The 72,089-nt window shown below is 37.1% G+C and overlaps 5 protein-coding genes across 6 annotated transcripts; 1 reads left to right on the forward strand and 4 right to left on the reverse strand.

Annotated features, from left to right (window-relative positions):
* Window positions 1–11,981: 11,981 nt before the first annotated feature.
* On the reverse strand, window positions 11,982–13,459 carry LOC111893223 (uncharacterized). Its single transcript, XM_023889290.2, has 2 exons — window positions 12,592–13,459; window positions 11,982–12,482 (listed from the first exon to the last, which is right to left on the reverse strand). The coding sequence occupies exons 1-2, from the start codon at window positions 13,276–13,278 to the stop codon at window positions 12,375–12,377; spliced, it is 795 nt and encodes a 264-aa protein (XP_023745058.1). The 5' UTR covers window positions 13,279–13,459; the 3' UTR covers window positions 11,982–12,374.
* Window positions 13,460–34,886: 21,427 nt separating this feature from the next.
* On the reverse strand, window positions 34,887–36,700 carry LOC111893211 (superoxide dismutase [Cu-Zn] 2). 2 transcript variants are annotated; one of them, XM_023889280.2, is made up of 7 exons: window positions 36,538–36,700; window positions 36,216–36,317; window positions 35,910–36,005; window positions 35,684–35,715; window positions 35,468–35,543; window positions 35,298–35,351; window positions 34,887–35,028 (listed from the first exon to the last, which is right to left on the reverse strand). In XM_023889280.2, the coding sequence occupies exons 1-7, from the start codon at window positions 36,692–36,694 to the stop codon at window positions 35,000–35,002; spliced, it is 546 nt and encodes a 181-aa protein (XP_023745048.1). In that variant the 5' UTR covers window positions 36,695–36,700; the 3' UTR covers window positions 34,887–34,999. The 2 variants fall into 2 exon arrangements, with proteins under 2 accessions (XP_023745048.1, XP_023745051.1); XM_023889283.2 differs by lacking the exon at window positions 35,910–36,005.
* A 422-nt stretch (window positions 36,701–37,122) lies between these two features.
* On the forward strand, window positions 37,123–41,256 carry LOC111893191 (tubulin alpha-5 chain). The gene is made up of 6 exons (XM_023889263.3): window positions 37,123–37,442; window positions 38,091–38,308; window positions 38,400–38,599; window positions 38,667–39,175; window positions 39,251–39,569; window positions 41,061–41,256. The coding sequence occupies exons 1-5, from the start codon at window positions 37,330–37,332 to the stop codon at window positions 39,564–39,566; spliced, it is 1,356 nt and encodes a 451-aa protein (XP_023745031.1). The 5' UTR covers window positions 37,123–37,329; the 3' UTR covers window positions 39,567–39,569; window positions 41,061–41,256.
* Window positions 39,591–40,590, reverse strand: LOC111893201 (ethylene-responsive transcription factor ERN1). Its single transcript, XM_023889272.3, has one exon. It carries the CDS (start codon window positions 40,516–40,518, stop codon window positions 39,781–39,783), a length of 738 nt encoding a protein of 245 aa, XP_023745040.1. The 5' UTR covers window positions 40,519–40,590; the 3' UTR covers window positions 39,591–39,780.
* Window positions 41,257–43,729: 2,473 nt separating the features above from the next.
* On the reverse strand, window positions 43,730–49,022 carry LOC111893183 (uncharacterized). Its single transcript, XM_023889254.3, has 18 exons — window positions 47,601–49,022; window positions 47,278–47,481; window positions 47,077–47,181; window positions 46,942–47,007; window positions 46,690–46,854; window positions 46,529–46,603; window positions 46,286–46,443; window positions 46,081–46,216; window positions 45,929–45,998; window positions 45,720–45,847; window positions 45,387–45,629; window positions 45,194–45,286; window positions 44,995–45,080; window positions 44,849–44,915; window positions 44,687–44,753; window positions 44,460–44,596; window positions 44,214–44,372; window positions 43,730–44,139 (listed from the first exon to the last, which is right to left on the reverse strand). Exons 1-18 carry the CDS (start codon window positions 48,852–48,854, stop codon window positions 43,987–43,989), a joined length of 3,366 nt encoding a protein of 1,121 aa, XP_023745022.1. The 5' UTR covers window positions 48,855–49,022; the 3' UTR covers window positions 43,730–43,986.
* Window positions 49,023–72,089: the final 23,067 nt, after the last annotated feature.

Here is a 72,089-nt window from a genome sequence, read left to right on the forward strand (position 1 = left end):
ATATCTTTAAACTTGAGACGGGGGGAGAGTTATTGGAGGAGGAGGCACTACAAAAAATACCCTTTAATGACGCACGAACAATGACACTCGCTGATTTACGATACACATTTTTGTGTGCCCTTAAAAATAATGTCAGCCTTCCAAAATGTGAAGGATAGTGGACACGCATTTTTGCGTGCCTTCAAATTAATGTCAAACAAAAAAATACAAACATGGAGGGCACTTGTTTTAAATGTGTATCCTCTAGAAATGTCGCTTTATATTTTTTTATCAAACGCGTGTTTTTAAAGGGCAAAAATTTTGAAGTGCCTGCTTCTTCAATCTCTCCTCTGTATCTCCCTTCGTTCACACCTAGGGCTTTTTCAATAAAATTCAAAATGCTCACCAATTCTCGATCGGTTCTCCCAGCCCTCTACAACAATCGAAACTAGTTTGATTTCTACCCTAAAACCTGGTACGACTTCTCCTAAGCCTTTCTCCCAGGCCTCTTCGTAAATGTCTGTAATTTTCTTTGAATTATTGACGTTATTGGTTTTTGTGTAATCTGAATGCCAATCAGAAGGAGAAGTTTGAGGCCAACTTGAAGAAAGAGATTAATAAACTTCAGAGGTACAAAAAAATGCTTTCTCTCTCTACCCTTTCTCTCTCTCTCTCTACAATTCTCTCTGATCGGCGTTGCGTTTTTTGCTTGATTTGTCATTGTTTCTTCTCCGGTGAAATTTTTCGTCTCATTGTTGAAGTATCTTCTCATCATTTCCGTTGTTGCGACGGGAGCTTCTTCTAAGCAGGATCGATTGAAGGATGTAAAGGTTAAGCCTCCTGATAAAGGAGCGGTGGATCGATTGGTGCGAACTGAGGTCGATTTAAGTGATGTTATTCCTCCTAGGGTTGTCGATCAGTCTTCATCGACTATCTACCATGTCCGACAAAAGCCAAGTGCTACTGGAGTTGTTGTGTCGGGAATCAGGAAAGCGAAGTGGAAATTGGAGGGTTTGCATAAAGCTAGGAAACCTAATCGGGTCGATTCTCTTCTCAGAATTCCTATGGATGCTAAGGATTACTATGTGGATGATGTTATAGAAGAAGAGATGGAGGATGTATCAGAATTTGATGGTATGTGGGAATCCGATTCCAGTGCATCTAGGGTTGCTTGTCAAGCTTCGATCAAGGGTTCTAGTTCCGATGTTATGGATGAAGTGACCAAGGATTTGAGTCCGATCATTCATGAGGATTCTATTCCTTCAAGTAACACTGCAAACTTATCTAAGAATTGGGAAATTCCTAAGGATGCAGTTGTGATTTCTAGCCTTAATTCTGATTTGAATCAAGTGAAGAGTCATATGAATAATGTTAGTTTATGGGCATGATGATTCTATATGTTTGGCTGTTATAAATGGGAAAAATGTTGCTGTCAAGAGTGATATTCAGGATGTGATTGATAAAGATGGTGAGGGGTTCACTATGGTCACGAAAAAAGCTGGAAATGCAAGGACTGCTACTGTGAAGGGGTATGGTACAGGTGATATTCATCCCAATGTTTCTAGAAGCAAAGGTAGTAATTGGAATGGAGGGAATAACAAAAGAGGAAGCTATAATAGTGTTAATAAGGGTAATAAAGGTTGGAATAATAGAAGTCATAGTGGGAATTGGAATAGGGGGAGTGTTAGCCATTGGAATCATCAAAAGAACCAGGAGTTTGTTGCTGCAAATAATAAATCTTTCATTGTAGATAAGCAGGGGCATAATGGGAAAGAAAGTGTGGATTCTAGGAAAAAAAAGGAAAAAGTGGAGAAGGGAAAGGGTTTGAAGGGTAGCCAAATAATAAATCTTTCATTGTAGATAAGCAGTGGCAGTCTTCTCCTGATTCTATGGAAAAGATTGTCATATAATCAACTTTGTGATTGTATATTGATGATTATAGAATATTGGTGGCTTTGAGAATCTAACAATAACTTTAACTTTTTTCTTGCAGATATCAGTAGAATCCTGTCCTGCTTCTTATCTGTTGGTCAATAATTCTGATAGTGGTCAAACTGAGGCTACAGAATCTAAGTGTAATACCAGGGTGAATTCCAATCTTGGGAACCATGATTGTTTAAATCCTATGAATGACATCCCAGATACCATGTAAGTTTGAAAATTTAATCATTGCAACTTACTAAGTATCAAAATAAGAAGGTTGGATGTTTTACTTTGTGATGTTTTTTTATTTATTGTGTAGATGATTTGATTTCAAAGGTGATCAAGGTTCTTCCAGAAGAGATTGAGACACTAAGAAAATGAAAATGGGATGTTGTGTTAGTGATCCAATATCTTTCTGAGCTTAGAGAAGTCAAGAAACAGGGGAGAAAAGAGAGAAGGCACAAGGAAGCCTAGGTTGTGTTTGCAGTTGTAACTGCTGCTATTGCAGCTTCTTCCAGGCTTTCATCTTTCAGGAAAGATACACTTGAAGAATTTGCTCACCATGAGGTAGTTGACTCTCATTTTGTTAGATAGTAGTTTTCAAGACTTGGAGCATCCAAAAGGCATGGCAATGTCTAACAAAAAACAAGACAATATTCATACAATTAGGTATTATTTTCAATATTCATACAGTTAGTTATGGATGGATGTTCCACGTGGGGGCAGATGTGACTGCGCAAAGATTTAAGATGTCTCCCCATTGATCGTATCTTTGTGAGGATGGGTGCAAAAGACCATATTATTGCAGGCCATGTGACTGCTGCAAAGAGAGAGCTTCTGTGAATAGGTGGGGGCAGATACTACTTCATAAATTATTGTTTTTTCTATATATATATATATATATATATATATATATATATATATATATTTTATAATATTAATTAACAAGTTTGACTTTTCAACATGTGTAGAATGCAAATGATCCCACAAATACATTGTAGGTGAGGGTATAAAATGTTTAATTACCTTTTTACCCTTGAGGCTCAGGTTTAAATATTTACACAATGTTTTTACAGCTGTGAGAGGGTATGGTTTATCCTACCCGTCATCTTCAGCGGTCCGCATCCGGTTTTTACTGAATACACCTGGCATGGTGGCTCTTGACCTGGACACCACTCTAAAAGGGCTTTTCCAAAAAATTGTTGACCATCTTGAAAATATTCCAAAACCACAGGGTGAAAATATCTCTGCAATTACATGTGATTTATCAGTAAGTATAATCTTTAATTTTAATCCATTCAAATATGTGACATGGTTTTGTTTTATTTATTTATATTTATACTCATGTTTATAATGTATAAAAAAATTAAATAAACAGGAATTATGTAAAGACTGGTTATCAATTTTAATGATTGTTACTTCTGCACGATCTTCAATTAACATAAGACATTTGGAGAAAGCAACAGTGTCTACTGGAAAAGAAGGCTTGTTATCTGAAGGGAATGGTCTACTGGAAAAGAAGGCTTGTAACATTTTTGGTTCTTGTTCCCAACTTTACTTGGAACAGGGACCGAAAGTGTAACTTACTCTAAATTTTATATGTAAATTTTATTTTATCTTTTGAAGGGCAATTTACTGAACATTGATTGGTTGATGCAGTTAACTAGAATTGGTCGAGATGCAGTTTTATATGTTGAGTCACTCATTGAGTCAATCATGGGAGGATTGGAAGGGCTAATCAACATTCTTGATTATGAAGGAGGTTTTGGCTCTTTGGAGACACAGGTTCTTACTATTTTATCAATTTCCTTAAAAAGTTACCAAATTCATGTATTAAATTTGATAAACCTAACTTAATTGCTTTTTTTAAATCCCATCTTCTACCAGAAGTCAGCTGAAACTACAAATGGCTTTTGATGGGCAGGAAAGATATATGAAGGTATGATCTATATTGTAATTTAGATTCTATCACTTTTATTATGTAATCTCTTAAGTCTTAATACCCATTATTCCTTATGCATGTAGAGATCTTGGGAGCCAAGTGATAAAGTTGATCTTCACTTTGTCTACAAGGATGTTGAAGGAGCATCAACTCAATGGGATGATATTCAAAGAAAACTCGGGAACTTACCTCCCAAACCCTCTGCCTTCAAACCTGATCCCTTCACTCTTGCAGAAGACGAAGATTCCAAACCTAAAACCAAATCTCGGATCGATAACAAGACAGAAGAACTCATAGATTTAGAAGATGATCTTGATGATAGTTGTTTCCTCGAAGAATACAAGTACCTTCAACTCCCTCAATCCTAATCTCATTTTATGAGGGTATTAAACTTCATGTGATATTTTCATGGTTTCATTTTCTTTTGTGTTCTTGAAGCAGAAAGAGGTTAGCAGAGATGAAGCAAACAGTGGAAGTTTGAGCTCAGTAAGTTCGGGCAGCATCTATGGTGGCCCGGGCAGCATCTATTTCAATTTTGATTTTGTGAAAGTCATCTACTAAAGCAAGGTTGGTGTAAGAGTTGATGATGAGAACATTGTTCCAAGACCTTCAGTGAGTTATGATGATGTCCCTTAATAGCAATGTAATATTAGGTTATATAGTTAGCGATGATTATTTGTATTTGACATTTTAGTGCAATGAATTATCTTTCTTATTTATTGTATTTTATTTTGTATTTTGTATGACATTAATTTTTGTGCAATAGATTGTATTTTTTGTATATGGTATTTTATTTTCTATTATGAGACATGAAATGCAAATTTAATTTGAAAAATAGTAAATCTATAAATAATTTTCTTTAAAAAAAATAAAAATTACGATACGCAAAAATGTGTGTCATCTTCATTTATGACATGGCATTTCTTGACAGTGGTTTTAATGATACGCATTGCGTGTCATAAATGTGCGTCGTCTATAGACGACGCGCAAAAGCATGTCGTCTCTCGTTATGACAGGGCCTTCCTTGACGCGCATTTGGGCGTCGTCTGAGCGTTTTACGACTCACAATGAGCTTCGTAAAAGGCCTTTTTCTTGTAGTGAGGCTGAAGATTTATATAAGCATGATGTCCATTTCCATCATTACTCGAAGAAGGGAACATACTTTCACCTTGATCATAATGTGAAAGATTATCTTCAGATGGTAGAGGAAAACCATTTCCAAAAGAATTAAGAAGACCATTGTCGTCTTGACTTGACATCTATAATAGGAGAAAAGAAAATTCAAGTTAGTTGATTTTAATCCTTAATTATTAACCCATAAACTTAAATTAAGACTAGGATCCATATTTTTAATTCGAACTTTGAAGAGGGATGACGTAATCAAATTTGAATCTATTTTAGGAAGGTAAGGCTTTTACCAATTTCAATCTTATGAAACTCCTAAATCTTTTGAGATTCATTGATCTAATCAATTACATGTTTAATCTCATATTATGCTCTCACTTTTGTGACTGGGATGTCGAGGATCACAAACGAGATGTGAATAACCATGCAAATTAGTTTCGTACTCTCGATGTCATTTATCATCTTGTTTTAATGTGTGAGTTAGTCACATGTGCTCCATTAATCAACGATAATTTTCAAGATAACAACTACCACCCTTTATTAGTCCCCCATTAGTGTGTCGGCTAACCACATATGCTCCACTAACGACTTATAAAGTGTAATGTGCAATTTCATGGATAAGCATACAAATTCACATTTTTCTAAAGTAACTAAGAGTGGGATTTTTTTTAAAAAGTTTAGTTACTTTTTAATCGCATTATACTTATTAATGAGAATTAATTTGTCATATCAAACCCGTTCGGCTAATGACCCTCCACTAATCAAGGAAGCGTTGGGTAAGAGTGGACACCTATAAATGGATACCAAAACCATATTATTTGTCTCATGTGCTAGAATAAGTTTTTGAGTACGTCTCTTTATGTGGGAAACAATAATACTTTTATTAAGACCACTTAAGAAGAACTTACACTTTGAGAGACTACTATATTTTTCTTACTTTAACTGTTTCTTGGATTCTTGTATTGTAACACTCGGTTTCGGATTTGCTTCTTTGTCTAGGGATGCGGCCCAACCATCAGTCATCATGAGGCTTAGGTCCTTGGAAAAGAAGGAATTTGGCTCTTTTCGGATATGGGTATTATGGTTTAAGTGATCCGAGTGCTCGATGGTGTCTTTAGAGGCCCAGGGTATAATCGTAATTTGATAATTCGATCTTTTATGGATTTTGGGTTTGTTTTGGAAGTTTTAAGGCTTGGGTATGTTTTTAGAAGTGTAGGGCTTCTCACCACCTTTCTTTGGATATAAGGTTCGTTTGAAACGGACCTAAGATGAGGAAGTTATGGCAGTTTGAAGATTTTGGCAGAAATAGCCCTTAATGGAAAATGCTTGTCTATCAGTCCCATACGTGCATGGCTTAAGGCACGTGCATGGGTAAGTACGCCCAACGTAAGCTGGGGGTACACCCAACGTAATGGTCAGAGTGCCAAACCCTAATTGTTAGGGTTGGGTACTATTTAAACATCTTTATGAGCCTAAAGCTCTTTCATTTCTCAGCATCCATTGCCTCCATTGCCTTCTAGCCTCATTTCATAAACCTTAATCTCATTTTGAGTGATTGAGAGATCTAAGTGTGCATTTTGGTGTGTTCTTGCTCATTTTCAAGAAAAGGGTGCTTGGTGTTAGCTTGTGGTTCAAAGGAAGACTCTTAGATCCAGACTTTTGGCTTCATTTCCAATTCATTCAAGGTGTAAAGTTTGCATCTTGACTTCTCCTTATGCTAGTTTGAGTTTGGGGAAAGATTAAGGGTTTGTATGGTATGTTAAGTTCTCCTTGTGAGTTTGAGTCACTCCAGGAGCTTGGAGTGTTAGATCTTGCCTCTTCTGATGTTTTTAGTTCATAAAATTTTTTGCTTGATGTTTAAGAATGGCCCATGCATGTTCTAGTTGGATTATGTTGAGTCTTAATGGATTAAGTTGGTTGTTGGGTCTCATTGATTCATGTAAATGCATAAAGGTGCCGACTTTATGCATTAAGAGATTAGTTTGAAGGTCTTATGAGGTTTTGATGTGAGAAATTAAAGGATTAAGACATGTTTTGAGTTTTGGAGAAGTTCCTGTTCTTCCCGTATAACTGATGGTACACCCAACGTACCTTCTTTTGGTCGTGATCTAGAATTTGTCGAGTACGCCTAGCATACGCCTCACATTCGTCTTTTAGATGGGTTTTGGGTTGTTACGTTTTGGGCTTTGCATCCTTGGGCCACTTTGTTGCTTTGGGCCTTTTGGGCTGACTGAGATTTATTGTTGGCTAAGGAATTATTGGGCTTTAGGATAAAAGGCCCATATGGTTTTGGGCCCAATTTGGAAAATTGGGCCATTAGTGGGCTTTTATGGATCTTGTAGTTTTGGGCCTTTTGGTTTTGGGTTTGGGCCTCAGTTTTCGTTCGTGTTGGTGCAGGGGTAAAATGGTCATTTTACCCCAAGTATGGATTATGGATCATAGTTTGGAACCCAATTGCTAATTGGGTGTTATTTTGGTATTAATTGCCCGGAGGAGTCGTCAGGGCAGCAGCTAGGGATTTCTTTCAGTGAGCTTCTACATTCGAGGTGTGTCTTATCACCATTCTATGGGTCGAAGACACCAATGTCGGCCCATTTGGTTTATGTATTGTAGGAAGACCAGGAGGCAGCTCCTGGCAAACTATATGCAAGACCAAAGTTTGAACTCTGGCAATTAATTAGTTAAGTAGTGTAGATTGTATGCTAGTTGTTTTTTTGTTGCTTGCATGGAAGACCCGGAGGTGGATCGTGGCACTTGTTTGTAATACCCATGGTTTTGGCCCCCAGCCTGGCAAGGAAGACCACGAGGTGACTCGTGGCATAATAGCAAGACTATGGTTGGCACGTAGCACTTTTATTGGTTAATTGGATATGTATGATATGTATGGCTCGTTTGATATGTTTGGTATGTTGTATTTGGGGAACTCACTAAGCTTTGTGCTTAGAGTTGTGGTTTATGGTTTCAGGTACTTCTGGTTCGAAAGGGAAGGGTCTGGCTTGATCGCAGCACATGCACCCGTGTTTTCCGCAATATGTGATTTTGGGAATGAACTTAGATAATTATTTTATTTTGAAATGCTTTTCAATGTTTGGATGAAGTTACTCTAATGTTTTGATTATAATAAAAATGACATTTTTACCCTTGATTTTTCGGATGTTACAAGGATGTTGGGATTGTTTGGATCAAATGAGCTCCACACTAATTTATAGGTGTTTCCACCTCCCTATAGGAAGTTTCCATATCTACATACATTCATGACTATTCTAGAACTATCTACCATATTCTATATCTATTACAAGTTTGTATATGTTTCTAGAATGTTCTATAATGTCCTGGATTAGTCTAGGATGTTCTTGTGTCTTCCACGGTCTTCCAGAATGTTCCATAACATTCTAGGGTCTTCCATCTCATTCTTAATATTCTTGAGTGTTCGTGTATGTTCTAGAATATTCCATAGGCTCCATGATGTTCTAGATTCTTCTAGATCATTATAGAACATTATAAGATCTTTTTAATAAAGTTATAAACTCTATTAGGCTAAGCTCCATTGGGCTAGTGATGACCTTCAACATACGTATAGCGTAAAGGAGATAGAGTTCAAGGGGGTGTGTGTGTGTGTGTGGGGGGGGGGGGGGGGGGGGGGTTCGAAAAAATTAAAATTAAAATCATTGTATTATGTTTACCTTATATTTATATTTTAATTGAGTGTTGTCTCTCTTATTAAAGTATTTTTATTATTCGTTTTATTGGTGCCGACTAATAAGTTGTGATGATCGTGTGTGGCTTGTTGCTTCAAACTTGACAAAATGAACCGATTTGGTTTGGTAACGGGCTCAAAATGAATTAACTTTTTGATGAGTCAAATGAGATGAGTTTACCCTTCTCGTCTTTTCCTAATAGTTTGGTAAATAATATTACAAGAAATATAAATAAAATCTAATTCTTTATAAATAAATTGATATGAGGTTGTTAACTATTGGTATACTGTGTCACTGTTTAACCATGTAGTATTTCAGTCTATTTCTTTTAGCTAAATTTTTTTAACCATTCGACAAAGTATCTATAAATAACTTAAAATAGCCACAATCGCCCCAAACAGTAATACATCACAAATGTTGGGCTTCGGGTTTCAGTCTTTAAGCTTCTAAAGTTGGACCTGGAAGCTAGAAATTGGAATCCGTTGGCTCGGGATTTTTAGCCTATTTTCCATGAATTGAATTCAACTCTCAAACCTTCAATTGACGTTCTATTAGGTATCTTATCCTAACACTTTGGATGCAAATAACACCATTTGGTGAAATCATGCTTTAAGAAGTGCATGACTCATGAGAGTAAAACCAAACATTTCTAGAAATTTACTGCTATAGTTATCTTTCACTCCTACAAATAGGTTGCGTAAGGTTCTTTTGTGTTTAACAACACAAATCTATGAACTATTAGCTTAAAGGCTAACATGTCAAAGTTGTCTCATGTATGTTCAAATGCTTACAAACTATTAATCATTTGTAAAAAGAAGTACATTATTATTGTAATAATTAAGGTTGTGCATCAAACCGCTACGCATAATGCGGTTTTCAACGTTCGCGATGCGGTTTGTGGTTTGTAGTTTTTGTAAACTGCATTATGTGATGTAGTTTTCAGTTTATAGTTACAAAATCATAGTTCAAACCGCACCGCACCGCATGGTTTATATATATATATATATATATATATATATATATATATATATATATATATATAACATGTCTGCCAAGGTGGTAGATGATTTAATGAGCCCGGAGCAGTCAACTTTTATTAAGGGGCTTCAAATCCTTAATAGCTTGTTGAAAGTGAATGAGGTCATTAGTTAGGTGAAGAGAAGAAAATCAAAGATGATGTTATTTAAAGTCGACTTTGAGAAGGCTTGCAATTCCTTATCACGTCATTACTTGGATTGTATATTGGGGTTTATTGGGTTCGAGTCCTTATGGAGGAAGTCGATCCATGGTTGTCTTGCTTCAGCTAGATGTTTTGTGGTGTTGAATGATATCCATACTAAGGAATTCCATGTGTAACGAGGATTGAGACATGGATACATGTTGTCTCCGCTCTTGTTTATTATTGTCATATAGGGAGTTCAATTTTTTATGGAGAATGTTGAGAAACAATCGATATTTAGAGGGATCCTAGTTGGTGAACCCCAATCGATGACGTCTAATTTTTTTATGCAAATAAGGCGATTTTTAGGGGGGGGAGAGGGAGCTTAGGGATTTTTTACATATCCCTTCTTATATTACCGGTTACGATTGTTAGGAAACCTAAATCATGTAGGTCGTGATTTTTTTAGGGTATGGAGGATCAAGATAGGAAGCTTCATCGGATTAAGTGAAACCTTTTTTCTTAACAAAAATGAGTATGGAGGTCTCTTGGTAGGAAGACTTAGTGCTTTAAATCAGGATTTTCTCTATAAGTAGAGATGGAGGTTTCTTAATCGGTCTAACCATCTATGGGTTAGACTTATTAAGATTTTTAATGGTGATGATGGTGGTTTGTGGGGTCTAGAATTCATGAGTACAAAGGTGGTGTTTGGCCTAGTATTATAAAAACGGTGTTAAATCTAAACAGTCGGGGGTTGTTGCCTTTATCATCCATTAAAAGAAAGGTGGGAGATGGCATAGACATTAGATTATGTTTAGATGTTTGGTGCAGTAATTATATGTTCGAGTCATGATTCTCGAGGCTGTTTGCATTGGCTGCTAATCAGAATTCTTTTGTTAGTTATTATTGGTCCTTGAAGGGGTGACACATAGCATGGAATATGGTAATTTGTGGTGGGAACGAGGAAGAATAGTTGGAGAAACTTATGATTTTTCTAGATTCGGTACACCTTGTGGCTAAGCTTAATGTGTAGAGATTGGGATTTGGAGGGGTCTGGTGTCTTCTCGTTTAGCTCTACTAGGCTACATCTCGACCTAGCAACATTGTCAAGTAGTACTTATGCTATGCGGTGCAACAAATTTGTGTCGATTACGATTAATGTGTTTGCTTAAAGATTTGGGTTGAATCATGTCCTAACGAGAGGTAATCTGGATATGTGGGGTATTGAGGTGGATTCGGTCTTATGACAGTTTTTTCAAGATGTTGTTGAAGATATGGATCATCTTTTCTTCGAGTGTTCTTTGACTTCTCAGTTGTGAAGTCATGTTGTGTGGATTGATAAGGTAAATCCAGATTTTGATAACATTTTGGGTATGTTCGATTGGGTGGACGCTTATGTCATCACCAGATTTTGTTGCTTGATTTTGGATTTGGTTTGCTTGATATAGGTGCTATGAACCTACCAGAATGTGTTGTTACTTGGTGACAAACCTTAAAGAAAAAATCAGTTTTTTCACTTTGTGGTTTTATTTTCTTTTAATTGGTTTGTAATAAAAATAGTAAGACTAGTATGAATTAGAATATGTCAACACATAATCTACTTATAAACTAGTTTGTATTGTTCATTTTTGCTAGCTCCAAGCTACCTTTTATAATATTCATATTAAGAAAAAAAACACTTATAACTTTTAATATGTGACAAATTTTACCAGATGAATGTTAGAAATCTCATTTAATCTTATAAAAAAATTATAAAGTTGAATCTATAAATATATTTTTTAATATGTTAATCACATACTAAATAAAAAATAATTATTTAATTAAGATATATTATAAAATAAATTCGTAAATAATTAATTACAATTTTTAAAACATAATTAATAAAAAAAAATGTGAGAAAAAGGTAACACCCATAAAAATGAGTTCTTAATGGATAAATGTGCTGTATTCTCACTTAACCGGCCTATTATGCCCAACTTTATCACTAGAGATCACATATACATATTCAAATATTCAATGACTTAACAATACAAGCTTAATTATAAAGTAATAAAATATGTATTGATTATTAAGTGGTTTAAATTTAATAACGTTTTAAGACTAATAAGATATAATGTGTTGCACTGTCAAGCAATCATAACATTTATACAAAAGATGCCAAATATATACATTTTATTCACATAACTGAACGTTCTATAAACATATACACAAAAAATATATATATGAAAGTTCGCAGACCATTACGTCTAATAATAATAAGCTAAATACTTGATTTAGAATAGAGTTATAGACTTTCTGAACCTTTATTCGACTTTTACCGCAAACAAATCATCATTTTTCGAAAATACAAAAAGAACACAACACTTTGCAAGAATAACATTTTGCATTTACATTTCCATTTGCCCATCATTGGCCATTCTTGCAAAGTATAGTTAATATTCTTGTCATTTTCGTAACAACGATTATTAGGTTGCAATAAAAATCAAATACAATAATTCATAAAGTAAATAATATCAAGATTTCGTAATAATTAGATGCTAATTTTACACTAAAGACCTTCATAATATCCCCCGTATGTGATATGGGCTGTGGTCAAAGGGACTCCTCTCACTGCTGACATTGCCTCATTTGCTTGATGAACCACTTGCTTTATCCTCTACAAATCCGTTCATATATACACAATTTGTAAGTATAATTATCTTTTTGATGATCAATGGTTTTATTATATAGAAATTCAAGAATATAAGCAAGAAATAATATCAAACCTTGTCATCAGAGTAGATTTGGATCCTGAACTTTTGTTGTTTGTGCCTTTGGCCATTTCCAAAAAGGATTATGCAAATGGTGGCAGCAGCCATACCAAGAGAGAAAAAAGCACCAATCCCATTCAAACCCCATTTCCAAAGATTGCTTTCTTCCTTGGTCACCTTATCAACCTCATCAAGCACAACTTTTGATGGTGATGATCCATTGAACATATGATCATCACTTTCATCCTCATACTGAAACACGTCTGTTTCAGTATAAGGTAACATGATTCTCCGAGATCCTGATCTTGGAGAATCTAGTTTCATTTCGACAAATTCGTTTTCTTTTTTAAAGAAAACTTGGAAGATCGGATCAAGATCCGCTTCTGGAGCTTCTTTGAGCTCGTTGTCAATCAGAATTGGAAGTTTGGTGATCTCTTTTACCTCCTCTTCACGATGATCAACAACTTGATGATCTTTCATTTGAATTTGGAGAGGAATCAATTGTTTTTGTAATCTTGATTCTTCTTCTTCTGAAGACGAGTCGACGAATTCTTGGGATTTTCGTGAGGAATTGAAGTAATCCATTCTGAAAGGATTCTTGGGACTCCTCACGTACTTTCTAGAAAAAACATCATCATGAACTTCAAGAAGTCCATCATATGGTATGTTGATGTTCACCCACCCTTCATCTTCAAGATCCATTTTTTTTTTGCTTTAAAGTTGAGATATTTTTGGTTTGAGTGAAGAAAAGAGGCAGGAAAAAAGTTGGGTTTTAAAGAGTTCTAGTGAATTATTATGGTTGATTATTGAAGTGGCTTCCTGTGGAGTTTAGTGAGGAAATTCACTTGGAACAAGCCACCTCTAATGGTGTCTTGTATGAATATTGTGCAAGAAAAATTGGGATTTTTATTCGTGGAATTCATTCTAATACTTGTCAAATTAGGGGTTGGTCCTATAGGCCCCACATGATGTGAACTAAATTGATTCCAATATTGTCTTATAGGTTCTTTTAGATATTTTCGTGTATGCTTTCAAAAATTTGCTTACTATTCTGTATCTGTCATATATTTTTTGATTATTCTATTGTTAGTATGGATAAGTATAGACATCATTATATATTCTTTTTATTGGATTGGATTAAAGAATAAGAGTGCTCATGAAGATTCTTTTGTCGGGATTTTTTATTGAGTTGTTAAAAGTATACGAAAATCTAGTTACTATTTGAAGATTTTATTATTTGGCAAGAAATGACAGGCACCAAAGATGAATACACACTGTTATAGGGAATTACAGAAACAATCGTAAAATGTAACAATAAACTAATTTAAAATAAATCATTTTGGATTTTGGTTTTGGCTAACAGGAACTAAAAGCAATTCAAGCTGAAAGATTTGGTTTACAGTTTCAAATGTTGAACAAAACCAAACTAAATTATCCATATCACTCTTGTGTTAAATAATATTTGTTTGTTAGAAATAAGAACCATATTTTTTATGTAATAGTATACAAGAAAAACATATTTATTTATTTTGTATTTGAATTTATTCATTCAATATTTACAAGAAATTATTTACACCATATAACCAAATAACCCATCCCACCTAAAACCAAATAAAAATTAGTCAGTCACAAAATCACTACAATAAAGTATAAATTCCAAATATGTTTGGTATGAAACTTTTGAAGACTTTTTGGAAGTCTTTAACATTTAGCTTTTAAGAAAAAAAAAAAGTTTTGTTCGGCAATAAAAGTTTTTATTTTTTTTCATTTTTGGTTTTTATGTATTTTTACGGCTTTAAAAGTTAATAGCTATTTTTGTTGAATATTTTCATACAAATAAAAACTACAGATTCCAACTACCATCTAATTTAACTGAACACAGTCATATATATTATTAAAATAATATATCTTGTTGATTTAAATAAGAGATTATTTCAACTTTGTGTTCTTGGAAGGTTGTCCAACACAAACCAAGTAGAATTCTACTTCACATGTTGTGTGGCCCTCCAATAGTTTGGTGAGATGGTACCATCCACGTATAATAATATAATATATAGGGTAAACCCCACCATTAGAGGTCTCTTTCAAGAGGTTTGACAACCAATATGAATAAGAATAAGGTAAATTATAATGTTTCTTTTTACAGGAAGACCATGCATAGACTCGAAAATCAAATTTTAGTTAATTATAGATTCTTAACTTTTTATAACTTGACAAGTATCTAGGAACATAGATAACATATAAGAATCAACAGTGAATTTGTTATGAACATGAATTGTGACTCCAAAGAACATGGAAGACTTTGGGAGATTGTCTACGCAAGTGTATATTAATAGAGACAAAATATGATATGATTCATGCATTTTTCTAAGTTACAGGCTGGTGGCGAAATACAATACATAGAAGTGGTCCTCGGATCTACACGTTTTTAGCCTCATGGGTTCATAGCCAACCAACCACGAATGTAAACAAAACTAGGCTAAGCGGTTGTTTTGCGTTTTGGTACTACTAATTTATAAGATGTTTTGAAGGTTTTTGGAATAAAATGAAAATTGTTTATGGACTTAAATAAGCATTTTTTTTTTGTGAGTTGTTGCCTTCTTACGTATTTGAACGTACCTAATATACTTAGAAATCAATTAATTCTTTTTACCGCTATTTTAATTCTAAAAAACATATGGATTGTGGTCTCGTTTTTCTTTTACATGACAAGCAATTCAACGTACATACCGGTTTACCATCGTACCCTTTTAATTTTTGTAGTTTTATATATAAGTTTAATTTATCAAACATTTAAAAAAAAAACATTTATTAGCTTGGTACCAAATAATAATCAGTTTTACCAAAAAAAAAATGCTTTAAATAAGCAATCCCCAGAAAATCCATAACTAAAACATGTGAGCCTATGTCGTCCCTTGACTTCAGTTCCAAAATCTTGAATCTTCTTTACCATGAAAAGGACCTGAACGGTTTTGCGAATGACAGTTGCACAACTAGAAAATCAATAAAGGGAGATAAAATTGGGATATATTATAATATAAGATTTTATACAAAAAAGAATAGAAAAAAGAAAAAGAAATATACTCGTTAACGTATTCCGTTAGCTGTTTGTATTGTTGTTCCGTAAACTATTTGTATTGAATTCCCTTTTTGAGGTTAAAGGTTCAAGTCCCGTCGTGAACATAGGTGGATTTAAGGAGCAGTTTAAGAGTATATTAGATTTGTGGTTTCAAAAAACAGACTCGGTTTGACTTATAAAGCTATCAGGCATGATCACCTTCGGTAGAAAAGTGATGTCATCTAAAGGTAACATCACCTCTATTAGATGTTCACATTAGTAATGGTTATAACTTCATATTATTTATCTTTTCTTTTTTAACATTATATTAAATAAAAAACACAATTATTAAATATACATAAATATTTTATAAATAAATTTAAAAAAAATAAATTAAATAAAAATAATATTTTTAAAATTCAACATACATTTTACTAATAAAAAAATAACATTAATAAAACATTGAAAAAAAAATACTAATCGTCGTCATCGTTTTCCTCAACATCGGCCTCGTTCTCATCACCCTCGTCCTCATCCTCCTCTCGTCATTGTCATTGTGCTCTTCGAATTGTCGCTATCATATGTGCTCAGTCAAATCTTAACGTAGATTGTGATGTGTTTCACTATTTTGCATTTCCAAAAGCCTTGTAAATTATGTTGGGTTGCCGACTTGTATTACTATATGTGGATTGAGTTATCGTTCGGAGTATGTGTACAAATAGTTATACCCTCTTCTTCTATTATCTTGTTATGTAAAATAACACACGCTTTCATCACCTTCATCAATTTTGCTTTATCGCATGCTTGTGCTGGATGTTTGATTATGCGTCACTTCTCTTTGAGGACTCCAAACGTCCGCTCCACATCCTTTCTTGTAGATTCTTGTGCTAACTTGAACAATTTTCGTTTTTCATCGGTCAGATATGAGTATGACTTGACAAATGTGTCTTACTCTGGATATAGCCCATCACCAAGGTAATACTCATAATTGTATTCATGTCCATTTACAATGTATGGCATGTGTGGTGCTTTACCTCGCAAAATGTTGTTAGATAATGAACATGCTCCATGCACACTTAGGTTGTTGTTTGACCCCATCATAGCAAAAAATGCATTCCAAAACCATAGGTCATGTGAAACAACTGTTTCTAGTATAACAGTTGGCACGCCATGATCACCTCATGTGAATTGCCATCACCATACATTGGGACAATTTTCCCACACCCAATGTGTACAATCAAGGTTACCAAGCATTCCTGCAAATCCATGTTTATCCTGATGTGCGGCATACAACTGTTCGACATCACTTCTAGTCAGATTTCACAAGTATATGTCACCGTAAAGCTTTATAACATACTCATAAAAAAGATATGTGCATTCTCGACTGATCCTCACAAACATTTTCAAATATTCATCTGAAGCATCTGCGGCTATGCCGTATGCCAATTGTCAAAGTGTTGTTGTGCATTTTTGAAATGTAGTAAAACCATGTTTACCTCTATAGCATCTCATGTCAATTGAAAAAACTCATAATTGTTTTCCAAATCTCTAGCTACACGTACGAATAAATTTCTTCTAATACGACAACGATCTTCAAATTTCGATAGGTCGTATAAACTATCAGTGGTAAAGTAATCACATACCAAAAGTCCGTTTGTCGCAATACTATCCCGGTTGATCGACTTTCTACGTTTCTTATTGACATTTGAACTTTCGCCTCTCTGAAGCACAATGTCATGTGTCGCGGACAACAACGTGTGCATGATCAACTCATCATCATCGGAATCATCATTGGATGAAGAAGAAGAAATGACACCCAAAAAACTATTCATATTGTTATTGTTGAGTGTATTTGTTGTGAGATATTTGATGTGTATTGTGTGTTTATATATATAGGTGAAGTTTTAATTTTTTAAAAAAAATAATAATTAATGCTAAACTGTCAAAAGGAATGCCCAAACGGTCAAAAATCGAATAAACTAATCTGTCACACCCCCGAACCGTCAGAAATACAACGGTGGAAACGTCCGGGGGCGGGTGACATCATGCATAGTATCATAACAATCGTAACATAGCAGTCAAAGTAAACATAACCATTACATTACAATATTAATATTTACATCTGTTTGGAAACGTAGTTTGTACATAACATTATATAACAAAAGATAAAGACGAGACTCCAAAAATGCTCCGTCTTCTCCAAAAGCTGGTAAGGTACCTGTCTATCGTTGCCCTGAGAATACAAGCGGTTTTGAAAACGTATCAGCATAAAGATGGTGAGTTCATAAGCAAGTTTTTGTATTGAAAACTAGTCACTGAGTTTGTATAAATAGTTTCTTTCCATTATAAGTAAAGTGTCAATTATATCGAAAACCATTGTTATCAAGTTCTGAAATACGTATGCATGCTTACCAAGAAAATCCAATATTTTCTAACATGTTTGTTGGTTTCTGTATGAAAAGTACATTCTGTTTGAAAACCCTGGCTACCACCAGTACATAATGTATGTTCTGTTCGAAAACCCTGGAATACCATCCAGTATGTATAGTAGTTTTATTACTTAAAATAAAACTATAGAAGAAAGAAATCATGTAAACTATGATTAGTTTATACTTATTGTGAGTCGTATAACCATACTAATATGACTGATGACCTCCTTGACGTTTCTTCAGGCGTTGCACGATTACAAAATTTGTCACCCCAGGCGTACCCGCCTAACTGTAGCTAACAGTTCAGGTGTGGGATTGTCGGTCCCGAATAGATCTATTCACAAATTTCACGCTCTCCCTCCAGGAGACTCTGGTTATACTACCGGAGAGGATTTATTGGTACCCCGAGGGGCATAACGAAGATAAGTCTCACAATCCTGTATTAACTAGTTTACGTGTTGTTCGGTTGTTCTCGAGTTCGAAATCGTTTGTAACGGTGTAGAGTATAAATAATTATACATAAAAATAATTATTTAGCATGATACTCTAGTTTTGTATTCGTAGTAATGGATAAACTAAATCTGACATAGTATATATGTTTGACTTTGTATGAAGTTTGAATCTGTAAGACTGATAATGAAATCCCAAACTATACCCATTATAGTTTGAATGGTTTGTTACGTTCATGTATGATTTTGAAAACTATGAAATTATGTTTAGAAAACATCCCTTATGCTCCGCATATTACAAAAGGGATAATTGTATCTAAATGCTTGATAGAAAATCGTTGTAATTGCATCAGTTTTTAAGTTATGAAAACCTTTATGTTTAGCTTGTATCCTCCCCCCCCCCCTGAAAACATGTTTCTCGGAAAGGTGTAGGGTATGAACTCACAATTTATCGTAGGATCCGAATGTTCGATTGGTTATGAGCGTCGAGTGTCAACCGATGTTTTGTACGCGTGTGGACCCTATTAACATATATGTATTAGATTGAGTATTCCATGACAAACCATGATGGAAAACCACCCTAAAGACTTGGAATCACTAGAACTAAGTGTTCTATGCCCCATACTTAGTGATCTTTACAAGATTAAGGCCAAATATGAGCATTAGAGTGGGTGTATGGCCATAAAGGTGAGTTTGCAGCCAGGGTGTGCGGCCAAACTGTGTGTGCGGCTGCACACAGGAGTGTGCGTCCGTACACTCCTTGTTTGAGCCCGAAATGTCGATTTTTGAGGTGTTTCAAGTTCCAAACCAAGTTTTAATTTTAATAGGGGGGCAAACTCTCACTTTGGAGGGTATTTGAGTGTGTGCGGCCACCTTATGAAGGTGTGCAGCCGCACTCCTTCAAAGGATGAAGAACACAAAGAACATGCATAGTTTTAGGCCTAGATTTTGGTGTTTTACCTGTACAACAAGCTAGATGGTGGTGTTAATCACGATTTTGAGGCCCTTAGAGTGTTCTTGGATGAGATTTTTAGAGAGAGAAATTAGAGAGAGAGAGAGAGTGTGTGTGTGTGTGTGTGTGTAGTGTGCAGCCAAAGAAGAAAAAGTGAATGAAAGGGGGTCCTCTCCTCTATATAGGGTCAAGTGTGTGGCTGGGTGTGTGTGTGGCTGGGTGTGCGGCTGGCTGGCTGCACACTCGGGTGTGCGGCCGCACACACCTACTTTGGTGTGATTGGCTCGATTTTGTGATGCTACACACTTTCTAATATTCCTTAAGACTCGCTTATAGGTTATACTAAGTCTAAAGCACTTATATGGACCCACAATTTAGCCAAAAGATGATAAATTCGAGTTTAATATTGATTAACGGATCAATTGTACAGGGTGAAAGTTTCGGGTTGTCACATCATCTCCCCATTAAAAGGAATTTCGTCGTGAAATTCAAGAATATGGATACAAATCATGGATTTGGAAAAGATGAGGGTACTTCTGTTTCATTGAATCCTCACGCTCCCAAGTGAATTCAGGTCCCCGCTTGGCATTCCAGCGAACCTTCACTATCGGGATGCGGCTCTGTTTCATTCGTTTGACCTCTCGGTCCATGATTTCGATTGGTTCTTCCACGAAGTTCAGGTTTTCATTGATTTCGATCTTGTCAAGAGGGATCACAAGGGTTTCGTCAGATAGGCATTTCTTAAGATTCGAGATGTGGAAGACGGGATGAATGTTTACTGAGTTCATGCGGTAAACGAAGTTTGTAGGCTACGGGACCAATCCTAGCAAGGATTTCGAATGGTCCAATGTACCTCGGATTTAGCTTTCCACGTTTTCCAAAGTGTATCATGCCTTTCCAGGGCGAGACCTTCAGCAGAACATAGTCTCCGACTTGGAATTCCAAGGGTTTTCGTCGTTTATCGGCGTAGCTCTTTTGTCGATATCGTGAAGCTTTTAGTCGTTCCCGGATTTGTATAATCTTTTCGGTGGTTCCGCGGATGATTTCTGGACCAGTGAGAGTGTTATCAGGGACTTGCCCTTGGCTAGCTGTGTGTCGCCCACCTCAACCCATCACAGAGGGGATCTGCACTTGCGGCCATAGAGGGCTTCAAAAGGCGCAGCCTTGATACTGGTATGATAACTATTGTTGTAGGAGAATTCAACCAAGGGCAAATGGGAGTCCCACGATTTACTGAAGTCGATGACACATGCTCTCAACATGTCTTCCAAGGTCTGGATGGTTCTCTCACTCTGTCCATCTATCTGGGGATGATAAGTTGTACTCATATCCAACTTAGTTCCAAGTGCTTTTTGTAGGGACTGCCAAAACCTCGAAGTAAACCTGCTATCTCGATCGGAGATAATGGATTTAGGCACATCGTGCAGTCGAACTATCTCTTGGACATAGATTCGTGTGAGTCTTTTCATCTTGAAAGTTTCTTTGATTGGTAGGAAGTGAGCGGATTTCTTCAACCGATCGACTATTACCCAGATATGGTGTCGTACCCACTCGGAGATTTGGGTAATTTGGTAATGAAATCCATGGTAATCCTCTCCCACTTCCATTCAGGTATTTCCGGCTGATGAAGTAGACCTGAGGGCTTCTGATATTCGAACTTCACCTTGGCACAAGTCAGACACTTGCCCACGAAGGTAGCAATTTCTGCTTTCATGTTTGGCCACCAATATAACTTCTTGAGATCATGGTACATCTTATCCGATCATGGGTGGATGGAGTATCTAGTTTTGTGAGCTTCGTTCATGACGACCCCTCTGAAACCACCGAACTTTGGGGTCCAGATCCGATCCATGAAATAGTAGACTCCGTCTCCCTTGATCTCTAAGTTCTTTTCCATTCCTCTCAAGGCTTCCTCCGCTACATTTTCTGGTCTCAGGGCTTCCAACTGAGCTTCTCTAATTTTTTCGGATAGATGGGAATGGATGGTCATGGTAAGTGCTTTCACATTGCGACCTGAGTACTCTTTTCGGCTGAGGGCATCTGCAACCACATTGGCCTTGCCGGGATGGTAGCGTATTTCACAATCATAATCACAGAGTAGTTCTACCCATCGTCGTTGTCTCATGTTTAAGTCTTTTTGATCAAAGATGTGTTGTAGGCTTTTATGGTCAGTGAAGATCATGCACTTTGTTCCATAGAGGTAGTGTCTCCAAATCTTCAATGCGAAGACCACTGCTCCCAACTCCAGGTCGTGAGTTGTATAATTGACTTCATGTGCTTTCAGCTGTCTCGAGGCATAAGCAATAACCTTTCCTTGTTTCATAAGCACACAGCCTAAGCCCTGGTTGGATGCATTGCAATAGACAACGAAGTCCTTCGTCCCTTCGGGCAGAGACAGGATAGGTGCGCTACACAAGGCTCGCTTCAATGTTTGGAATGCAGTGTCTTGCTTTTCACTCCAATAAAAGGGTACACCTTTCTGAGTCAGAGTGGTTAGGGGTTTGGCAATTCTGGATGAATCTACGATAATAGCCAGCAAGACCCAAGAATTGATGGATTTCCGTGGGTGTCTTCGGTGCTGACCAATTCTCTATCGCTTTGATTTTGGATGGATCCACGTGTATGCCTTCCTCGCTCACCACGTGACCCAAGAAAGTTACTTGCCGAATCCAGGATTCACACTTGGAGAATTTCGCGTATAGCTTTTCTGTTCTTAGAGTTTCCAACACTAATCTCAAGTGTCATTTGTGATCTCCTTTGCTTCTGGAATAAACAAGTATATCGTCTATGAACACGATAACAAACTTGTCCAGGAAAGGACGACACACCCGGTTCATCAGGTCCATGAACACTTTCGGTGCGTTGGTTAGACCGAAGGGCATTACCACAAATTTGTAGTGACCATATCGAGTCCGAAATGCTGTTTTAGGAACATCACCCTCGTGGACTCGTAGCTGATGGTACCCTGATCTGAGGTCTATCTTGGAGAAATAGTTGGCTCCTTGAAGTTGGTCGAAAAGGTCATCGATCCGAGGAAGAGGATATCGGTTTTTGATGGTGAGCTTGTTCAGTTCGCGGTAGTCAATGCACATCCGAAAAGATCCATCCTTCTTTTTCACAAATACAACCGGGGCTCCCCAAGGTGAGGAACTCGGTCTGATGAATCCGTTGTTGAGAAGCTCATTGAGCTGGCTGGACAACTCTTTCATTTCTGTTGGCGCTAGGCGATATGGGGACTTAGCTATGGGGGTAGCTCCGGGGATTAAGTCGATGCGAAACTCGACTTGACGCTCAGGAGGAATTCCCGGAAGCTCTTCGGGAAAGACATCAGGAAAGTTTCACCCTATACAATTGGCCGCACACCTTCATAAGGTGGTCGCACACACTCAAATACCATCCAAAGTGAGAGTTTGGCCCCCTATTCAAATTAAAACTTGGTTTGGAACTTGAAACACCTCAAAAATCGACATTTCGGGCTCAAACAAGGAGTGTACAGCCGCACACTCTTGTGTACGGCCGCACACACTCTCTGTACGGCCGCACACACCTATGTGCAGCCGCACACCCTGGCCGCACACTCACCTTTATGGCCATACACCCACTCTAATGCTCATATTTGGCCTTAATCTTGTAAATATCACTAAGTATGGGGCATATAACACTTAGTTCTAGTGATTCCAAGTCTTTAGGGTGGTTTTCCATCATGGTTTGTCATGGAATACTCAATCTAATACATATATGTGCGATATATGTTAATAGGGTCCACACGCGTACAAAACATCGGTTGACACTCGACGCTCATAACCAATCGAACATTCGGATCCTACGATAAATTGTGAGTTCATACCCCTACACCTATCCGAGGTTTTCCATGTTTTTAGTGGGGGGGGGGGGGAAATACAAGCTAAACATAAATGTTTTCATAACTTAAAAACTGATGCAATTACAACGATTTTCTATCAAGCATTTAGATAATTATCCCTTTTGTAATATACAGAGCATAAGGGATGTTTTCTAATCATAATTGCATAGTTTTCAAAACCGCTTGTATTCTCAGGGCAACGATAGACAGGTACCTTACCAGCTTTTGGAGAAGACGGAGCATTTTTGGAGCCTCGTCTTTATCTTTTGTTATATAATGTTATGTACAAACTACATTTCCAAACAGATGTAAATATTAATATTGTAATGTAATGGTTATGTTTACTTTGATTGCCATGTTACGATTGTTGTGATACTATGCATGACGTCACCCGCCCCCGGACGTTTCCGCCGTTGTATTTCTGACGGTTCGGGGGTGTGACAAATTGGTATCAGTGCCATTGTTTATAGTGAACTAAATATACCAAACCTTACATGGTATACAACTATAAACACTAAGGGGCCGAAGTGCTCTGAACTAAAAGTATACTTTAAAATACAAGTATTTTGCAAGAAGTATACAAGTATACCTATATACCAGAAATAGTAACTTCGAGTAGAACAAAACAAAAGTAATTGGATGTTGGACACTGCGGTTAAACCTGGGCAGTTATGTAATCATGTCTAGGGTTAATATAGCCTGATCAACTATATTCATTCGAGACATGACCAACATGTGCTTGGGAGTGACTGTGGTGTGCAGCAGGCCTAAAACTTACCAAATATTTCCTACCCAAAAGAAATCGATGGAACAAAATCTTCAACATTAAATACTATAGGAGTATTTTAGTCAGAGCAGGATACATTGTAGAAATTCATTCCAAGTGTTGCTACTCATTCTTTCCTAGCGATAGTTTACCTGCTTTAGTAGCTTCTTCCTGATTATCGCTTAGTAGAACACTTTATCTATCATATAGAGATACATCTTGTTTCATATCTCTTGATTCAATTCAGTAGACTTACCATCCTCTCCTTCCAGATCATTTTAGAACGAGATGCCTCCAAAGAAAAGACCCGGCTCAAAGAACAACAATCCTCCACCACCACCTCCCCAATTCGATCCCGCTATGTTCTAGGCAGTTGTTACTGCCTCTATGGCTGCTGCAATGTCACAGATGAACCCCGGTGGTTCTGGCGGGCCAGGAGGTGGTACCCATCCCCAAAATCAGGAAGGTGGTCAGGGACACCAGAAGGAGTGTTCCTATAAAGACTTCATGAACGCAAAACCCACATCTTTCGACAGCACTGGAGGTGTCATTGCCTTGACTCGATGGTTCGAGAAAATCGAGTCCATCTTCGAAATTTGTTCCTGTTCTGAAGCCAACAAGGTGAAATTTGTCACCTGCACGTTCACCAACAAAGCATTGACCTGGTGGAATAGTCGGGTCAAATCCCTAACCCTACCAATAGCAAATGCTATGGGTTTGGAGATCTTGAAAGAGCTCATGCTTGCTGAGTACTGCCCGCGGGGCGAAATGCAGAAACTAGAGCATGAACTCTGGAACCTAAAGTTGAAGGGTTCCGATATTGCTGCCTACACTTATAGGTTTGAAGACCTAGCACTTCTTTGCTCGGGAATGGTCACCCCGGAAAGCAAGAAAATAGAGAGATACATTTGGGTATTGACGCCCCCAACTCAAGGGAATGTCTTGGCTGCTAGGCCAAACACTTTTGATAGCTCCAAGTGCCTGGCGCAGACCCTCATAGATCATGGAGTTGATCTTGATGCAACGATAGCCACTCCTGAACCAGCAAAGGAGAGTGGTGAGAATAAAAAGAAATTATGGAACAAGCGAAAGGGTTAGAGTTCGCAAGGGTCCTCCAAGAAATAACAAACAGTGGCAGTCCATGTTGTTACTACTCCTACTGCTACCCCCACTACTCAAGCACCTGCCGGTAGGTATGTTGGTACCCTTCCTCAGTGTGACAAGTGTAATTTTCATCATCATGGGTAGTGCCACGAGATGTAGTGCAAAAGCTGTGGCAAGAAGGGGCATACAGCTCGATTTTGTGATGCTACACACTTTCTAATCTTCCTTAAGACTCATTTCTAGGTTATACTAAGTCTAAAGCACTCATATGGACCCACAATTTAGCTAAAAGATGATAAATTCGAGTTTAATATTGATTAACGGATCAATTGTGCAGGTTGAAAGTTTCGGGTTATCACATACGACACTGGAGGTGTCATTCCCTTGACTCGATGGTTCGAGAAAACCGAGTCCATCTTCAAAATATGTTCCTGTTCGGAAGTCAACAAGGTGAAATTTGCCGCCTGCACTTTCACCAACAAAGCATTGACCTGGTGTAATAGTCGGGTCAAATCCCTAACCCTACCAGTAGCAAATGCTATAGGTTGGGAGATCTTGAAAGAGCTCATTCTTGCTGAGTACTGCCCGCGGGGCGAAATGCAGAAACTGGAGCATGAACTCTGGAACCTAAAGATGAAGGGTTCCGATATTGCTGCCTACACTTTTAGGTTTGAAGACCTAGCACTTCTTTGCCCGGGAATGGTCACCCCAAAAAGCAAGAAAATAGAGAGATACATTTGGGGATTGTCGCCCCCAACTCAAAGGAATGTCTTGGCTGCTAGGCCAAACACTTTTGATAGCGCCAAGTGCCTAGCGCAAACCCTCATATATCATGGAGTTGATCTTGATGCAACGACAGCCACTCCTGAACCAGCAAAGGAGAGTGGTGAGAATAAAAAGAAATTCTGGAACAAGCGAAAGGGTCAGAGTTCGCAAGGATCCTCCAAGAAACAACAAACAATGGCAGTCCACGTTGTTACTACTCCTACTGCTACCCCCACTACTCAAGCACCTGCCGGTAGGTATGCTGGTACCCTTCCTCAATGCGACAAGTGTAATTTTCATCATCATGGGCAGTGCCGCGAGATGTTGTGCAAAAGTTGTGGCAAGAAGGGGCATACAGCTCGATTTTGTGATGCTACACACTTTCTAATCTTCCTTAAGACTCATTTCTAGGTTATACTAAAGTTTAAAGTACTCATATGGACCTACAATTTAGCTAAAAGATGATAAATTCTAGTTTAATATTGATTAACGGATCAATTGTATAGGGTGAAAGTTTCGGGTTGTCACATAATCGGGTGGCCCGTGAACGTCCATGACCAGCATCAATCTACATCACATTTATTCTTGTTGGGGGCGGTTTTCACGCGTGAACAAGCCCTCCAGCTAGATCCTTACACACAAATTTCCATCCCATACCCAATGGCCTAAGGTTAAATAGACAAAGTTCTCGTATTTGAATTGTTATAGATACTTAAGGCTATAAGGTCTTACACGTGAGGATGTAGCAACGCCAAATTATAGTAAACATCATCTCCAAGGTTAGTAAGGCTATATGGAGTGGTTGTGTAAGACCCTCCATAAGATGATGTGGCATGGGTGAGAAGCGAGTGAACATCATTTCTTATGTCTTGTGAATGAATAGTGGCATAAGTCCACTTATAGGACATTACAAAGGATCTATATCTCTCTCTTCTTCTCCTCTAGATTCTCTCTTTCCCTCCTTTCCTCACTTCTCCTCAATTAGTAAACACCATTTCTAATGGTTATTGAGTTGATATTTTGGGTGATGTGGAATGGTATTGTGTGAGGTGGCACATCTTTAGTCTTCAAGCGTAGACCACTTCCTGCAGCCTAGGGACAATATGGTTATGTAGTGAAGTGAATAGAACGACGGACCTACACAATCTATATCTTATTAATCTCTCTATCTCTGTTATATATTGTTTATTCTATTTATATAAAAGTAATGATGTGGAGTGATGGGTATTTTCCAAGATGGGTAAGGATGTAGTGAAGTTGATGTGATGTTGAGGTGGTGGTAAGAATCTTGTGGACCATTCCTTATGGTCTTAGGCCAACTGGTTACCTATAACAACATGTATGTTGTGATGACGTAGAGGCCTATTCAAGCGGATGAATACCCCCCCCCCCCACGGGGGGTGTTGGGTTAAGGGGCGTAGTTGGTGTAAAAACGTCTAATGAAGGTGATGTGGCAATGTGAATGTTGGAATGATCGTTGGATTTAATTTTTTTTCTAACCAATATATCTATAAATACAAACATAATCGCATAGTTTTACATATAACAATTTCAAACAACACTTTGCATTCTCAACATTCTTACTTTCATTTAAAAAAATGGAGCAACCCCCAAACACACCACTATCCAACCAAAACACAAACACATCAACATACAAAAATCATTACCCTCCAAACACTACCCTTATGGGGTTTCATAGGCTAATGCAATTAAGAACCATGGGTATCACAGGAGACCCCTAAAAAAATTTAATAGTATAAATTTTTCTGAAAATTTTTGTTTATATTGCATTTAAATCCCATAAATAATTTGGGATATCCTAATTTTTTTTAGGTTTTTTCTAAATGGTAAATCCAATTAAGAACTAGTCCATGAAGTAGTCCAAAACTCTAAACTTGTTAAGCCCAATTGTCAAGTCTCCAATACCACAAATCCAATCAATTAATCGACACTTTCCAGTATCATGACTTCCGACTTACGACTAACGAATTTGATACCCTCCCTGCGACTTGCTGCTGCCCATCCTTCTTTTGTCGGCGAATTAGGATTGTTAAATTAGGGACTTAGGGTCAATAGTTAGTGATTATTTGTTGTTGAAATTTGAAATCAAGTTTATAGTTCATATATTTTGATAATTTGATTGTAAGTTGCTATATTTTGTTGAAAATTAAAATCAAGTTATAGAATTATAGTTGATTGTTGATAAATTTTGATTGTAGGTTGTTATTAATAAATTTTTCAAAAGACAATTAGATGTTGGAGACAACAATGGTGAAGGAACTTAAAAAAAATAGGGCTAATGAAAGTACATAAGTTCCACAACCTAATCCACCTATGCCAAAACCACAAGAACCACAATCTAATGAGCCTATTCCAAAACCACAATCTAATGAACATACTCAAAAACCGAAAGTGCCATAATCTTTTGATTTGAATGATCTTCCTTTCGACCCGGGGAGAGGCCAAAGATTTCATCTTATAATCCTAATCAAATTGATGAAACAAGGGCAAATCTGATTAAAGGACCTTGTCAACCAAAGGGCCATAATTTTGAAATTTACCTTATTTGGTAAGAAGCAAATGACTATAGTTTTGAGATATGTTGATAGACTTGGGATTGTAAAGGACAGATTTATTGGAGTTGTTCACGTGTTGGATACATCTTCTTTGACTCTTAAAGCTGTTATCGATACTGTATTTTCCAACAACAACTTGAGTATGGTTCAGGCGAGAAATCATAAAATGTTTTTTCCTTTAATACGATATCAACTTTATTTTTATTTATTATATTTTTTATTAATTTTTCAAATATATATGTGAGGGGACAAAGTTATGATGGAGCAAGTAATATAAGCGGTGCATTCAACGGTTTGAAACCTTTTATTTTAAATGAAAACAATTCCGCACATTATATACATTATTTTGCACACCAACTTCAATTGGTGGTTGTGGTGGTTACAAAGAAACATGATGATGTTGAAGAATTCTTTGAACAACTAGCTTTGGTGGTTGCGGCCGTTTGTGGGTCTTGTAAGAGAAAAAGATATGATACAAGAGATGCAAAAAGAAAGAGTGGCAGCCGAAATTGGTATTGGTGAAACTGAAACAGGAAGAGGGTTGAATCAATAGATTTCTCTTGTTCGAGCCGGAGATACTAGATGGGGCTCACATTTTAGAACAATTGTAAGTTTGTTGAAATTTTTTGTAGAAGTTGTTGCGATCCTTAAATATGTCAAATAGGAGGGGTCTACTTTATCTAACCGTAATCAAGTAAAGGGTATTTTGTCATATTTCAAGACACTTGATTTCGTGTTTCTTTTACACTTGATGTTGGAAATTCTATGTCTAACGGATACCTTGTCAAAGCATCTTCAAAAAAAAGATCAAGATATTTTGGAAGCGACTTTATTAGTAAAAGGGACAAAGAAAGCATTGTTAGTTTTTAGAAAAGATGGGTTTCCACAAATTTAGAAGAAGATATGTGCTTTTTGAGAAAAGCATAGTATTGGAATTGTGGACATGTCGGAATATTATATTACCCCATGAAAGCGTAGGACCGACAAGAGTAATCAACATCATTTTGAAGTTGTGATCTTTAATACTATTTTGGATATGCAAATTCAAAAATTTGGGGATAGATTTAGTGAAGTTGGCATAGAGTTGATGGAGAACATGGCGGCTTTGAGTCATTGTGACTCATTTTCTAGTTTTGATAAAGTAAAGTTGTGAAAGTTAAACGAAATACACAAAAACAATTTTGACAATTCAGGAAGGACACAACTTAATGGGCAACTTGATATCTGTTATCACTCTTTGCTCCATGATGAGAGATTTTTCAACTTGAAGGGAATTGCAGACCTCTCTCGTTTGTTGGTGAAAACTAGGAAGCACCTCTCTTTTCTTTTGGTTTATAGATTATTAAAACTAATTTTAGTTTTGCTCGTTGCAACCGCAACCGTTGAACGGTGTTTTTATGCAATGAAGTTCTTGAAGACTGATTTGCATAATAGAATATGTGACTGCTTTTTGAATAGTGCTTTGATTTGTAGTGTAGAAAAAGGAAGCACTAGAGAATGTTAAGACTGAAAATATAACTCGCTTTCGTAAAATGAAAGAGGAATATGTGAACTTTAAAACATAAGTTTGTTATGGAAGTTGAACTTTAAATCTAATGAAATTGCGTTTTTTTCTTATTGTAAGTGGTAGCAAAGTGACACGGGATACCCCTTTATTATGATAAGTGGTAGCAAAGAGTGAACATGTGAACTTTAAAACATAACTAATATGCATTTTTTTTCTTCGGGATACCCCTTTATTATGATCTTGGCTTCGCCACTGTGGGGTTTGTGCAATATGATCAACATTTTGGGGTGGTGGAGTGATAGTTATTTCCTAGTGTAAGTGGGCAAAGTGACACGGAGGTGACAACTTTTTTTGCTATGATGTTATAAATACACTCTACAGCCTTATAAAACGTGAACCTGGCATCCATTAGGGTGTGTATTGTTCACCGATTTCAAAATAATTTGGAGGAATGTGAATATAAATTCCAGTAAAAATTTCATTTGATTAACAAAATCAAAAGAGTTCGACTTCTTTAGATTCTATTAATTTATATGTCTAAAGAAATTGTTCATTCTTTGGTTAAAGGCCAAGATTTTAAATGTTTTATATGTTTAGTATAAAGACAAAAATACATTTTCACATCTTTTTATTTTAGTCATCATTCATCAAATTAAAACATATTATCATCATCTCTTCCACATAGAGATGGCAAAAAAAACCCATACCCGATGGGTACCCGAAACCCTAACCCGAGTTGACCGGGTAAATCCTCGAGTTGACCGGAGATGGGGACGGGGATGGGTATTACCCGAATATAAAAAGTGGGGATGGGGATGGGGATGGTTCTACCTGTCGGGTACCCATACCCGTACCCGAAACCGGCCCCGATGGGTGCCCGATATATATATATATATATATATATATATATATATATATATATATATATATATATATATATATATATATATATAGTATTACTTATGTTTTTATTTTTAATAATGCATAAGCAAATTTTCAGTAGACAAAGTAAGGTTTTTTAACAATCAAACGTATAGTTTTGGGAAAAAAATTTATGTCTTTTTTAGCAAAAAAAAAAATGATTTTATATGTAACCTTGAATGTTATTGTTTGTGTTTGAAGACATTCAGTGATTATAGTGTTTTATATTAGTTCTGTTAGATTTTGTTTTGTTGGTTAATATATAATTATTAGTTATTTTTCATAAAAGTTCAAAACTTTGTAACGGGGAAAATCCCGATTACCCATTGGGGATCCCCGATACCCATTGGGATGGGGATGGGGATAGATTTTTAATCCCCGATGGGGATGGAGTCGGGTACGGGGATGGGGATGGGGATGGGGAGCACGAAACCCGGTATACCCATACCCATTGTCATCCCTACTTCCACATCCCACCCACAGATAAGCATACGCTCACCCCTACCCCACCTCACTCTCATACCCACACCCCCACACACACCACCCAGTCCTCATCCCCTACATCCAACCCCACCCTATATCCACACTCCTACAATCAACCCTACCATGATACCCACCATATATCCACACCCACTCCTACAAGTAGACACACTCCTACAAGTACACACACGTATATGTCTATGTCAACACTAACAAGCATATTCGGTGTTGATGCCCACCTTAACCCTACACCCATACTCCCACCAACCCCGACACCTATATGTCCATAACTACGTGTTCACCCCTACCCAATCTCACCCTACACCTGCCTCCATCTTCATCCACATATGCACAACCACCCCATCCTACACATATACTCCTACCAACCTTGACACCTCTCTGTCCATAACCACATGCCTACCCCCACCGGTTCACCCTAATACCCATACCCATACAAACTTATTACATTAATTTAATTTTATATAGATACATTTATATACTTTTTTTATTATGTTAACTTTAATATTATATAAATATATTTATATATTAAAAAATACTTAAATTGTTTATAAAACAAAGACAAAATTGCAAAAATGGTCCCTATGGTATGTATTTTTTTGGGGTTTCAGTCCAAACATCGACTTTTTTGGATTCATGGTCCTTTTGACCTAGTTTGTATGTAAAATTGGTCCCCCGACTTAACTTCCGTTAAGTTGTTGCTGTTAACCCCTCATGTGCCTCCCACATGAGGGTATATTAGTCTTTTCACTCCTAAGGGACCATTTTTACATCTAAAAAAACTATATCCTCTTTATTTTAAAAAAAAAAATTGATACCTATTTATTTATTTTAATAATAAAAAATAAAAAGTTCTCTCTCTCTCTTGTTAACATCATGAAGCCCTAGCAACAAGAACAAAATATAACAGAAGGGGGAAGATGGGTAGAGGAAAGATTGCAATCAGGAGAATAGACAACTCAACCAGTAGGCAAGTGACGTTCTCAAAGAGATGAAATGGGTTACTGAAGAAAGCAAAAGAGTTAGCCATTTTATGTGATGTTGAATTCGTCGCCATCACAGAATTTGTCTTGTTCAGATTCGTGTGGTTTCTTGTTGAGTTTGAATCTTGGACCCAGTCAAGCTCTCTATGAAATCGTTATGATGAACACAGTCGAGTTCATTTCCACGTGCCCATCTCCGACCCTTGGAGTGAAATCGATTCTCATAAAAGAAAAATCGATTTGCTAGAATCAGAAAACACAAGTCTCTCTGAATAGTTGAATTCTCATCAGTTACAAGAAAATCTAGAGAAGGGAGTTGTTAACAATGTCGAGGTAGATGTTCTTAAATTAAGACGACTAAATGTTGAGCTTCATCTTCAAAAGAGAAGTCTTTGTTGCAGGATTTTATCAATGGAGTCTCAGCTAGTTTCCTTAGCAAAAGATTCTGAGGTGCGTAACCTCTTCCAAATTCTTACTTCATTAAATTTCTTACAATTTATTTTTGGTTTAACTTTTAACGATTGACAGAACGAATTTATCCAAAAGATCAAATCCGAAGCATCCATATTACGACAAATAAACGAAGATTTATGCAAACAAGTTGAAGATCTACAGGTAAGTCGATTGAACGAAGTCGGTGAGCTTGTTTATCTTAGATGGGTCAATTCCGGTCTCAAAAACGAGCTTCAAAATTCGACTTTTTTTACTTCTGATATATCTTCAAGCCAGCTTCTGTTGAATGGCTTAATCCTTCTGTATCAAGTGATGAAACTTCTGAACATGGTAGCACTCAAAAGAAATTAAGTTCGATTAAAAAGTGGAAAAAATGGTATGTTTTAGATTAAGAATCACAAGTCTCCAAATCCATGAATTACAAACTCAACCTTGGATGGTTAGAAGGAAGAAGACACTCAGTCAGTGGCACAAATTGTTGTCAAGAAGAACTAGTTGTGAATAAAAGAAGGCAATCAGATGGTTTTATTATATCTTCAATGGAAATGGAGGAAGTAGATTGAAATCGTGTTCCTGGGTGGGTATCGCTTGCTGAACTTCAACAAAAACTGAGTACCCAGTTGGCTTATAGGTTTGATGATGGTGGTGGGATTGATTTCTTTTCCAAAACATGAACACAGCAAGGAAGAAGTGTTTGGGGCTTGAGTAATTGTGTGTTTTCTTTTTAGAGAGAGTGAGAGAGAGAGAGAGAGACAAACCTTATTTTTAATTATTAAAATAAATAAATAGGTATTAATTTTTTTAAAATAAAGAAGATATATTTTTTTAGATGCAAAAATGGTCCTTTAGAAGTGAAAAGACAAATATACCCTCATGTGGGAGGCACCTAAGGGGGTTAACAGCAACAACTTAACGGAAGTTAAGTCGGGGGACCAATTTTACATACAAACTAGGTCAAAAGGATCATGAATCCAAAAAAGTCGAGGTTTTGACTGAAACCCCAAAAAAATGCATACCACAAGGACCATTTTTGCAATTTTGTCTAAAACAAATAGTAAATTATAGTTTTGATCCACATAATTTTGTTTGAAGAAGAAAATGGTTTTCTTTGTAGAAGAAAATGGTTTCAAAAGAAAATAACACCCAATTCCTTCCCTAAATAACCGATTCTTCTCCGTCCACCAAAAATGGCGATTTATGTTTTGGGCAATCCATACTATACGAACTCCATGATATAATCAAGAAATGGATCGAAACCCATTTGTCGAGTGGTTTGACCCACCAATATGCCTCGATTTTGTGTATCACAGGGTTGCTGAGGTCAAAAAAAGGGAAAATGACTTAAAAGCCCAACGAACTTTCCAAACCATTCAAAAAACCTCAATCATGTTTTGTTTGTTCAAAAAAATCCAACGAACTTAACCTTTTGTCTAAAAAGTCCAACAAAGTTCCAAACCGTTCAAAAAATCCTAATTTTTTTTTGTTTAAGTTCGTTGGGTTTTTGTGAATACTCAAAACATGATTGGAGTTTTTTAAACGTTTTGGAAACTTCGTTGGTCTAACAAGTCATTTTCCTGATACGGTAATAAGCCACGTCATCTATTTCTTTTATATTGGACTTTTTAGACAAAATGTCAAGTTTGTTGGGTTTTTTTGAACAGACAAAACATGATTGAGGTTTTTTAAACGGTTTGGAAACTTTGTTGGGCTCGTAAGTCATTTTCTCGTCAAAAAAACATAGTGGAAATGTCATTAACAGCCGCAAAGATTTATAAGACCTTGTTTTACATGAGTTGGGTTTTTATTTGTTTTCTTCTTTAAGTAATCCCTTAAGCAATTGAAATAGGGTTTAGTGGTGTTTCTTCTTTAAGTAACGACCTAATGAGTTTGCTTCCTTAGCTCAACAACTAGATACCTTGACTCAATACTTCATCTACAGCCATGTTCCTTTTCTTCTTATGCATACCATAAACAAACAAGTCAAAAATTCAACCAAAGCAAGTGAACTAATAACAAACATGCTTCTTTAGTTCATTTTTAGGATCTCATAACATGATCAACAAGTATATGCATATTGTACAAAGTATAAAGGAGCCTAGCTTACACAGAAGATTGAAGTCCAATAACACCTGTTAAAGAACAATGAAAAAAACTTTAGTTTTCTTTGTCAAGAACATTAGCTGATTGAGACAATGAGCAACAAATTCAAATCATGTAGGCCATCTGTTACACAGTAACATGACAAGACATGACAGAACATTGCAGTTTCTTGTACATCCGAAAAACCAGAACAATGTAGGAACGGGATTCTCTCTCATCTATGTAAAAGACATGAATGCCCTTGATCCATTCTTAGAATCTTTAGTATTATTCAAGAGGGAAAGATGCAAATAATTACCACAACCAACTCTAGCACCAGCATTACCAGTTGTCTTGCTAAGTTCATGTCCACCTATCACACAAAAAAACACAACTTATTAGTAAATAACTAATTCCAAGAATACCCTTGAAATGATGATCAATAGTTTAATGATTTCTAAGATTATGTCATGAACGATAAGTTTTTACCTCTTCCAAGATCATCAGGATCAGCATGAATAACAACTGCCCTCCCCAAAATGGAATGCTGCCCAATTAGTGGAATCTATACAAGGTTTCAAAGGATAAAGCAATTAAAAAAATAAAAATAAATAAACAATCTGATTATCTCCTTAATCAAGGTATCTTCAATTTTCCCCATTAAAGATTACAAAACTAGCTACATGTGAGTTATAAGATGCATACATGTTTATCCTCAATTGATACATTAGCAATTCCTGCAAAATGAATAAAAATGGTTAAATGCGAAGTGAGAACATTAGGGTTCTATTATTTACACCATTTTCTTCATTCTTTATCATGAATCTTTCATTTTTATGGTTCCCGTTATAATTTCTCCCAAATGGGACCCACATAGCCAAAATGTCACAGAGCCTAAATTTGATGGTTTTATGGGTCAAAGAGCACAAACCGTCTTCACCAGCAACAATGTTACCCAAATCGCCTGCATGGCGTACATCATCTTGAGGAGCTCCATGATCATTCTTTAATGGATTGAAATGAGGTCCTGATTTTATATCAAAATCACACATGAAAAGGTAGGAAAATCGGACCTATCTAACCATAATTTGGAGTATGATCACAAAAGTAAACAAAATCAAGTGATCAGATCTCAATGCATAGTTCAAAAAACCTAGGTCAAATTCATAATTTAGAACTGAAAATTTAAACTCTCGATGCCAAAAAAAAAACGAAGTGCTGTGGATATAAGGAGTACCTGTGGAGATGCAGCCATTAGTGGTATCACCAAGAGCATGAATATGGAATCCATGAAGACCTGGTTTGAGCCCTGTTATTTTACCACTCACATGAGTTACCCCTGTTTTTCAAACACACAAAATCATTGAGCGAAATCCATGGAAAACAGAGTAGCAATTGAACTGCAAAATCACAGATGTAGAGAAATATAACAACTGACAGAGCTTTTTCCTGATAGTTTTTCGTTAATCGAAAATGAAAACCGGGTGCTCGAAGAACAAACCCTCAAATCTCAATACAAAAACTCACAGACACAAACAGTGGTACTAGAGATGAGAGACCATTGGCTTCCTGGAAGAACTGAAGAGACCCTTTGACGGAGCTTTCGCCGCCGGTGATGACTGCCACCGCTTTCAAACCACCCATTTTTATGCCGACTCCGGTTGCTCTTCTTATCTGGCGTTTGTTGATTTCAACCATGAGCTTCATTATTATCATCGCTCTAGCAAAATATTGGAAGTCAAGTTACGATAAACACCCTCATCTTTAAAGTAATACAAACTAGCCCCTCTTTTTTCACTTGTCATGATCTTAAGATCTTCACTAGTTTTATGAATCATATCATATTTATTATGCTTCCATCTTCCATTTTTTACAGTAATTATAACTTTTCATATGATAAAATCTTTTTATCGTCACTACGTAACTCATTTCATTTAATAAAATAAATAATCATGTAAGGAAAAGATGTTTTACACAGTGAAAATATGAGATACAATTAATAATTTAATATATTAAAACATTAGCCTATAATATTTTTCTTTTACTGTCTTTATTTACTTATCTTTTATATATTTTTTTTAAAATAATATGTAAAATAATTATTTTAGAAAAAATTGATTGGTGAATTGTGAGGACGCATAAGAGACAATGGAGGTGCAACGCACAGCGAAAACAAAGAAAGTTGGCGCCAACTATAAATAACCAACGACTGGGATCCCGTATCAACCGCTTTCCCGATTAGTTTCTTTTTCTTTTCTCTTCACATTTCTATTTCGATCAATTCTCCATCTGTTGTTCTTCTTCTTCAATTGGATTTCCAGAAGAAATCATCACATTTTTAGCACATAAATATGAGAGAAATCGTTAGCATACACATTGGTCAAGCAGGGATTCAGGTCGGCAATGCATGCTGGGAGCTTTATTGTCTCGAACACGGAATTCAAAACGATGGATTCCTGCAAGGGTATGTGCATGTTCTTCGTGCTGCTTTGTTTCTATCAGAATTTGCTGTTTGTATCGTGGATTTGATTATTCATTTGAGATTTGAATGAAGGAATGGAAGAGGAAATTCGAATCCGTTACATTTCTAAGCTATATAAATTTGTTTGTTCTTAGGGTTTGTATCAAATAGGAATAATGTAAGTTTGATCCATTTTAGGGCTTGCGTCAAATAGAACAATGCTTGATGCAATCAGACACGCATTATATGGTTATATATGGCACAGATGGCATTCAGTTTTCGTAATAGTTTTTGGTCGATCTATGAATTCTAAAATCGAATCTACTGAATTGATTTTGGTGTTTGTGATACAACAATTTCGTTTATTTGATCATAATTTGAAAGAAACCTAATTTTGCACTTAATCTCAGCAGCTTCTTTACAGCATGAAACAGAAGGTTACAAGATATGCATCTAAACAGTATAATATATGATAACTTTAACTTAATATTAGAACCTAATGATGGCTTGTGATCATGCATACAACACAAGTTTCCTTCAACATCTTGTTGTCCTATTTCTACATACTACTGTACTCTTTGATGTGTTTGATTATTAATCGATTCTCTCTTCTAAGAGGGTCATTCATATCATGAGTTGTTGATTATACAGTGAGAACAGTGGAGGAGGCACTTCAGACGATTCATTCAGCACCTTCTTCAGTGAAACCAGCTCTGGAAAACATGTCCCCAGAGCTGTATTCGTTGACCTAGAACCCACTGTCATTGATGAAGTCAGAAATGGAAGCTACAGACAACTCTTCCATCCTGAACAACTCATATCTGGCAAAGAAGATGCAGCTAATAACTTCGCCAGAGGCCATTACACAGGTAACAAAAGCAAACCAATAATCAACAGATTCATAACCATATTTCAAAATCACAACATCATATTTAAATTTCTTTCAATTCATATATGCAGTGGGAAAAGAAATCGTTGACACATGTCTTGATCGAGTGAGAAAATTAGCTGAAAACTGTACTGGCTTACAAGGATTCATGGTTTTCAATGCTGTTGGAGGTGGCACTGGTTCAGGCCTTGGATCTTTGCTTCTAGAACGTTTATCAGTAGAATATGGGAAAAAACCTAAACTTGGTTTCAGTATCTTTCCATCTCCACAGGTTATATAATATATAAAATATATAAGTTATAAGTTATAACTTTCTCATTTTTGTAAATTTGTTACAGGTGTCAACTGCAGTTGTTGAGCCTTTTAACAGTGTATTATCAACTCATTCCCTTCTAGAACACACAGATGTGGTTGTACTTCTAGACAATGAAGCCATATATGACATATGCAAGAGGGCTTTAGACATTGAAAGACCAAGTTACAGAAACTTAAACCGTTTAATCTCTCAAGTCATCTCATCTTTAACCACTTCTTTAAGGTTTGATGGAGCTATTAATGTTGACATCACCGAATTCCAAACCAACCTTGTCCCATACCCTCGTATCCATTTCATGCTTTCCTCTTATGCCCCTGTCATCTCAACTGCAAGAGCCTTCCATGAACAAAGCTCTGTTTCTGAGATCACCAATGCTGTGTTTGAGCCTGCAAGTATGATGGCTAAATGCGATCCAAGACATGGGAAATACATGGCTTGTTGTTTGATGTATCGTGGAGATGTTCTTCCAAAAGATGTTAATACTTCTGTTGGATCCATGAAGACTAAACGAACTGTTCAGTTTGTTGATTGGTATGTATGTTTTGTTTGATTCACATTTGGTGGAATGAATGGAAGGGTAAAATGGTAATTTTGTTTGTGTGTCAGGTGTCCGACTGGTTTCAAATGTGGGATAAGCTACCAGCCACCTACGGTGGTGCCTGGAGGGAATCTTGCTAAAACTAGACGTGCAGTGTGTATGATAAGTAACAACACAGCTGTTTCTGAGGTGTTTAATAGGATTGACCATAAGTTTGACCTGATGTTTGCAAAAAGAGCTTTTGTGCATTGGTATGTTGGTGAAGGAATGGAAGAAGGTGAGTTTTCTGAAGCACGTGAAGATCTTGCAGCTCTTGAGAAAGATTATGAGGAAGTTGGTCAAGATGCTGAAGAGGATCAGGGAGAAGGAGAAGAAGAAGAATAAGAGGTATGTCTTATGTCTTAATTCTTAAAAATATAATTCAAATCAAGAAATCAATATTTTGATATTTCAAATGATTTGTAATGAAACTATGTTGAAATCTTACATATTAGCAATAAGCAAGAACATCTACATACATCATTTCACATTTTCAAAACTCTCCCTTGTTATTTCAAGAATCACAATTAAATCCTAAAATAAAAAAACACTAGAAACTTCAACAAAACAAAGAACATAAAGGAGGAAGATCCCATATTCCTTCATTTGGATCATTCACAGTCTCAATATATTCTTGAACCCCATTCATCGCATACAACGAAGCCGATATTTGTCTTTCCACTTTCATCCTCTCAAATTCACTAAACTCCATATTATCAATCCTTCCTCCATAACCCCACGAATTATCAAATGTTCCGGAACAACACTTGCTCAAATCCGGCTTATACGCATCATCAAACAACTTACAGTTACTCTCACTACTACTGTCACTGTTACTGTCACTATTACTACCGGTACTGGTACTGGTACTGGTACTGATACTAGTGTTGATGCTGGTGCTGGTACTGATACTGATATTGATACTGGAAGTGGTGGACGCAGTATTTGAGACCGAGGGAACGGAAGAATCTTGATCTCGTTTTTTTGCGATTTTCTTTGAGTTGAGTAAATTACGGATCCGGGACGCGATCGGGGAGTTATGCGAGACGTGAGTGATAAAATTTGTACGCGTGTTGGAGCCGCGAAGAAGACAGGCGGCTTCATCGTATGCTCGAGCTGCTTCTTCTGCGGTTTCAAAAGTCCCTAACCACATTCGGATCTTTTGTGTTGTGTCTTTGATCTCAGACACCCATCTACCCGAAGGTCTTTGCCTTACTCCGACAAATTTGTTGTTTGAACTTCCGTTTTTACCCCTCGGTTTCGACACTCTTGGCTGTTGTTGGAATTGGATTTCCATTGAAATTTTGAATGTGAATTCAAGAGTGTTGTTCACTTGTTCTAACTTCTATGTGTTTCCCTACTTTCTGTTGGTGTGTATATATATATGGATATAGATATAGGGTGTATGTATAGGTGTGTACATGATTTCTGAGGTTTCTATGGTATGTTTGTTTTTAGTGTTTGTTTTTAGCGTTGAACATTCTTTTAGTTTTCTAAGAAGACAAATTATTCCTAATTAGAAAGACCAAGTTGCTATTTTTATACTAAACATTCCATGTGGTTAGATGACTGATTTACCCTTGGACATGGGTATGGACCTGATATAACAAGAGGGCTAAGATGTCAATTTAACCTCTATAATGGACTTGGTCATATAAGACCAAGCATATGCATGGGAAGTAAAGTATTGTAAATCTTACACAACCTTTTTGTATTTTCTAAATTATTACCCTTGTAATTTTGTATTGGACAAAGTTGGACCCTGATTTATGTTGTTTTTGATAAAAAGACACTTGAGTTTCAAAAGTATTTATATATGTTTTTTTTTACTCTTTGTAGGTGCGTATTTGAACAAAGAAGGCCTCGAGATTTGCTTGGAATGAAGGTCACATGCATTTGGTTTCTATTATTTGTATAATTTTTTTGAGCCTTGATTCGTAACAAGGCTTATGTAAAAATAAATTAAGCCTACCAAATAAGGAAAAATAAATTAAAATCTCTATAAATTAATAACCAAATTAATTATTTTGTTGTATACTTAATGTAGAAGTTATCATTTATTGGTAAACATTAGGGGGTGTTTCGGAGATAAAAGAAGTTTAATGGGTCAGATTTCGATATGAAAAAAGGGAAGATACTCTAATATACTGCCACGTGGAGGAAAATTAGATATCATCTAGATAACCCCAAATACCAGAGTCTCAACCAGAAAGTGTTTAATTAGAGAAAATGACAAATATTTTAAATTCAATTCTATGTTTGGACTTGTCTTAAACGTCAATACAATTTTCCAAGGGATGAAAGAAAAACATGATTACCTGTGGAAAGAGGTCAATAAAATAGTCGATGTGTTTTCACTTGTTTTGCCCTAGTGTTAATCTTCATTATATTCTTTTAGCATCTTTTATTTGTTTTTTTAATTGAGAAAATTGAGCCGGGTTTCTAGGACAAATAGAATTTTGGAGTAGTTGACTCAAGTAGATACATATGAATACAAGAACCAAAACCTAATATGTAAATAATTAAGATAATATTTTGTGATTAAGAATTGAAATCAATTTGTTGATGATGCTTATGGAATTATTTATCCAACTAACATAACCAACAAATTTGTCTCTCGAGTGCATATGGTCATAATTATCCATCCTCGTGGCATATTAGATCGATATCATCCTCAGTGTTACTCTAAGCTCTCATAGGACTCGGTTTCCTATCTAATCTGCATAAAGACCTCGTATATTTCTTTACTAAGGGGGTGTTTGGATAGAGAAAAAAGAGGGTGTTTATTGCTTATTGTTTATTCCCACCATAATAAGTTAAGTTTAAGTGTTTTGATAGGAATCTTTAAAAATCAGCTTATTGTGGTAGGGATAAGCTAAATATGCTGATTTTAATAAGCATCTCCCCCCTTGCATATTGTTTATTGCTTATTCCCACCACAAATAAGCTAATAAGTTATAATCTAATTTATCCAAACACCCCCTAAGTCGCATAATGTTGTCTAAAAGCTTGATCCGAATGGTTTGCAATCCATGCACTATGGTCTTTATCATTGTCATGCTTACCTCATATGTACCATGACTAGTGAGGGATAAGCATCTTCTTATGTATAGATGAGGTCAAGGGGACTTCTATTTGGTCCTTATTTGGCATTGAAACAACAGTTCACCTTTGTTTGGTGTATGTTGCAGTCGTGGATGTTTAGTAACATCCTAATAAACGAAGGTAATATTTTGTGATTAGAAATTAATGTCAATATCGAAATTACCTCATATGGATGTATAAGGAAGAGGGTAACACATGTTGGGATAGGAGCCTTTTGGTTGCATTGTATGGGTTCTTAGTAGAAGCCTATTCGTGTTTCGAAGTTCTAACAAGGACCCAAAACATGAAGCCATAATTAGGGACATACAAGCTAGAGAATGAGACAAAATCTCCTTTATTTTGTCTATAAAGTGCACCTTGTCTTTGATGGACAATAGGGTTGGGTAATAACCCTAGTTCAAATGCTATTTTAAAGAATATAACTAGGTATTGAAATATTCGTGAAAATACAGTTACAATCTCACGAAAATATATAGTTACAACTACGCAAATAATATCAAACACTTGCGATAAAAACAACATTGTGAGAATTTGCATCATTTGCAGACATGTTGTCTTATATGCTCGCACTCACGAATGTGTTCATAATTCATGTTGATAATTCTTGTTCTATTAACACTACTCCAGTTCATGTTCTATTAAAACTACTTCAATTTTAGTATGGAAAATAATAATGTATGCTTATAGAACTACAATAACAAATACAAAATAACCTAAAATGTAAACCATATTCGCCATAATGTTCTTGAAACATTTACAATTGTTACATCTATACAAAAATGAAGAATTAATGATTACTTACTTGCAACACAGGAGCATTTACAATCCACAATTGTAAAAAATAAGATGATTTTTGCTCATTTTTCACGATGATGGGGACAAAAAACAACCTAAGTGCAACAAGGGTGAACTTTTGATGTGGTGATTTGTGGGCCCTTTTTGTCTTATCTCGTAATTTGCGAGCTTATTTTTTGTAAACATTTCGTCATTTTGTTAAATCCGAGAAAACAAGGGTTAAGGCCATATAAAAAACTAATTGATCTTTAAGTTAAAGGAGATAAAAAGGAATAATCCAATGGGTTTTTTTGTTAATACCTAACAAATATGATCTTTAATATGACAACGTCAGAAGTGGTTAACATGCCTTTTTAAGATTACGCCAACATAATTATGTTTAAAAGTTAACAAGTGGGAATAACATACTATTTCAAATCAGTATATAAAACAAAATGACTCGAACCTTTTTTATTATTTAAAAATGTTGGTTTTATGCCGTTGTGTGGAAAACGACACTATTCCTACTATATACATATTCATGGATTTATATATAAACACAAACTATTCACTTATTATATATTTTTAATATTGTAACATCACAATATCACATCAATGATCAAACCAAAATAAAACCACCAAATTTTTAAAATCCTTAAATACAAGTCACAAATCTCAACATCCAAAACCAATACAAAACTCTTTCATCTCTCTCATGACAAAATAAACAAAAACGATTTGTAGTATCTATATGCAAAATTCATTCATTCCCTAAACCTATTTCTCTCACTTTCAACACCAAATGCATGCAAAAATGAATCAACCATAAATAAAAACAAATAATGCACACACTTACCAAAATCATACAAAACCTTTAATTCAAGACTTAAGATGAAAGCACAGATTGAAGAGCAAGCTGTTGTTGAGGTTGTAAAGATGAGAAAGTTGAAGCCAAGGTAGATGGTGGAAGTGTTCTTAACAGATTAATCATTCGCCCAACTGTTTCTTCAGATGCCAAATCTTTCCCAGCAAATAAAACCTAACACCACAAAAAAAAATTAAAAAAATATGAAACGAGAAAGAAAGAAAAAAGTCGAGGGACTAAAAGCGTACATCCGCAAAGACGGAGACTATTTTCGGAAGATACTGATGGTTAAGGCCTAACAGTTCCCCATCCGATCTTTCCACCATTGAACAAAGCTGATTGTGGACCACTTTCGCCTCGATTAAATCTCCTTTTAGTGGCAAGCAGTTTAGCCATGCTGGAACAATCTGAGAAGTTTGGGACCAAAATTGTAAATATAAGCCAAACTGAGGGACCAAAAATGTAGATTTTGTTAAAAAGAAAAAAAAAAGTACCTGAGCAGCATTGATGGAATCACGATGGAATTGGCATATTTTGCCAAGAGCTGAAACTGCATTGTCATATGCCATTACATTATCTGCATGTAATGCATCTGGCCTTCTTATCACACCATCTAATCTTGTAAGAGCCTCTGAAAAAAAGAAAAAATAGCAACTTACTTTCATTAAATTTGTTTATTATTTATTTTTCTTTTTTATTATTATAGCAAATAAAATCCTACCACCAACAAAAGGTCTGAATGCAGCTCCACCAAACTCTGCACAAATTCCAACACCATAAACTGCTGCCTGAAAGCCACACAAATATATTTATTATTTAGAATTAGAATTAAATAAAAAAAATAAAATGATAATAGTTTGATATTGAATTAAATTATGCTGACCTGGCGAACATCTGTGCTTGTGTCATTGCATGCCTCCAACACCAAGGGTAGAAAAGTTTCATAATATCTGTAACAAGATATAAAAATTATAATTTTTTTTTAAAATAATGATACTAAAGTAACAAAAGAATGAAAAAAGCTTTTACTTTAGAGCTGCATCTCCACAATGCTCTGCCACGTCATCAAATATGCAAATTGCTATTCTTTTCTCCTCAGAGGTCCTATCCTTGCCCTAAATTTAAAATGTAGGGCTTATTGTTAGTATTTTGTATAAAAACTAAAAAAGAAAAATAATTATTTAAAAAATATATATATATATTATAATTAATGTTATTCGATACTCACCCAGAATGGCATCAAGTAAGGCAAGAGTTCATCAAAAAGAGGTAGAAATGGGGCCTTGAAAGTCTTGAGTAGAGTACCCAAACAATCACCAACCTAGATTTAACAAAAAAGAAAATATATTTAGAATAATTTATTAGCATAAACAGATTTATAAAAAAATAAAAAATAGATTATATAATATAAGAGCGTATACTTGATCAAAAAGTTCTTCCTCTTGCTCGTTTTCTTCTTTCAACATTTCCCCTTCTTCTGCATCAAAGTCCTCTGCTTTGACTCTTTCGCCCCTTTCGTTTCTTCTTGCTGAGCTGGCAGTGATCACCTGTTTTATCTCCTCAACAATGCTTCTAACTTGATTTTCATCTAAAAGGGGCCCACAGATTTGCACACACTCCTTGATTGAATCAATCATACTTGAGCAGATTTCAGTCTCAGGTTCCTAAAAACCAAAAGTCAATAAAATAAAGATTCATAATCTTGTTATATGAACAAATGAAAGTCAACAAATAGGGAGAATGACGAAAATAACCTTGTGAAGAGCCTCTACTAAAGCTGGTATGATATAGTCTGACAGCTGTTTTACATATGACTCATTGCGACCCTGAGATTGCCCCTTTTCAACAGCTAGTTTTGCTGATCGAATAAGCTCAGGCATAGCTAAAAAGTCAAAGAAAAAGTCAACATTTAGATAAACATTAACATTAAGTTATCAGGGGTAAAAGAGGTATTTCATTTCACCTGAAACTGCAGCCTTCCTAACTTCTTCATGGAAATAGAATTTAAGAAGTGGTACTAATGTTGGTGCAACCTGCATTGGTTTTTATTAAAAAGTTAAGCCAAAATGTAAAAAGATAACAAAGGGTAAAAAAGGTATTTCATTTCATTTTCACCTGATCGATCCATGGGAAAAACCCTTCTTTTAATTCATCAGCATAGCAACAAAGCATGTTGCATGCTGTAGCTTTCTCCTCGAGGACACTAGTTTTGATCCCTATTCTCTTATCTCCAAGTGTGATAGTCTCAATGCTGCAATATCAACAGCCATTCGTTACTCACAAACAGAAGGGCAAAATGGTCATTAACTGAAAATCACACCTTTCGTCATCAGACTCATCAATATCATCATCTGAATCATCAGCAGAAGTAATTGTAACATCTGGTTTAAGTTGAGCAGAATGAAGCAATGGTGGCATCACAACATTCATGTAAGGGAGAAAATCTTGCCCTAGGCACTTGCAGAGTCTTGCCCATGCCTACAAACAATAAATGTATAAATTATAATCTTTAATTCAAAATGAATCTGTTTTAAAAAATTTAAGAAAAAGAAAAGAAGCATACTTGTAACATGTAGCTTATTGTTGGATCATCTGTCTCCAATTGGGAACCTTGAAGTGACATAAGGACATCCATAACCTTGAATCATGTAACAAATTATAAGTTTCCAAGATGAAAATATAAAAACATTCGTAAACTACATATATAAATATATAAAAGTATACCTGTTTAGCATCATCTTTGAACTTATCTTTTCCAACAGCCATTCCAACTAAACTAATACACTCCATGGATTTGGCACGAAGCATACGATTGGTTTTATCAGTTGCATTCATCAATATAGCTTTCAAGTATGGCATAACTGCATCATAATACTTTTGAAAATGCTCCTGTAAAATCATAAACTATGTGAGAACCAATTTAAAGAAAATAAACAAGTTAATGAGAGAATATGAAGATGAAATGATGAATAATACCTGAGATGAGTCAGCAACAGATGCCAAAGCAGTCAAAGCCCCCTCTTGCACCATCTGCTTTGGATTCTGGAAATACAAAAATGATTCAGTATTCATATATTCATATCTTTTAAGGTTACTACAAAATATATATACCTGCAAAAGTACAAGTAATTTCCCCACAATCCCATCTAAGTAAGGTTGTAGAAGTTCTGATGTACAATTTTCACTGAAGTTGAGAACTGCTGAAGCAGCATGTGCCTGAAAAACATGCATACATGATACAACAATGAAATGTACAGATACAGATATAAAGATAAAAACATATCATTACTCATTAGTAGTATCTTTACTCACCTGAACTCGTGGATTATGGAAATCATCCATTGCTGAAGCTAGTGCTGGAAGAACAAGATGATGATACTGGTTTTGCAAGTCTGGGCCCAAGTCTGTTGACAGTTGACCAATTGCATTGATGGCTGCCCATCTAACACGAGGGTGAGGATTTTGAAATGAGTTCAACACCATTGACACAACTTGCTCTAAGTTCTTTGTCATGACCTGAATCGATGAGAAAACAAAAAGAATAAGTTGCAATAATAACACAACAATTTCATTACAAAATGTCATCAACAGTGATGTACATGGAAACCAAAACAAAAAATTATTAAAAATGGTACCTTTGAACACCCTTCTGCAATTTGAGCCAATGCAATGAGTGCAGCATGGTGCTTCTGCCACTCTGGAGCAGCTAAATAAGCTGGCAAAATCTCGGAGACAACAGGAACAATGGTATTTCCACCCAAAGACATAGAAAGTCTATCCAAGCATTCTTGACCAACGCTGTAATTGCTAGACTCCCCTGCATCCTCATGTTCAACCTCAGCGCTATGCCAAGCAGGGTCATCTTCAACATCCAGTAGCATCTTCATCAGTATCTCAAACAATCTCTTAATGAACTGTGGCAACTTCCTAATCATCCCTGGTGCCCTCTCCCTAGCTTCAGCCAAAGTAATCACAAACTCAACTGCCAAATGCTTAGTTCCCTCTTCTAGAGTTTCAGCCTCTGCGATTTGCAACATTGCACCCACAACTTCGGCTATTTGTTTCCTTAAAAACCTGGGTTCGGTGCCTGCTAATTCAATTAGCAACTCTATAGCCTCCTGTGCAGTGGACTCCTCCCCTGAGTTCAATGCTTCTGTTAATGTTTGCATCATTAAAGGCAACAAATCATGGAGTTTGTCCCTATCTGAGGCTTCCTCTAGAGCCTGAATGAAATTGATTGAAGCGCTTAAGGCTGCAATTCTTACATCGGGATCTGTCCCTGTGCCTAAACATCCTAGAAAAACAGCATGTAAAGTGTCTAGATAAGGCACAAGTGTATCTCCAATGTATTGAGCTAATTGTGCAAAAATCAACAAAGCACTCTCTCTATGCCTAGGATTTCCAGATGTAACACACTGAAACATGAAAGGTAAAAGCTCCGGCCATCCATTTTCAGGCAAAACCAACGATGCAAGCTCGGAAACAGTGTCACATAGCTTTTTGGATATAGATTTAGATGATTCTCTAGTAACGGACTCGAGCAAGGTTGATTTCAGGGTTAATTGGGTGGTAGGCGAAAGAGAAGGGTACAGAGTTTGCGATTGAGACTCATCGGAAGCGATGGTGAGGATGCGGCGCAAAAGAACGGCAGACATAGCACGAGCTTCGGCGTGAGGTGAGGAATGGAGGAGTTGCGAGAGCTTGAGGACGAGCGTATCTGGATGATTCTGTTTGCATATGTTGAATAGGGTTTCGGCTTGTGAACGCTGGTCGTTGGCGGCGGACATGAGGTGGGAGATTAGGGTTTCGAATTGTGAGTTGTCGGAACCGAGGATGGCCGCTACCTGAGCCAATTCAAGATCGGTAGGACGATTGACGGAAGACGCCATGGATGCAGCGGTTGTGGTTATCCGGCGGCGGTTTTGTGAGATGATATCTCCCTCCAAAGAGTGGTGGTTTTTGAAGAGATGGAGGGAAGAGGGTTTTAGGCTGGAGCCTATAAGGAGTGTTTGGACACAGTGATAATATTTTTTTCCTCTTTGGCTTCTTTCTATATTGGCGCAAAAACCTTGTAGAACCAAATAAAAGCCAACGCCATCAAAACTACTATTATTTATTTATTTATTTTTGTGAGACGCCGTATCAGTTTATTAAAAATGAAAATTAATATTAATATATAAATATTAAACGTTTTATAAAGTAGTTGAAAAAAAAAACTCAAACATTCCATATATAACTGTAAATTTTGGGAATTTAATATAAAAAATCATAAACCTCAAAAAATACCAAGTAGAAAATAAAAATAAAAAAAGAAACAGAAAAAACCATGTGACAAAATAAAAGAAAATAAGACGTAGCAAAAATGATTTTCATTTATTAGAATAGAAGATTAAATTTCTAACTAATCCTAAGATTTTTTATAAAAAAAATATTATTTTTTGAACCTTGGCATGTTACTAAAATATATCATGGTGACTATGCTTGTATTGCAACAGAATATCACTGGAATCATGAAAATAAAATAATAATAATAATAATAATAATAATAATAATAATGGTTTGGTATCAATTAAAACAAGTTTGTCTTGAACAAACCTTTTGGTTTAAAAATATATAAAAAAGAAATTTATCGAGTTTTGAAATAATGAATTTAGAAAATACATTTAGTTTGATGGGTCCGGATTCGATAAACATTCAAAAAATATAATAGTTGCAAAGATAATTTTCAATCATCTATGTCGTCAAAAACATAAACGTTAAACGGAATTCTAACATATGACACGATTTCACGTAACGTTCGTCCATTAATATGGTATAGTCTAGCATGAAGCTATGCACATACCCTCACTATATCAAACCATGTATATACCGAACCAAGTATATATATACCGCAACAGGTATATATCGGACCAGGTATATACCGGACCAAGTGTATACCGAACTAGGCATGTGTACCGAACCACATAAAGTAACAACTAAAGTACAAGGTGTCATCACAACAGCATCAAAGGACATTGGAACTCAAAGCAATACAGGCGGTACTACGATGTGTGACTGATGGATCCTTTTGCTAACAATAAACAGTTGTCAGACGGCTAGCAAGTACATAAGAGTATACCTTCAGGTATATGACCATTAATGCGGCAATATGGCAAACATGCTCGGCGCATGAAGATGTCGTCGCCGCCTGACATATACTATAAATAAGTAACCAAAACCACTTTACAAGATATGTGATCATACACACACATTCTATTGAGCTCCATATGACTTACAACATATTTTCTTAAGGTCATTACTGAATTTATCATCGGAGCGTTGGTCCGGGATCCCTTCCCGGCCAATCAGCTTACAAGTTATTTGTTGTCTCCAGGTTTATTAACCGTGAAGGAATCTTTAACTCATACAATCGATAGAAGGTGAAGTCGGGGGCACAACAAGTGGCGTCATCTGTATGACTCTGCAACAAATAGTCAACGAATAAAGCCAAGTTGCCAATGTGAGTCCTATCCCGAGAATGCAAAATCTTGAAGGGACTGAAGAAACGACACATATTGCAACAGTGGTGAAAAACAAAAACATGACGTCGGAAGGCCTATGAGTAAAGGGTGGATGAATAAGCCAAAATAATTTGGAAGCGGAAGAATTGGATATGGATGAATTCGAAGCTTTCAAAAGCTTCAGAGCCATGAGAAAGCAGCAAATGGAAAGAAATGAGCAAAACACCATGTCTCAACTTTTCAATGGCGATCAAGATAATTCCAATTGACCAAAGTTATGAAGCTTATACTTTGCTGGAACTTTTGACAAATCTGGTCGATATTGGTTAACAAGTTTAGCTCCTCTAAGTATATGATGCTTTGAAAAGCTATGTCAAAAATGTTATAATAGCTTTATTCATAAGAGGATGTTCCAGAAACAGGAACACGCGATATTTGCATGTTGACGACGTGAAGGGGAGTCCAATAAAGCCTACTTCAAGTGACTCAATGAAATCATTCGAAAGATGCCAACGAGAAAAGACCCCATGATCGTAGCAGCGTTTACGTACGAACTCTTATATGGAGAGTTATTTTGCAAATTAGTAGGCGGATAATGGGTTAATGCATAAGAAATTATACGCAGAGTCAATTACTTCTTAAGGAAAGAGGCAGAAAGTGCAGGAAAAAAAACAAGAATAAAAGGAAAGACAATCGCAAAAGGAGGGAGGCGAGAAGAACGGACCTAACAACATAATATACTGTTTGATGGTAACAATCCTCGGTTTAGTCAAAATCGAAGATTTCCACATAGTGGCAAAGGTAGACAACATGATCAGCACCAACCATACCGACAAGAAACATACGAAGCATACACTCCCAATAATTTGAGCAAAGAAAGCAATGTCGACAGAAATAGAAAGTACCTTCGGGACCCGACCAAGTATTGTGATTTCCATAAAAAGTTGGGTCATGCAACGGAAGAATGTGAAAATCTAAAGAGAGAAAAAGGGAAAATTGAACGCATAAAGAGGGGCGAGAGCGTATCCTGAAGAAAGAACAAGCACAGATATATGACGCTGAAATTGCCATGATAATAGGAAGATATGATAGTAGTAAGTCGATCAAGAAGCGAAAATTAGTCAACATCGAGTTCAACCATCATGATTTGGTACCTTTCGATTATCAGGGTATTGAGCCTTTAATAATTATTGGAGTAACGGGAAGACACCAATACGAAGGATCTGTAGATAATGGGAGCTTGGTTAGCAAATTTCCTCATAATAAAGGCGTCTTCTCCTTACAATATGTTTTTAGGAAGAATGGGCCTATGGAATTTGCATATGGTCCCGTATATAGTGCATGGATTACTCGAGTTCCCTTCTGAAGAAGGGATCATAATAGTCGAGAGAACAACACTAAACCCTATAGAATGCAGCCACACCATACAGCCTGACATGGTTGAACCAATCGTAGAGGAAAGAAGTGATGGGTTTTGAGCATTCTAACACTTCCTAAGTGTACATGCAACCCTAATAACCTTGGATCTATGTTTGTCTAATTATCATGCAAAGTTGAATTCCAAGGTTATATTCCTATCTAGCATACATGGGGAACAATTTTTAACTTGAATGAAAGATAGAATAACTTACCTTGTTGTTGCTTATGATCCTTGAAACCTTGTGAGCCTAGCACCCCAAGTGTGATGCCTCAAATGCTTCACACAACACCAAATGCTTTTGGAATGACTTTAGAGAGAATACACACTTCTAAAATCGGCCTAACCCTCTTGTTTCTTATATGTAGCCGATTTTGGTGGAGAATGGGTTTCTTATATAGTGTTGACACATCTAGGGTTACACCATGTAAACCCTAATGTGTCATGACTTTTCATTTCCATGACCCATTGGTTTGTAACTCCCATGGAACATCCATGGAGCATCCTATGGGTGGAACCCAACTTGATAATCCATGGAGCCTCTTTGCCCACTATACAAGTTATGGATGATTTACATAATCAACCCATATATTTAATTAGTTATCTTTTGATCACTTAATTAGTTCTAAATTAATTATTGATCAAACTAATTAAATAATATTATTAATATACTATAACTTATAATATATTAATAATCCACAAGTGTTGTTTCTCTCATTTAGTCTATCCAATTGCATGGTGCCATGCAACCCAAATGGACCATGCCGGGTCGGGTCAAGTACATACCAGAAATAGTTATGGACTTAGACACCTTATCCAACAGTCTCCCACTTGGATAAGTCTAATAACTATAACTGCAGTACTTCAGGAACCGATCGGCAATCGTAGCTCTTTCAAGGTCTCTCGGAACTGAGAAGATGATGATATGCCATTTAAGATAAGTGATCATATAATCCTCTGTTCGAGATATCAGCCGGACAAATACATGGAACAATGTCTTACTTATTGTCCAACAGTTTGTTTCCCGATTTCCGATTTGTTTGACAAAGAACTTAATTGAACACATCAACTTAGTTCTGACCAGGCCCGGTACATAGGTCAAAACAAAATCATCGAGGGGCCCAGATATCAGCTTCTAATCCAAGAAGGAATAGATAAACTTCGAATCATATGCTTGTTCTACCACTCATTGAATTATACACAAGAGCACGTTTTATAACATCGAGTTACCAATGTGTTTTCGTACAATCAATGCATAACCAACTCATAAGTAACAAATCATATCTCTAGGTTTGAAGACTTATATGATATTACCGTCTCACGATCACTCGAGATAAATTCCATGAAGTGATTCCAGTGAGCGTGGGTTGAGTCCAATGCTCAAAACTTATGAGCACTCATGATTGTTGTAGCCATGTCCAACACCTTAGACCTCTGCAACCAATCATGACAGTCTTGATTCATACCTACTTCTGACATATGACCGACTATGGAGGTTTGAATAATATGATATACCAAACATAATTATTATGGAAGTCAAAACATGCAAAAAAAAAATATAGTAAACGATCGACAAGAGATAGCAACACTTTACTCATAAATAAAACACCTTTTATTCATCATCTAATGTTAATTATGCTTTACAAATTCCGAGGTTATCTAACTACTAAATCTAATATCATCCTTCAGCCATATGCTCCGAGCATGCTGGAGATGCTTAACCCGAGTCAGTCCCTTCGTGAGGGGATCTGCTGGATTCTCATCCGATGATACCCTCTTCGCCACGAGGAGTCCTTCTTCTATTCGATGTCTGATGAAATTGCATTTTCTGTCGATGTGTCTGGATCTCCCGTGATCCCTTGATTCCTTAGCTAAGGCAACAACACTTTCACTATCACAGAAAATTTCCATTGGCTCTTTAATAGCTGGTACAACTCCAAGGTCTCCAATGAAGTTCTTCATCCATATCGCCTCCTTTGCTGCCTTGCTAGATGCAATATACTCTAATTCGCAAGTTGAATTAGCCACTGTCTCTTGCTTGGAACTCTTCCAAGAAATTGCTCCTCCATTTAGGGTAAAGACCCAGCCTGCCTGAGAGCGGAAATTATCCCTATCAGTCTGAAAGCTAGCATCACTATACCCTACAACTCTCAAGTCATCACTCCCACAGAGGGTAAGGACCCAGTCCTTAGTCCTCCGTAGGTACTTGAGGATATTCTTTACCGCAGTCCAATGTGCCTTGCCAGGGTTCCCCTGGTACCTGCTAACCATGCTCAAGGCAAAGGCTACATCAGGTCGAGTACACGTCATAGCATACATGATCGATCCTACAGCCGAAGCATAAGGTATTCGACTCATTTCTGCTACCTCAGCCTTAGTACTAGGGCTTTGTGTCTTACTCAATCTGGCGTTACTCTGGATGGGTAACTCTCCTTTCTTGGAGTCCTGCATGCCGAATCTCTCCAGCACCTTATCCAAGTATGTACTCTAACTAAGTCCAATTAGTCTTTTACTCCGGTCTCTCAAGATCCTTATCCCTAGAATATAGGTAGCTTCTCCTAGGTCCTTCATAGAGAAACACTTCCCAAGCCAGGACTTAACTTCCTGCAGAGTTGGGATGTCATTTCCTATGAGTAGTATGTCATCCACATACAGTACCAAAAAGTTGACTATGCTCCCACTAGCCTTGATATAGACACAAGATTCATCTTCACTCCTTGAAAAGCCAAATTCCTTGACTTTCTCATCAAAGCAAAGATTCCATCTGCGAGGTGCCTGTTTCAATCCATAAATGGATTTCTCGGGTTTACAAACTCTATTGGGGTACTTTGTACTGACATAACCCTATGGCTGAACCATGTAAACATCTTCAGCCAACTTTCCATTAAGGAAAGCGGTTTTGACATCCATTTGCCATATTTCATAGTCATGAAATGCGACTATGGATAACAGAACCCTAATAAAATTAATCTTGGCCACTAGAGAAAAGGTCTCATCATAATCAACTCCCGGAGTTTGTGAGAAACCCTTTGCAACCATTCATGCCTTATAAGTGTGTACATTACCATCCATGTCTGTAATAGCCCAGAATTCCAGGTATTGTTATATTTATGATTTTGGGTGTTTTAAGAGGGGACTCGGCGAGTTGGAGCCTAGACTCGCCGAGTAGGATCGCGGATATGGTCGCGGGTTCGCGACTGGACTCGACGAATCCGGATATGGACTCGGCGAGTCTGCGCTGTTTAGCGAAAACCCTAACCGTTCAGGTTTGGGACGTATATGAGGGACTTTATGGTCGTCATTGTCCACCCTAGTCCTCTGAAAGAAACCCTAATTCGATTGTGAGTGCCTGGAGCAAGGTTGAAGACCATTGTTGATTTTGGAAGGGTTGTTTGCAAGGAAGAAGAAGCTTTGGTTAAGGGAACAACAAGGGAAGCCACGTTCTGTAGATTGGGGACACAGAGAGCACGTTATTCAGGTAATATTTCGAGTTACATTCCTCTATGTTGATGTGTATATGGATTTAGGGTTTATTGAACCCTTTTGTGGCTAGATTGAGTATTACCTTAGTCCCACAAGCGATTGTAACTCTGTATTGGGACCTTTGGAGGTCCAGAATGTCCCATGCCTGAGCATTTCGGGAATCAATGGAGGTTTTGGATTGGAATCCTTATGCCTTAGGACAAAATGTAAATTATGAGTCATGGGGTGTATTATGAGCACCGAAATGAGGGCCTTACGTGATGAATCAGTCTAGGAAGGCCAGATCTAGGAATGGTCGGAGCAGTTCTGACCTTAGAAAGCAGTTTGAGCGGTTGCATGGCATAGACTCGCCGAGTCCGATGAACAGACTCGGCGAGTAGCTTGAAGATTAACTGGGACTCATCGAGTTGTTCTTCAGACTCGGCGAGTTGAGTTGGGGTGGCCCCGCGATTCTTCCAGGAGAAACTCGTCGAGTCAAGGAGGATACTCGACGAGTAGAAAGGGAATCTTAGAGAACTGGTGAGGACGTCTAGACTCGCCGAGTCGCCCTAGCACTCGCCGAGTCAGGTCAGGTTGACCGTTGACCGCTGACCAGGGTTGACCTATGTTTGACCTCTTAGGGATAGTCAAACTTAGAAGATAAAAGTGTTAATAAGAGATGTATGATATTATAGGGAGATCATAACTCGGCGGATCGAGTACGAGTGACTTCGGGATTTGCTAGCTTTCGACATTCACGAGGTGAGTCTTCTCACTATACTGTACCCGGAAGGGTTTGACTGTGTGACCGGAAGGTCAGATATGATATGTGATACGTGTGTTTTATGTGCTATGTATGATATATTTGATATGGGCCGGAAGGCATTATGTTATGGGCCGGAAGGCGAATAAGTTATGGGTCGGAAGGCGTTGTGTTATGGACCGGAAGGTCGGCGTGGGTAGGACCGGAAGGTTTACCCAGCAGGGACGGAAGTCCCCTGAGACACATGGACCGGAAGGTCAGGGCCTGGAAAGGCGTATGTGCGTAAGTTGTATATTGGGGAACTCACTAAGCATTTATGCTTACAACTGTTATGTATGTGTTTCAGGTACTAGCGAGGACCGTGGGAAGGCGCCGGCGTGATCTGTACACACTGAAAGATGTTTTGTGATCTTGGGATTTAGATGATTTGTATTTAGACATGACACATGAAATGTTTAGGCCTTGTTTTGGAATAAAAATACTATATTTTGAAATGAAAATTTTGTTTGAAAATTTACGTTGTTACAATGTCGGTATTCTTCTTGAAGATCCATTTGCACCCTACAGTCTTACGACCTGGTACATTCTTAACCAAGTTCCAAACTTGATTGTCATACATGGACTGTATCTCGCTGTCTATTGCCTCTTTCCACTTGGCTGACTCAGGGCCTTCCATGGCTTCCGCGTAACTGTTAGGTTCATCCAAACCTATCAATGTCTCATCACTAATAAGTGTATCACCTTCCGCAGTAATATGGAATCCATAGTAATGCTCAGGTGCATTCCTAACTATCGTGGAACGCCTTAGAGGTACAGACTTGTCAATTGGCCCAACATGAGTTTCCTCCTCAAGTTGAGTGCTAGGATTTGAAGTTCCTTCACCGCTTGACTCTTGAATTTCTTCAAGGTCAACTTGCCTCCCACTGTTTCCTTGGCTTGTGAACTCTCTCTCTCTCTCGAAAGACAACCCTTCTTGCTACAAAGACCACATTTTCACTAGGTTTGTAGAAGAGGTAACCAAAAGATTGTTGTGGGTAGCCGATGAAAATACACCTCTCACTTCGAGGTTAGAGCTTATCATGAGTCTCGCGTCTCACAAAAGCCTCGCAACCCCAAATCTTAATGTGGTCTAGTATAGGTACTTTACCAGTCCACATCTCATGAGGAGTTTTGGCAACTTTCTTTGTAGGGACTAGATTAAGGATACGAGCGACAGTCTCTAAGGCATACCCCCAAAATGAGATTGGTAGTGAAGCTCAACTCATCATGGAACGAACCATATCCAACAAGGTTCGATTACGCCTCTCAACCACACCATTCAACTGCAGTGTCCTGGGTGGTGTCAATTGTGAGACAACCCCACATTCCCTAAGATAGTCGAGGAACTTTGAACTAAGATACTCACCACCTCAATTAGATCGAAGCATCTTAATTGTCTTGCCCAATTGATTCTCGACTTCCTGTTTAAATTCTTCAAACCTTTCGAAAGTCTCTGACTTATGCTTTATTAAGTAGACATATCCATATCTACTGTAATCATCAGTAAAAGTCAAATAATAACGATTAGCATCCCTTATGGCATGTTTGAAGGGCCCACACATATCCGTGTGTACAAGATCCAACAAACCTTCACCCCTCTCACAAGAACCTGTGAAGGGTGACTTTGTTATTTTTCCAAGTAAGCATGATTCACAACTATCATCTGACTTTAGGTCAAATGACTCCAAGACTCCATCCTTTTGGAGTTGGCCTATGCGTTTCTTGCTTATATGTCCAAGACGACAATGCCACAATGATGCTTTATCCAAGTTATTATTATTAACAGAATCAATACACAATACATTATTTCCTAAGTTATCAACCACAGATACTGTTTCATACATGCCATCAAAAGGTAATGCATTAAAATAAAGAACATTATTAAAGAAAGCATTAATCGAACCAACTTCATTATCAAATGAAAAGGTGAAACCTTGTTTATACAATGCATGAAAGGAAATAATGTTTCTTGCCATTTATGGCGAATAACAACACTTAATTCAAATCTAGACTAAACCCACTACTTAGCGATAAAGTATAAACTCCAATCTTGGTGACAGGTAAAGCTTTCCTGTTCCCCATGATTAAGTTTATTCTTCCATGCTCCACATTCTCACTTCTTCTTAGTCCCTGCAAATTAGAACAGATATGAATACCACAACCGGTATCAAGGACCCAAGAGTTAGAATGGGGTGAGTTATTAGATAAGATAGTGTAAATACCTGCATGGTTGGGTTTAACTTTCCCATCCTTCACATCTTGCTGGTATTTTGGGCAGTTCCGCTTCCAATGTGACTTTTCATGGCAATAGAAGCATTCAGCCTCTTTTGGGTCAGAAGAAGGAGTGACGAAACCTTTCTTGGTTCCACTTGAAGAAGAGCCATCAAGGGTCCTAGCCTTGGTACCCTTCGAAGAGCTCTTCCTCTTCTTCCCTTGACTTTTCCCGATTGCCAAAACCGGGGCGGAGTTTGGAGTAGGAGTGTTAACAACCGACTTCCCCTTGAGACCTGTTTCTACGGTCTTGAGAAGTCCCTGAAGTTTGTTGAGTGTGACCTCTTCCTTATTCATGTGATATGTCATGCGGAATTGATCATAACACGATGGTAAAGAGTGTAAAATGATATATATATATATATATATATATATATATATATATATATATATATATTGCAAGCTCCTCAGGGAAGTTCACATTAAGCTTCAGCAACTGATCCACATACCTTTGCATTTTCTACATGTGGCTCGTGACAGATTCCCCGTCCTTCATCATGATTGTTATCATGGAGCAGATGATTTCATACCTCTCTTGTCTTGCACTTTGATGGTATCTTTCCATCAGATCATGGTGCATTTCAAAAGGGTAGAATTCCTCATAGGACTTTTGGAGTTCTGCTGTCATGGTGGCCAACATGATGCATGCCACTTTTGTAGCATCCCTTTCATGTGCTCGGAAGTCAGCCATCTCCTGGGGAGTTGCAGTGGTCTCATCAATCTCCTTAAGCTCCTTGTCAAGGACATATTCTTTGTCCTCATAGCGGGTAATCATCCTGATGTTTCTGATCCATTCATTGAAGTTGGATCCATCAAAAGTGACTTTCCCACACAAGTTCATAAGGGTAAAGGAGCCATTAGGATTAGAGCCAGAAGCAGCATTGTTTGAAGACATCTAAAAGAAGAGGACAAGATTAGTTTAGATATTAAGAGAGTCCTTAATAAAACAACCAAATGTAATATTAAGGCTAGGATCCAATCACAATATATTATAACTTAGAAGAGGTATGCTGTAATCCAAGTTATAACATGTTTGAAAGGTAGGTGAATGACGATTCACCAATTTCCACCATGAAAAACGAAATATTAAATATTAGGTTTTTGATTGGTTCTTAGAAATTCTTAGATTCTTTTGAGATTCAATGAACTTTTCAAAGGCATGTTTCAATCTCGAGTGTGCCCTCCAAGTTTTGTGAATGGGATACAGAGGATCACAAAACGAGGTGTGAAGTAACCATGCAAATCACTTGGTACCCTTAAAGTTTATCACTCAATCGATGTGCCGGTAAACCACACACTCTCCACCGATACTATGATAAACCTTAAGTCACCCTTTACCTACCTTGTTAAGTCCAAGTTAGTGTGTCGGTTAACCACACACGCTCCACCAATGACTTAAACTAAGTGTAAAGTGTAATTTCATGGATTAGCACCTTATTCACATTTTTCCTAAAGTAACTAAGATTAGGAATTTAATAAAACATTTAGTTACTTTATAATATTCATCATACTTTTAATAAGAATTTGTAAGTCCTTGTCCTACCTGTTCGGCTAACGACCCTCCACCGATCAAGGAAGCGATGGGTGAGAGTGGACACCCATTAAGTTGCCATTTTATAGGCAACAACCTTATACCCCCTTAAAGACCGACTTCGTGAATGAGGCGTACTAGCGGTAAGATGACTTGCTCTTATACATACATACATATATATATATATATATATATATATATATATATATATATATATATATATATTATTAACTTATAATATTATAAAGTATAAGGGTTGAATTTTAACTTTTAAAATTCTAAGGGTTGGAACTAAAGTTTTAATCAAGACTTTACTTGTTCCAAAACTTGAGGGCAAGTTTTGTAAACTTTCAAAACTTTTCATTGCTTATAACTTATGAGTTAATTGAGTAATAAAATGAAGACTCTTCATTTTTATAACTCATGTGTTCTTTTAATGGTTTTAATAAAAGTGAGGCTTTTGATTTTCCATAACTTGAGGACAAGTTATGGATTCCATTAAAACACATTATGATCATGAATTAAACTACCATGAAGGTTACAAACAATTCCTATGATCATCTAATCTTCATAAGTTCAAGAACATGAATATGAACACTTTCAATAATCAAAAATTATACTTAAAACTTTGTAATTTTGATAATTGCCATTGTAAATGGATTAGCATAAACATTACACCATCTAAAACAAGTTTTCAAGTACCAAAACAGTTTAGGGTAATGTTTCTAGTCCATTTACAACAACAAAAGTCGAAAATCTGCATTCTGAGGCTCCTACTCGTCGAGTGCACGAACCTACTCGGCGAGTACGATGAATTTACACATGAACTCGGCGAGTCCCCCCATGGACTCGGCGAGTTCATCAGACAGATTGCATAATATCAACTTTTTTCAACAATTTTGCACAAATAACAAACAAACAAGCCTAGGCTCTGATATCACTGATGGGTTTTGAGCATTCTAACACTTCCTAAGTGTACATGCAACCCTAATAACCTTGGATCTATGTTTGTCTAATTATCATGCAAAGTCGAATTCCAAGGTTATATTCCTATCTAGCATACATGGGGAACAATTTTTAACTTGAATGAAAGATAGAATAACTTACATTGTTGTTGCTTATGATCCTTGAAACCTTGTGAACCTAGCACCCCAAGTGTGATGCCTCAAATGCTTCACACAACATCAAATGCTTTTGGGATGACTTTAGAGAGAATACACACTTCTAAAATCGGCCTAGCCCTCTTGTTGATGGGTTTTATGCATAAGAAACATTCCTATGTGCTTATACAAACCCTAATGCTTGGATCTAGGTTTCTCTATTGTACATGCTTTGATTCCAAGACTTACAAACCTAGATCTATCATATATAATTCGAAATTACCATAAAGAAAATAGATCTAAGTGATTTACCTCTTCCAAGTAGCTTGAATCCTTGTAGTCTTCTTGATCTTGAGCTTAGAGTCACAAATGCAACTCCTCTAATGGTTCACAAACCCCACAAGCAAGAAGGCAATATGAGAGAGGGTGAGAGAAGCTAGAAATCAGCATAGGGCTCTCTTAGAATCAAGTGGTAGCCGAATTCAATGCCCTAGGGGTCATATTTATACTTACAGGCTACTAGGGTTTCAATCTAAACCCTAATGGACAGCTTAGCCACCAAGCAGCCCAAGGAACCTTCTGGAATAAGGCCTTGGATGAAAATATGATGGATACCCATCATAATTTCGTTCCCCCTTAAGTCCATTAGGTTTCCTTAACCCAAAACTCAACTATCATACATTTGACAGTTTATACCCCTTTATTCAGTTAATCTCTTTTAGTCACCAAATTAATTCCTAATTAATTTATGACCAATACTAATTAAATAAATATGATTTCTCCCTTAATATATTATTCTTATAATATATTAATAAATCATAATATTCTCTCTTTCTCCTTAAATTACCTTGTCAAGTTGCTTTGGAGAAGGCAACCCAAAAGGACCATGCACAACCGGGTCAAGTACATACCAAACATAGTTACGGGCTTAGACACTATTCCAACACTTGTTTCTTATATGTAGCCGATTTTGGTGGAGAATGGGTTTCTTATATAGTGTTGACACATCTAGGGTTACACCATGTAAACCCTAATGTGTCATGACTCTTCATTTCCATGACCCATGGGTTTGTAACTCCCATGGAGCATCCTATGGGTGGAACCCAACTGGATAATCCATGGAGCCTCTTTGCCCACTATACAAGTTATGGATGATTTACATAATCAACCCATATATTTAATTAGTTATCTTTTGATCACTTAATTAGTTCTAAATTAATTATTGATCAAACTAATTAAATAATATTATTAATATACTATAACTTATAATATATTAATAATCCACAAGTGTTATTTCTCTCATTTAGTCTATCCAATTGCATGGTGCCATGCAACCCAAATGGAACATGCCGGGTCGGGTCAAGTACATACCAGAAATAGTTATGGACTTAGACACCTTATCCAACAAGAAGCTTGTCTATAAGTACCAAGGAAGTCATCATCAACGAAAAGCACAAATACAAGAAAGTAAATATATGTGTGGACTTGTTTGAGTCCTTGCGAAAAGTTTTGGCAGCCTTATTAAAATAATATGTGGACAAGTTTGCATGGAAACCTGAAGATATGGTTGGAATCACCATGTCACTATTTGAACATCATCTCAATATCAATCCCATCCATACCCCCATCAAGCTGAAGAAACGTGTGATGGTGAGAGAAAGGAATGGGATGGTCAATATGAGGTGAAGGATATAGTAGCGGCAGGAGTTATGAGAACTACATAGTTTCCAAAATGTATAGCTAACCCGATATTAGTAAAAAAAATGGAGATGGCATTATGCGAATGTGCGTCGATTTCACCGACCATGACAAGGCATGCCCAAAATATAGTTGTCCCCCCCCCATAAATAGAGCAGAAGATCGATTCGCTGGGAGGATTCAAATGGAAGTCTTTCTTGGACGCATACAAGGGTAATTACCAAGTAAAATGGCAATATCAGATAAAGACAAAACAACTTGTTCATACAGAGAAAGGCATGTTTTGTTACACAAATATGCCCTTTGCTTTGAGAAATGAAGGGGACACGTGTCAGAGGTTGGTGGATAAAGTATTTGAGCAACAAATAGTAAGGAACATAGAAGTGTGTGTTAATGATATATTGATCACGAGCAAGGACGATAGCTTCTAGGCGGATATAGAAGAAACTTTGCGACAACTGCGACGAACTAGCCTGAAACTCAATCCTAGAAAGTGGATGGTCGAGTTGCGAGAACATGCAATCGGCTATAAACATAAGATTAGCATCAATGGTCAAGCTCTCATAGAAATATTAACATATATCCTTGATGATCAAGTTCGTCCCGCTCAACCATATAATTGGGTATTACACCGATGGGGAATCAAGCAAGGATGGTTCGGGAGCGGTGATTATTCTTGTCAATCCTCAAGGAGACAAATCAACTTATGCATTAAGGTTTAATTTTTCATTTTCAAATAACGAGGCGATATACGAAACTTTGCTTGCAGGATTGTGATTGGCACGGAGCATGAATGTCTCAAAGTTAAAAGTGTTCAGTGACTTCATGTTAGTTGTCAACCAAATTAAGGGAGATTATGAGGCGTAATAGGTGCACATCCATAAATACTTGAGTCAAGCGAAGGAGTGGATAAAAAGGTTAAAAGTGTTCAGTGACTCCATGTTAGTCATCAACCAAATTAAGGGAGATTATGAGGCGGAATAGGTGCACATCGTCGCATTGGAAAAGTGTCATCCAATTCAGGAAGCGGGGCAAACTGGGCCCCAAGTATATTGGCACGTTTAGGGTTATAGCCCGGGTGAGTGGGGTAGCGTATCGTTTGGATCTACCGGAGGAACTCAGTCAGATTTACAGTACCTTTCACATCTCTCAGTTAAGGAAGTGTTTGGTTGATGATTTCGTAGTGGTTCCACTAAAGGATATGTAAGTGGATGACTACCTGAACTACATTGAGAGACCGTTAACAATACCCAAAAGGAAGATGAAAACCTTAAGGAACACGTTTTTTAAGTTGGTGAAGGCGCAGTGGCAACACCGGAAGGGTTCGGAGTAGACTTGGGAGCCTAAGGAAGAGATGACGAAGCATTGCCCATAGTTATTTCCGACAGCAGACTTCGAGGATGAATTCTAATTCAATTGGGGAAAAATTTTAACACCCGTCTTGGTAGGTTAATCTTTTTGCTAGTTATTTCAAGTATAATCCTTGGTCTAGACATCAGTATGCTGGGCATACACCAGGTACGCACAATGTACTCCTATGCATGCGTGAATCGGGGTGACCCCTGTGTACGCATGACGTACTCAAGCCAGGGGAAGACCCTAATTTTAGGGTTTTCACCCCATTTAAACTCATTACGTGCCTCAAGTCCATCACTTTATCAACCACCTTTTCCTTTTTAGTCATATCTCAAAACCCTGCTCCATTTTCCTTAAAGTTTGAGCTTGTGTGTGTTTTGGGTGTGTGTGGTGCTTAGAGAAAAAGAATAAGAGTTGTGAAGAAGAATTAGATCAGAAAGAGCTTGTAGATCCAGAGGTTTCTCAACATTTCTAGCTTATTAAAGGTAAAAAGCTTCTACCTCGATGACTCCATGTGTTGGTTTGTATTTTAGGGCTTATTGCTTCATAAAGTTATTCTTTGAGGTGTTATTGAGAGTACGAGTGACTCCAAAAGGATATAATTTTAGATCCTAGTGTTTCTAACATCCCTTGAGCATAAAAATGGAGTCTTGATGGATTAAGTTCAATCATGCAAGGATTGAAGGTGGCTTCATGAAGATAATGTGGTTTAATCCAAGATTTGCCCCATTAAGACATGTAAAAGCATAAAGTTGGCAACTTTATGGATTAATGCACTTTAATAACCCTAGATATAATGTTGTGTCTTAACTGGTTAAGACCTTGGATTGAGGTTTGGTTCAGTTGTAGTGTACGCTGATCGTACCTTGGGGTACGATGCGTGTACACGTCTGAAGTCCCGATGATGCGAGGGTTGCGAGTACGTAGGGCGTACTAGTTGGTACACTGAGTGTACTCATCAGAGTGAGTCTTGGGCTTGTTTTGGGCCATGTGTGGGACTCAGGGACTTTGGTCCCTTGTTGGGCCGTAAGCTTTTTTGTGGTGGGCCTTTGAGGCTTGGACCCATTTTTAACATCGATTATCTTTTGAGCTTTGTGGCTAGTAGCATTTGGGCCTTGATGGGCTAGGCCCGATAAGGCAAGGAGTAAGTAACTTATTCCCTTAAGGCCAAGTTTTAGGTTTTGGACTCATGGGTTGGATTATTGACCTAATTTCTAATTAGGGTTTCTTTACTTGTGATTTAGTGTGGATTTCCGATTCAGCAACCCGATCATTTATATAATTGTCAGTAGACTGAGGCGAGTTTGATCACTATACTATAGGATACTAGGACATGTTTTGTGCATGTAGTCTTTGTGACTCCTGATGTATATGTTATATGTCTGTGTACATGTTTGCTATATGTATATAGGGGTGAAATAGACCCAGTACAATCTTGTGCTGACATATATGTTGAAATAGACCTGGGGATGAAATAGACCCAGGGTGAAATAGACTCGGTACGGCTTGGGTCTACACATGAGTTGAAATAGACTCAGGGTAAAATAGACCCAACATAGCCTTGAGTTGGAAAATATGTATGTTATGCGATATTTTAGGGAACTCACTAATATTCGTGCTTACGATTTTCAGTTTATGTTTCAGGTCCTTTCAGATCGAAGGGGAAGAGCTTGGGATGATCACATCATACACCATAATGTTCTGCATTTTATTTAACTCTGATGTATTCAAATGACTTTGACATAATGTGATGTCGTTATGGTTTTATGAAAACATTTTGGATGATGGTTTTATTATTATAAAAATTGGAATTTTTAGTCTTAAATTTTGGGACGATACAACACACTTCCAAAAATGCGAAACATGGAAGGTGCTGTGAATCTGACTGAGATCCTCGAGCAAATCCAACTTATAAGCTACCTTGTCAACCATGGAAATCACCTGAAATGTCCCGATATACGAGGCCTCAATTTTCCTCTCTACCTGAACCGTATTACACCCTTCCAGGGTGATACCTTCAGCAAAACCATGTTACCGACCTGAAACTCCAACTCAAATCGGCGTTTGTCGGCATAACTCTTATGTCAACCCGAGTTATCTTCAACCACTATCTAATCTGCTGAATGAGCTATGACGTCTTGAGGACTACCTTAGTCCTTCCCAATACTTTATGACCAATCTCTCCCTAACAGACTGGGGTATGGCACTTCCTCCAACAAAGAAGCTTGAAAGGCGGCGCACCGACACCGGAGTGATAGTTGTTGTTGTAAGAAAATTCAACTAAGGGAAGGTAGGAGTCCCATATCCCACCAAAATCTATAACAGAGGCCATCAACTTATCCTCAAGTGTCTGAATGGTTCCCTCACTTTGACTCTCAGTCTGCGGATGATATGTAGTGTTGAGATGCAACCTCGTACCCAGTTCCTCGTGGAACTTCTGTAAAAAAATGAGATGTGAATCGAACACCTCGATCATATACAACGGAGATTCGAATACATTGCTAAACAAAAATCTAGTGCACATACAAATTGGCTAATTTCGCGGCCGAATAACTATCTCGGATGGCTAGCAAGTGGGTGCTCTTGGTCAGATGGTCCACAATAACCCATATCACATCGGACCCCTTAGTCTTTTGGGTAGCTTGGTGATGAAATTCGTAGTGATATGTTCCCAGTTCCACATGGGAACCTCCAATGGCTGCAGCTTTCCATGCGGTCTCTGGTGCTCGGCCTTGACCATCCGACATGTCAGGCATCTCTTAACATACCACACTATCTCTCTCTTTATGCGCAACCACTAATAATTGATCCTTAAATCATGCTACATCTTGGTGGCCCCCAGATGAATCAAAAACCTAGACTTGTGTGCCCCCTCTAGCACAGTCTGCCTGACCCCACCAAAATCTGACACCCAAACTCGTCCATACTTGGTTAATAATCCACGATTGTCAGTGTCAAACCTATCAACCTCACCATTGAGTCTCTCATATTTCTAACTCTCCTTCTTGATTCCCTAAGCCTTAGCCTCCCTAATCAAATCAAGAAGCAGAGAATCAACCGATATTCGCCTACACATACTCTTAATAGAAGATCTAGCCGTTTTGCGGCTCAAAGCGTCAACGACCACATTCGCTTTCCCAGGATGATACAAACTCTCACAATCCTAATCCTTGACAACGTCAAGCCACCTACAGTATCTCATTCAGATTCAACTAATCCATAAGATATATCAAACTCTTGTGATCCATGTAAATAGTACATCGGACCCCATACAAATAATGCCGCCAAATCTTGAGAGCAAACACCACTACTCCCAACTCCAAATCATGAGTCGGATATCGGACCTCCTGCAGCTTCAGCTGCTGAGAAGCATAAGAAATAACCCTCCTATGTCGTATAAGCACCACTCCCAGACCAGTGATGGATGCATCACAAAATACCACAAAGTCCTCAACACCCTCATGGAGGGTCATCACTAGTGTCTTACATAACTTCTGTCTTAGTGTCTCAAATGCTACCTGTTGCTCAGGCCCCCAACAAAAATCCACGCCCTTCCTCGCCAGACGAGTGGGGGGTAATGCAATTTTGGAAAAGTTATGAATAAATTCCCGATAGTACTCTGTTAATCCCAAGAAAATCATGATCTCAGAAGGAGACTTTGGGACCTCCCACTGCATAATCGCTTCAATCTTGGCCGGATCGACCAAAATCCCTTCTTGATCAACAAGGTGCCCTAAGAACTAGACCTATCGTAACCAAAACTCACACTTTGAGAACTTGGCATACAACCATTATCGACTCAAAACCCCTATAAGCTCTCGAAGATGCTCCTCATGATGCTCCCTAGTATTTGAGTACACCAATATATCATCAATGAAAACGATAACCGGTTGATCGAGCATTAGTTTGCACACCCAATTCATCAAATCCATAAAGGCCACAAGCATATTAGTGAACCCAAACGGCATCAACACGAATTCGTAATGACCATAACAAGTCCAAAATGCAGTCTTCTCCATATCCTCATCTCTAACCCTCATCTGATGATACCCGAAACTCAAATCGATATTGGAGAACCAAGATGCATTCTACAACTGATCAAAGAGGTCATCAATCCATGGAAGGGGATAACGGTTCTTCACCGTTGACTTGTTCAACTCCCGATAATCAATGCACATCTGGTACCAACCATCCTTCTTTTTGACGAACAATATCAGTTCTCCCCACGACAAACTGCTCGATCTGATGAACTGCTTGCCTCATAGCTCCTGAAGCTGAGAGGACATTCCTGCATCTCCGGCGATGTCAATCAATATGTTGCTTTGGCAATCGGAGTCGCACCTGGAACTAAGTCAATACTTAACTCAACCTGCCTCTCGGGAGGTACATTGGGTAACTCCTCCAGAAACATATCAACAAACCCCCTAACAGCTGGCACATCTAAAACAAATGCCTTCTTCCTAACTAGTGTATCAACCACATAAGCAAGATATCCCATACAACCATGTTGAATATACTGTCGAGCCTTGGCCGCTAAACAAAAACCTTACCCAATCATGGTACCCTCTCCATAGATGACAAGTTCTCCCCCCACTTGGGGTTCGAACTAGCAGTCACTGACCCTCACAGTCTATCATAGCACCAAACGTGCTCAACCAATCCATCCCTACTATCACGTATACTGTTGGATTAATGTCTAAGTCCATAACTGTAATTGGTAAGACTTGACCCGACCCGACATGGTCCATTTGGGTTGCATGGCATCATGCATTTGGATAGACTAAATTGAGAGAAATAACACTTAAGGTTTGTTAATATATTATAAATTCTAATATATTAATAAGGTTATTTAATTAGTATTGATCAAGAATTAATTTGGAATTAATTAAGTGATCAAAAGGAGACTAATTAAATATATGGGTTTATTGTGTAAATCATTCATTCTTATATATGTGGGCTTGTGATCCAAGATTCCTTATGTTGGACTAAGTCCATGGGGTGACCCATGGATACTCCATGGAGGTTAAAATCCATGGAGCATAAGTAATGGGTAAAGTCATGAGTTACATGGTGTAACCCTAATAGCCACCATATAAAAGAATCCCATGACTCAAGAAATCATGCACCATGTGTGTGTGTTAGGGCTAAACGATTTCATGGAGTGTTCAAGTTTCTCTCAAGTTATTCCAAGTGTATTTGGTGTTGTGTGAACCATTTGAGGTGTCACACTTGAGGCACTAGGCACTCAAGCTTCATGAAGACATTCTACATCAAAGAGGTATGTATTTTATCTTGTTATATTCATTATTTTGTATGCTAGATTAGGATAATACCTTGGATGTTCATAGTTGCATGTATAATAGAGAAAACATAGATCCAAGGTATTTAGGGTTGCATGTACACTTAGGAGTGTTAGAATGCTCAAAATCCAACAGTGGTATCAAAGCCACGGGTTGTTTTTCTGTTATATTGATGCAAATATTTTATTTTCAAAGTTGAAAAAAAAGGAAAAAAAACATGAAGTTTGTCAAATTTTAAGATAATTACTTGTTCTTGTGAAAAACTAATTATTTGTAAAATTTGAATAATTTGCTTTATGAGTTGAATTATGTCAAATTTAATAAAAGATAAAATGATATGATTATTTTATTAGTTTTAAAAGTTTGATCTAAAGAGTTTTATTTTTTGAAACCTCCATAAGTTATGGATATGAAAAGGTTTTAAAAAAAATTGATTCAAAGTTTTTATGGAGTTACAAAATTTGGTGTTAATGTTTTAAAGGATTCCATAACTTAAGAATACGTTATGGATCACCAAAAGTTTTTTGTGTTACCTTGTTTTATGAGTGAATTTAGATTAATGAATAAAATTACGTGATAGTTGGTTTTAATCCAAATTAATCTAAAAGAAGTTCATAAAATGTGTTTATGTAACTTATAAGTCACATTTATGAATCTTAAAACTCATAAAAGTTGCCATAGGTTACAAAATGAAGAGTCTTTTTCCTCGTTAAATTGTTTTATGACTCCATAACTTGTCCTCAGGTTATGGATGTTCAAGAGTCACTTCATTAAAGTTTTTAAAACTTTAATTAAACTCATAAGTTATGAAAATCCAAGAGTTTTGAATAGTTTCAAAACTTGCCCTCAAGTTTTTGGAATTTGTAAAGTGTTCCCCATGAATACTTTAATTCCAAGTTAGCACTTAGAATTTTAAAAGTTAAAATTCAACCCTTATACTTTATAATATTATAAGTTAATAATATTTATATATATGTATAAGAGTAAAGTCAGTCTTACCGTTAGTAGGCCTCATTCACAAAGTCGGTCTATAAGGGGGTATAAGGTTACTGCCTATAAAATGGCAGTTTAATGGGTGTCCACTCCCACCCACCGCTTCCTTGACCGGTGGAGGGTCGTTAGCCAAACGGGTAGGACAAGGACTAGAATTCTCCCTTCATTAAAAGTATTAATGATAAATACTAAGTAACTTAACTCTTAATAATACCCAATCTTAGTTACTTAGGAAAATGTGAATAAGGTGCTAATCCATGAAATTACACTTTGCACTTTGTTTAAGTCGGTTAGTGGAGCGTGTGTGGTTAACCGACACACTAACTCGTATTTAACAAGGTAGGCAAAGGGTAACTTAATGTTTATCATAGTATCGATGGAGCGTGTGTGGTTAACCGACACATCAATTGAGGGGTAAACACTTAAGGGTACCAAGTAATTTGCATGGTTACTTCACACCTTTTTTTGTGATCCTCGACATCCCAGTCACAAAACCTGAAGGGCACACTCGAGATTGAAACATGCCATTGAACAGTTCAATGAATCTCAAAAGATCTAGGAGTTTCAAAACCAATTAAAACCTAATAATACATTTCGTTTATCTTGGTGGAAATTGGTGAATCGTCATTCACCTACCTTCAAATATTTTATAGCTTGGATTACGACATCCCTCTTCTAAGTTATAAAATAGTTTGTTGGGTCCTATCCTTAATATTTCATATTGGGTGTCATATTAAGGACTTTAAATCAACTATCTTGAATATCCCCCAAAAGATGTTTGGTTTAGACGTTTATGATCTTCCCAAATCTCTTGAAACAAGATTTCCTAAATGAAGATGATGTCCCATGGAAATCATACTTCTTTCACATCCTCCAATTATTCTCCCTAACCCACAAGTTCAAGGTTACTCAAGCCCTATTGGCAAGGCAAGGTCTAGGTGTGATCACATCTTGGAGATGAAGTCACATATTGACAAGCCGGGAGAGTTGGGTGTCAAAGTCTTGAGAAAGTTGGTGGTTCAACTACTTTCTAATTCACATAGTGAGTTCTTTTGGAACACCTATGAAACAGACTATGACAAGACCCTTAATGATCTTATCTATTTGCTAAGATCAACTTCCTAAAACTTTATGGACATTGACAATGATGACATTGGATATCTAGTAAAGCTTTCTCTTCCCAGTGGAAAGGGATCGGCCATAGTCAACTCGGTTGACCAAATGGTAAAGAGAAAGGCTAAGTCTGTGGTAGTCCCATGTTTCATTACCAAAGCATCCATATGTTGAATTGCCAAAGAAAGGGACATTGGTTGCGGAGCTGCAAATTTGCCTAAGGATGTTAAAGTCAATAAGTTTGACTCTACTTCACGTAAAAATTCCACTATCTAACTCTGTTAAGTTTCTACTCTGAGATTCTTGATACATGATGTGACTGGGTAGGGATGAGATTTAGAACCGGAAAACCGGACCGAAACCGGAACCGAACCGGAACCGGACCCGTTAGAACCGGAATATATAGAACCGGGTCCGGTTCCGGGTTTAAAAATTGGCTTTATCCGGGTTCCGGGTAATCCGGGTTTGGGTCCATTGGGTCCGGGTAAACCGGGTCTAAAATCCGGAACCGGTTTTTGGAACCGGAACCACTTTTAGGGCCGGAACCACTTTTTGTGAAATGTTTACAAGATGCATATCTT

Source organism: Lactuca sativa, chromosome 2 (genome assembly GCF_002870075.4).
Source record: "Lactuca sativa cultivar Salinas chromosome 2, Lsat_Salinas_v11, whole genome shotgun sequence".
NCBI classification, from domain to species: domain Eukaryota; kingdom Viridiplantae; phylum Streptophyta; class Magnoliopsida; order Asterales; family Asteraceae; genus Lactuca; species Lactuca sativa.

Excerpts from the sequence above, each read along its gene's own strand:
- LOC111893223 (XM_023889290.2), bottom strand. The coding sequence starts at position 13,278 with ATGGATCTTGAAGATGAAGGGTGGGTGAACATCAACATACCATATGAT. Across the intron at positions 12,483-12,591 it reads AAATCTACTCTGATGACAAG|AGGATAAAGCAAGTGGTTCA; the intron begins GTTTGATATTAT and ends ACGGATTTGTAG.
- LOC111893211 (XM_023889280.2), bottom strand. The coding sequence starts at position 36,694 with ATGATAATAATGAAGCTCATGGTTGAAATCAACAAACGCCAGATAAGA. Across the intron at positions 35,716-35,909 it reads CATTGTTGCTGGTGAAGACG|GAATTGCTAATGTATCAATT; the intron begins GTTTGTGCTCTT and ends TTCATTTTGCAG. Across the intron at positions 35,029-35,297 it reads TGGTGCTAGAGTTGGTTGTG|GTGTTATTGGACTTCAATCT; the intron begins GTAATTATTTGC and ends GTTCTTTAACAG.
- LOC111893191 (XM_023889263.3), top strand. The coding sequence starts at position 37,330 with ATGAGAGAAATCGTTAGCATACACATTGGTCAAGCAGGGATTCAGGTC. Across the intron at positions 38,309-38,399 it reads CGCCAGAGGCCATTACACAG|TGGGAAAAGAAATCGTTGAC; the intron begins GTAACAAAAGCA and ends TCATATATGCAG. Across the intron at positions 38,600-38,666 it reads GTATCTTTCCATCTCCACAG|GTGTCAACTGCAGTTGTTGA; the intron begins GTTATATAATAT and ends AATTTGTTACAG.
- LOC111893201 (XM_023889272.3), bottom strand. The coding sequence starts at position 40,518 with ATGGAAATCCAATTCCAACAACAGCCAAGAGTGTCGAAACCGAGGGGT.
- LOC111893183 (XM_023889254.3), bottom strand. The coding sequence starts at position 48,854 with ATGGCGTCTTCCGTCAATCGTCCTACCGATCTTGAATTGGCTCAGGTA. Across the intron at positions 46,444-46,528 it reads CAATAAGCTACATGTTACAA|GCATGGGCAAGACTCTGCAA; the intron begins GTATGCTTCTTT and ends TATTGTTTGTAG. Across the intron at positions 44,140-44,213 it reads TAGTCTCCGTCTTTGCGGAT|GTTTTATTTGCTGGGAAAGA; the intron begins GTACGCTTTTAG and ends TTGTGGTGTTAG.